This window comes from Dromiciops gliroides, chromosome 1 (assembly GCF_019393635.1).
Source record: "Dromiciops gliroides isolate mDroGli1 chromosome 1, mDroGli1.pri, whole genome shotgun sequence".
Classification (NCBI taxonomy): Eukaryota; Metazoa; Chordata; class Mammalia; order Microbiotheria; family Microbiotheriidae; genus Dromiciops; species Dromiciops gliroides.
Genome location: NC_057861.1, coordinates 249424428 through 249496516, shown reverse-complemented (window position 1 = coordinate 249496516; position 72089 = coordinate 249424428). Strand labels below are relative to the sequence as shown.

General features: G+C 38.2%; 1 protein-coding gene across 2 annotated transcripts; it reads right to left on the bottom strand.

Annotated features, from left to right (window-relative positions):
* Positions 1–15354: 15354 nt before the first annotated feature.
* RNF138 (ring finger protein 138) lies at positions 15355–56545 on the bottom strand. 2 transcript variants are annotated; one of them, XM_043962630.1, is made up of 9 exons: positions 56244–56545; positions 55507–55561; positions 54908–55068; positions 34374–34539; positions 33046–33161; positions 25074–25130; positions 24086–24197; positions 18301–18408; positions 15355–17840 (listed from the first exon to the last, which is right to left on the bottom strand). In XM_043962630.1, the coding sequence occupies exons 3-9, from the start codon at positions 55015–55017 to the stop codon at positions 17772–17774; spliced, it is 738 nt and encodes a 245-aa protein (XP_043818565.1). In that variant the 5' UTR covers positions 55018–55068; positions 55507–55561; positions 56244–56545; the 3' UTR covers positions 15355–17771. The 2 variants fall into 2 exon arrangements, with proteins under 2 accessions (XP_043818565.1, XP_043818556.1); XM_043962621.1 differs by lacking the exon at positions 56244–56545 and adding an exon at positions 55883–56070.
* Positions 56546–72089: the final 15544 nt, after the last annotated feature.

The window sequence follows — 72089 nt, the reverse complement described above, 5'->3', positions numbered from 1 at the left end:
TGTGATCTACATTTTTAGAACTCAAAATCTTACAAAAATGAATGTTGAAAGTTATTTTCAAAAGCCTGCCTGTTATCTTCTCATGCTTTTATTTAGGATATTCTTTATATGTAAATAGATTATCTCATATTTTGTAAAAATGAGAAAGTAGACAGTTCAGTGGTTATTGATGTTCCCTTGATCACTTTTGCTGGCATTAATAGCAATTGTGATTTACACATACATGCATACATATATACATACATACAATCCATTCAATAACTTCTCTAGCAGTTTGAGAATTAATCCTTCAGTGTCCTTAAAATTATGTTACCTCAGGGCAGCTAGGTGGTGCAGTGGATAGAGCACAGGCCCTGGATTCAGGAGGACCTGAGTTCAAATCCAACCTCAGACACTTGACACTTACTAGCTGTATGACCCTGAACAAGTCACTTAACCCCCATTGCCTCACCAAAAAAAAGAATTGTTGTCTACCACGTAGGTTTTTTTGTTTTGTTTTTTTGGTTGGGCAATGGGGTTAAGTGACTTGCCCAAGGTCACACACATAGTAAGTGTCAAGTGTCTGAGGCCAGATTTGAACTCAGGTCCTCCTGACTCCAGGGCTGGAGTTCTATCCACTGTGCCACCTAGCTGTCCCTCACATAGGTGTTTTATATATACTTAGTCTGGTCTAGCTGCTCCAAATTTCATGGGTTCACTGAAGAAATTAAGAAAATAATTCAAGAAGAAAATAATTGGTTATAGAAATATTGAAATATATTTTCAGTTTTCAGTTATCCTTCCAGTTTCATCATTAAGTACTCAGGAAAATCTGATTCAATTTGGTCTCATTGTCAGGCTTTCTGCTGACTCATTTTTCTTTCCACTACTTTCAGCAACTTTTTAAAAATTTATTTACTTACTTGTTTTTGCCAAACTGTATCCAGTTTATTAAAGATACTTTTCATAAACAATCATGGTAACTCAGGAAGGACATAGGCTACAATCAGTAACAGTATACAACAACTTTCAAACTTTCCTCCTCTGTGGACTGCCAAAAAAACCAGTTACTATTAAACTCATTAATTTTCATTTTATACTTGAGACAGAGAAAGTTTTATAGTGAGGGTGGACACTTTCAAACACTGACTGTGTGTTAACAATTCACAAATGCATACTGACTGAGGAAACAAAATGAAAACTAAAAATTCTTAACTAGAACCCCAATATGAAGGAACTGCCCTCTTTTGGAGAGGCTATATCAAGTCCAGACTGCTTGAAAGATCGGTAACCAAACAAAGTTAATTTGGGGATGGGCGGAAGGAGGGAAAGGGGAGCAGGTCCTGATAATTCCCAGTGTTGGAAGGAATGTTAGATGCTTATGGGAGACAGAGAAGTACAAATTTTTGACATTATCCACTCCTACCCTGACCTAAGAGGCTGAAGATATCTGTGTCCATATCAATGTATGGTCGGAGTGGGGTGGGGGGTGACTGCTGCACATAGAAAGTAGTGTCAGGGAACCTCTTTTTGGTATTCAAAAGGAGTCCTCTCAAAAACTTATCTTCATATGCTCTATATCCTTTCCTTTAAGTTGATTTTTATTTATTTTTTTAAATTTGATCTGAACTTGGGGAAGCTAGGTGGCACAGTGGATAGAGTACCGGCCCTGGAGTCAGAAGGATCTGAGTTCAAATCCAGCCTCAGACACTTAATACTTACTAGCTGTGTGACCCTGGGCAAGTCACCTAACCCCAATTGCCTCACCAAAAAAATAAATAAATAAAATTTGATCTGAACTTAAGAAATAAAACAAGTGGGGCAGCTAGGTGGCACAGTGGATAGAGCACCGGCCCTGGAGTCAGGAGTACCTGAGTTCAAATCCGGCCTCAGACACTTAACATTTACTAGCTGTGTGACCCTGGGCAAGTCACTTAACCCCCATTGCCCCGCAAAAAAAAAAAAAAAAAAAAAAAAAAAAAAGATGTTTTCTCTTGTGCACAGGGACAATATTGTTTGATAAAGAACTGAATGACTTAACTATTCTCATCAATACAATGATCCAAGACAATCCCAAAGGCCTATTGATGAAACATACTATTCACCTCCAAAGAAAGAACTGATATTGATTGAAAACAGACTGAAGCATGCTATTCTTCACTTTCATTTTTTTCTTTTATTCAAGTTTTTTTTGCACAAAATGACTAATATGATCATGTTTTACATCATCGCACATGTATAACCCATATCCCTCAGGAAGGGAGAAGGGAGGGAGGGAAAGAGGGATAAAAATTGGAACACAAAATTATAAATAAAAATGTTTTGTATTTTCAAAAAATAAATAAATATTTGTGTTTAAATTTTTTTTTTCTCTAAAATTACCAATAATCTCTTAGTTGGCAAATCAAATGGTCTTTTCTCAGTCTTCATTTTCCTGGACCTCTGTAGCCTTTGACACTGAGGAAGAAATAGCAACTCTCCCCTCAGCAAGATACTAATGGATGAGAGTTTACAGGACACAAGACTCTTCACTCATTCCCATCTCTAGGGTCAGCTGCCCCATGCCCATTATTCACTTACAATCATGCTTAATTCTTGTACATGGATACTCCTTCCACTAATGCGAGCCACAACCTTTCTATGCCTTAGTGGACAGTGTTCATAATTTTTTCTGGCCAAAAAAAAAATTAACTACCTGATTAATGGCCAATTCTTGTGAAAAGTCTCTCTGAATTTGGTTGTTAGTCTAAGTCACTAGAATAAATAAAAACCGTTCAAGTTTGATAGGATATACCAGTACTTAGGCTCCAATCACATGGCATTCAACACAGTCAAGGTCATCTCTTTGCCAAGATGAGGCATCTGAGTAGGACTTCAATAAAGAACAAATAGCTTCCTTTCACACAATTTAATAAAGTTTCCTGATCTCTTAAAGTGCCAAAATGTTTAGAGTCATTGAATTGTTAGGATTTAGAACAGAAGGGATGTTTGAGATCACCTAGTCCAGTTTCACTTTACAGATGAATAAACTGAGGCTTAAAGAGGTAAAATCCCCATGGTTCCACAACTGCAACAGCAGCTTGGATTTGGACAATCCCATTACAACAAAGGCAGTTGAAATGAAGAGCACAACACAAGTATCTGTTATTCCTTATGCTCTCTTAACTCTATTCAATTAAACAAATCTTTATTAAGCATCTACGACGACAAGGCATGCTTCATCATGCTGGGGAGGTGACTTTAGGTGCTGGAGTCAGGTCCATGCATTACAAGCTCTGACAAGTCCAACTAAGCAAGGAAGCTTTGTACAGCCTCTTGTGATAGACCCAAGTGTCTGTCATCTAAGAACCAGCCTAGAATAAGCTCAGAAAGGCTCATCACCAGTAAGATGGACACTAGGTTATTTTTTTTCAAACATGGCAATTCATTAAGACTATTTCTTAAAGTGAAGATGAGGTAAAGGGAATACTTATTCTGAAGAAATCATAAATCCTTAAAATACTGAAGTAAATAGTAGGCGCAACTTCCAGTCCCACTGAAATCTCTATGGTGACTCAACCATTATAACAGACTTCCTTTACTCGCTATCTGTGTTTCAGTCACTCTTTTTAATGAAAGGAAGAGGCTTATTCATAAGGCAAATTCCTGGTATTGTCTATCATATGATTCTTAAGTTGGCTATATTTTATTGGGTCTGTATAGAAGCAGAGGCCCCTCTCTTAGACATGTGGTCCCCAGACAAACTTTCATTAATTGGAATACCACTTCAATGCAATTTATTGACTGAAAACATTATCTTCATAAACCTCAAAAAGTTGGTGATGAATTTCTGCTAGGGAAACACTTTTTGCTTTTCAAAATCAAATCCCAGTATGTGCTTCAATCTGGAGACCATATGTCTAGGAAAATCGTTTTCTGTAACTCAGGTCACACTAAGTTAATAACAGTCTTAGCCAGCCTATTTTATAGCATTGCCCAACACGCCTGACAAATTCACTGTTTTCTTCCTCTTTATTGGTCCCATGCTGGAACTTAAAAAGAAGACTGTGAAAGAAAATTAGACGGAGTCGGTCAGTGCTGAAAGTAGTAAGCCCTATTATTTGGTATCATTAAGGAAAGGCGCTGTTAATTAACTGGAGACACTGAAGGCTGGGAGCAAAGAGTTGGAAGGCAGACAAGAGAAAGTCACTAGAGCAGTACCTGTTTCCTATCTCAGGTGGCAAGTGCCAAAACTAGTGTAACGTGTGTTGCACTAATGCCTCTGCACAATGACTCTCAACTACAGTAGCAAATAATTCCTCAAAAATGGGAAGGACAATGGGCAGGGAAATTATCCTGCCAGTGATGAACCCAGAACTTTGAGAATGAGTAGATATGAAATTCATGATACAAGACTTCTCCACTGGACTTGCCACATTATTACACTGAGTTCTCAACATTCCTTTTAAGTCCAGTAGGTGGGATTCCTGGGTCAATCATTATTCCATACATCAGAACAGCTCAGAAATCTTGAAGTTTTTTTTGAGATGATGTAATCTTTTAGAGAGGTGGAGTGTTGTTCAATTTGTTTGATTAGTTTCTTATCTGTGAAGTTATTGGCATGAGAGATTAAAGTTTCTAATTTGGTAGATGCTGTGAGACTAAACCTAATTTAGGAAAAGCCTATAATTGTAGGTTCCAGGAACGTTCAAAAAGGAGGAGGAGGTGACAGGAAGGAAAAAAGGTCATGGGTTAGCATCTGAATGTCAGAGAAAGGAGGAAGGAGTTTTGAGAAAGAACCAGATGTTGCCCCCAATTAACCTTGTTATTCTTACAAATAATCTTTTGATTGTGTTGAGGAAAGAACTGAACTGTTCACTACATTTTTGTTTCAATTTCAGTTGCGATGTCTAGGGATGTATCTAATCACATTAAAATTCTACTATAAACAATGAATGCTTATTAAGATTCCACAATGTGCCAGGAACTAGGCTAAGCTCAGAGGACAAAAATAGAAGTGAGTCATTGCCCTCAGGGAGATGACATTCTAGTCGGAAAGACGATGTGTACATATATAGATATAAACTATAATATATGGTACAAAACAAGAGTTATTTTTGGAAGGTACGTTAGTCCAATATGTCCAAAATGGAACTTATAACCTTTCCCCTTCGACATACCCCTCCTCTAAATTTCCTTATTTCTATTAAGGGCATCACCATCCTCCCATAATATAGGCTCGGAACTTCAGAGTCATCCTTTACTCTTCTCTCTTCTTCACCTGCACAATTAGTTGCCATCTCTTAATGATTTTATTTCCATAGCATCTCTTCTATCACTAGTCTACTCTCCACGCACACTCTGGTTGATACTTTCACTATCCTTTCCTTGGACTATTATAACCTCTTAGTCTTGCTGATTCCCACTCTTCTGCCTCCCCAATTATACACCTTCCATACAGCTTCCCAGAATAATATTCCTAAAGTATGTCTAGCCATGTCGATCACTTGCTCTAAAGTACTCAGTCAATTTTTTTTTTTTTGCAGGGCAATGGGGGTTAAGTGACTTGCCCAGGGTCACACAGCTAGTAAGTGTCAAGTGTCTGAGGCCGGATTTGAACTCAGGTACTCCTGAATCCAGGGCCAGTGCTTTATCCACTGCGCCACCTAGCCACCCCTCTCAGTCAATTCTTATCATTGGTAAGATAAAACACATTTAGGCTGCCATTTTAAGATTTTACACAATTTGACTGCAGCCACATTTTCAGGTTTATTTTATATTACTCCAATCATAAATTCTAAATTCCAGCCAAACTCAACTATCTAGATATTCTGATTCAACTCCTACCTCTGAGAATTTGCATAAGTATCTCCAACCCAACCCTGTGGCAGCGATGTACTCCTCATCACTGACTTCTATAATCCTTAGTTTCTTCTTTCAAGGTTCACCCAGGGCATCACCTCTTCCATGAGGCCCCTCCTGGTCTTACCAGTTCTTAATGTTCTCTTCTTCCTCATATTACCTCATATTTTCTTATCTGTGCACAAGTTGCATCCATTTATCCTTCAGTAAAATGTAAATTCTTGCATTTACACAACTCCTTAAAGACAAAGATTGTTTTATTTTTGTCTTTGTAGCAGAATTGAAAAATTTCTGAATCTGTGTGAGACTAAGTGACCGAGGCCAAAAGAATAACACTATCTGGGTAGCATCTGTCTACCAGCAGAGCAGCTTTCCTGGCCCAGTCCAGCAGCATCCAAACCCATACAGGAGCCAGTATACCCACTGAGTGATCCACTTGCCCAAACTCATCCAGCACATTGACTTTTTTTTTTTTTTCAGGGCAGTGGGGGTTAAGTGACTTGCCCAGGGTCACACAGATAGTAAGTGTCAAGTGTCTGAGGCCAGATTTGAACTCAGATCCTCCTGACCCCAGGGCTGGTGCTCTGCACCACCTAGCTGCCTCTAGCACATTGACTTTTTTTTTTTTTTAGTGAGGCAATTGGGGTTAAGTGACTTGCCTAGGGTCACACAGCTAGTAAATGTTAAGTATCTGAGGCCGCATTTGAACTCAGGTACTCCTGACTCCAGGGCCGGTGCTCTATCCGCACATTGACTTTTAATCCACAACCTGTGAGTAAGTAACCGGCACAGCTGTTCAGTGTACCAAACCCTTCCATTACTAAAACTATACTCCACAACATATGTCATCAATACCCTCAGGAGAAATAAAAGTCATTAAGGCCCCGAGTTCCAGAATTGTGATATTTTGGCCATGTGAGCTCCCTATATGTGCACTTCACTTCCATTGTAATTTAAATTCATGCTCACTATTCCCCCATACAGATTCGGTGAATATGGTATGCCTCTGGTGTTGATGGGGAATGCCTTGTAATTATTATTGTTAGACATTTGAGTAAATTCCCCCTTAAGTATTTTATTTTTCCAGTTACATGTAAAGATAGTTTAACATTCATTTTTCTAAGATTTTGAGTTTCAAATTTTTCCCCATCCCTCCCTTCTCTCTCCCCTCTCTCCAAGACAGCAAACAATCTGTTACAGGTTATATATGTACAATGTTTCCACATTAGTTATGTTGCGAAAGAAGAATCAGAACAAAAGGGGGAAATCAAAAGAAAAAAACAAAAAGTGAAAATAGTATGCTTGATCTGCATTCAGATTACATAGTTCTTGTTCTACATGTGGAGAACATTTTCCATCATGAGTCTTTTGGAATTGTCTTGGATTGTTGTATTGCTCGGAAGAGCAAGGTCCATCACAGTTGATCATCACACAACGTTGCTGTTACTGTGTACAATGTTTTCCTTGTTCTGCTCAGTTTGTGTCAGTCTTTCCAGATTTTTCTGATATTCACTGGCTCATCATTTTTTTAATAATATTTTTATTATGTATTTTATTGTTCTAGTTACATGTAAAAATAGTTTTCAACATTTGTTTTTATAAGATTTCTAGTTCCAAATTTTTCTCCTTCCTTCCCTTCCTTCCCCCTTCCCCAAGACAGCAAGCAATCACATTAAACATATTTCTGCATGTCACATTGTGAAAGAACCAGGAGAAAACCTCAAAAAACAAAAACAAAAAAAGTATAAACAGTATAGTTCAATCTGCATCTAGATTCCACAGTTTATTCTGGATTTGGAGAGTATTTTCCATCATGAGTCCTTTGGAATTATCTTAGACCATTGTATTGCTGAGAAGAGTTAAGTCTATCACTGTTGATCATCATATGTTGCTGTTATTGTGTACAATGTTCTCCTGTTTCTGCTCATCTCATTCAGCATCAGTTCATGTTAGCCCTTCCAGGTTTCTCTGAAACCCGCCTACCCATCATTTCTTACAGCACAACAGTATTCCATTACATTCATATACCATAACTTGTTTAGCGCCATTCCCCAATTAATGGCCAGCCCCTCAACTTCCAATTCTTTGCCACCACAAAAAGAGTGGCTATAGTTTTGCCCATGTGGATCCTTTTCCCTTTTTTATCTCTTAGGGATACAGACTGAGTAGTGGTATTGCTGGGTCAAAGGTTATGCACAGCTTTATAGCCCTTTAGGAATAGTTCTGAAATGCTCTCCAGAATAGTTGGATCAGTTCACAACTCCACCAACAATGCATTAGTATTCCAAATAAATTCCCCTAATTAAAGAACTGAGATTACAGGGCAGCTAGGTGGCGCAGTGGATAGAGCACTGGCCCTGGAGTCAGGAGTACCTGAGTTCAAATCCAGCCTCAGACACTTAACACTTACTAGCTGCGTGACCCTGGGCAAGTCACTTAACCCCAATTGCCTCACTTAAAAAAAAAAAAAAGATTACTGACTAATCAGGAGGTAGTGTTAGGATGATTGAATTCACAGTTAGCCCTAGGACCCTCAAAGTAGTGGTAGCTACTACTCTGGGGACCCAAACTGCCTATGCCAGTGAGATTTGAAAGAATGAACCCAAAGAAGGGTGTTTAAAAAAGAAAAGGGTGTGATTTTTTAATACTCAAAAGAGCAGAAAGGGTAGTAGAATCAAGATGATGGAGTAGCATCAGCTGAGGTCTACCCCACCATTTCTCCAAACAAAGATCACACCTGATAGAGAACTCTAACAACAACAATAACAAATCAGAGTGATTTTTTCTTCCCCCAGCCCAGGTTATCATATGAAGAGAGACAGAGAGGTTTGTGGACAGTGGGAATAAGTCTAGACAGCAACAGCCATGTGAAGCACTCCAGCACAGGAGAGGCTGTACACCAGGGCAAGAAGTTCTAAATCCAGCAGGAGAGGAAGCAACCTTGTGGAGGGTGTAGGAATAGATGCTAAGTGCCAGCTCTGTTTCTTACTACCCAATTCTGGGTCACAGATCCAGGGCTGAGGAGGGAAACCACCTAGGAGTGATGTTTCAGGCTGAGGAATGATCAAAAGCCTAATCTCTGTATTGAACAAAGAGCAAGTTCAAAAGCAAACAGCAGCAGTGGTTTTGACCACAGGAGTGAATAACATCTCAATTTCAGCCTCCAACCCAATTTGAAAGCTATAGTGAAATAATCAGGCCAGGATTAATAATCCAAAGAGGAGGTGGAGCAGCTAGATGGCGCAGTGGATAGAGCACTGGCCCTGAATTCAGGAATACCTGAGTTAAAATCCAGCCTCAGACACTTAACACTTACTAGCTGTGTGACCCTGGGCAAGTCACTTAACCCCAATTGCCTCACTAAGAAACAAAACAAAAACTCAAAAAAAAAAATAATAATAATCCAAAGAGGAAGCTGTACTTCTGCCACACCCAGCAGAGCTTTCCAGCTGTCTCATAGTAACTGGTTCTTGTAGCAGTCTACTAGAACTCCTACCAGGACAAACCCAACAGGTATGTTGCTCAAACCCTAACCCAAATCAAGAAACTTGAAGTGCTAAGAGGGCAGAAATTATATTATTTTTCCTAAATCAGAACCCTTGGGAGTAAGCACTGAATGTTTACAGATTTCCAATCTGAACTGTCCACGAGATCCCAAAATAATTCCAGGAAAGCAACAGCAAAATGAACTCAGCCATTCCCCTACAAGTGTACAGAGACAAGTCCAAAGCCAGAAAATCTAGAAGAATGAATAAAGAAAAAAGGAATCCCAACATCAAAAGTTGTTATAGTGACAGAGATGCTAAAGAAACAAACCCAGGAGGAGAGAATGATTCCAAAATATCTACAAGATAAACCTTACAGAAAAACACAACCTAGGTGCAAGTTCAATAGGAATTCTTACAAGAGATGAAACAAGATTGTTTTTAAAGACTTAAGATTGTTTCACAAATGAAATGACAGTATGAGAAGGAACAAAATAGGAAAGAAATAAAAGTTATGGAATAAAATATTGGAAAGGAAATTAACAACTTAGCACAAGAGATAGGAAACCTTACCCAAGTAACAAACCCTCTGAAAAATTAGAATGGATCAAATGAAAAAACTGAAATATTAAGTCAAAAGACTTGGAGAAAAAAAGGGGGGAACTCATAGCAAAACAAATGACCCAAAAAAATAGATCAGAAATAATTTAAGAATCACTGGACTTCAAATCCAGCCTCAGACACTTAACACTTACTGGCTGTGTGACCCTGGGCAAGTCACTTAACCCCAATTGCCTCACTTAAAAAAAAAAAATCATTGGACTACCTGAAAGCCATGATTTTTTTTAAAAGACATATTTCAATGAAAGAAAACTTCCCAGATCTCTTAGAACAAGAGGACAAAGATAAAAGAATCCCCCCTCTCATGTCCTAAAAGAAACTCTAAAATGAAATGCCCAAGAATTTTATAGCCAAAATGCAGTATTTCCTGGTTAAAAAAAAAATACAAGCATCCAAAAAGAAAGAATGCAAATATCAAGGTGCCACAGTCAAGGTCACACATAATTTGCCACTATAAAGGAGCTGATATCTTCAACTACAATATTCCAGAACATAATCTTACAGGGAAGAAAATGAACCTTTAATGAGAGGACTTCCAAGCATTCCTGATGAAAAGCCCAGAGCTGCATTGAAATTAAAATGTAAACGTAGGAGTTGTGAGAAATAATTAAAAATAATTGATATCTTGGGGGACCCAGTGATCTCCCCTTCTTAGTTCTTTCTCCCACCCCACCCCCACTCAAAGGCAAGCTCTCCTTGAGAGATTCCATCACATTTCTTCACCAAACCCAAGCCAAACCCACAAGGAATATTGGATGTAGACAGATCAATTTATCTAGATAGCCTAAGGCTTCAACATGGGGGGGTGTTCACTGGGGGTTTCCTAATTGAAGAATACAGTCACTGAATTGATAGCTCAAGACTGAAAATAATCTCTCTGTGCAGGCCAATTCTTGGTCCCATTAACCACCTACTGTTTCAAGGGTACATAAGCTCTGTGCCCCACCAAGGGATCGATCTTTGGTCTGAGAGAAAAAGCCAATATATCTCATTTTATTAATATCCTACTGGCCCATTAATAAATTTATTAAATTAGTCAGAAACTATGTCTCATATTTTTAATCATCAGAGTCAAGAAAAATACCAAATGATCTTGACTTCTTGGCCATCTCTATACCATGGCTCCTCTACTCTGGGAATCACCATTTCCTCTCCACCAAAACCTTGAACTCAGCTCTTGACACATGGACTTCATACCACTTCCTGATCATCTCTACACTTTATGCCTCTTCTCCACCCTTTCCAAACTCTTCATTATAAGTTTTCTTCCTCTATTAAAACAGCAGTCCCAGGGCAGCTAGGTGGTGCAGTGGATAGAGCACCGGCCTTGGAGTCGGGAGTACCTGAGTTCAAATCTGGCCTCAGACACTTAACACTTACTAGCTGTGTGACCCTGGGCAAGTCACTTAACCCCAACTGCCTCACTTAAAAAAAAAAAAAAAAAAACATAAGTCCCTTGAGGGCAAAAACACTTTCTTGAATTTGTATTCCTAGTGCTTACATAGAAATTGCAACATAGCAAGTGCTCATTAAATGCTCTATTTATATCCTTTTCTTGTATTTCATTTATTGATTACTAGCTTATGACATTGTAGCCAATAAAGAATATTTGATATTTATGCCATCCTACATTTTCTTATGACATTTTTATGCCCTTACATATTAGTTTGTATAAAAAACCAAGTGATGCTGAAAAATGTACACTCAATATTTTCAATCAGAATTTAACCACTCATTAAAATCTCACATTTTCAACCTACTTTTTCCAACAATCTGTTTAGCTTTCTGATATCCTTCATCTTTGTTAGATTTATCTAATTCTAAAAGGAAATATTAAAGTTAATTGTCATTATCTATTGATTTTTTTCAGTTTTTTTCCTTTAAAAACTTAGAAACTCTACCATTTAGTACATATATATTTAATAATTATATTCTTTCATTGTCTATGGTACCTTAAAGCATAATGTGCTTTTCCTCTCTGACTCTCAACAATGTTTTTATTGCTTCCTTATCTGAAATCATATTTCCACTTTTTGAAATCATCTATAGCAATAAAATTTGTTCCAAACCCTCACAAATTTTCCAAAGTGATAAAAAAAAAAAAGGAAAAGACTATCAATGGATTACTTTAAAAATACACAGAAGAAAGCAAAAGGAATTTCAAAGGCAGACACAAACAAGCAAGGCTATTTTATTACTATTATGGTGAATTTAATATGCTTTTTAAAAATCATATATTAGTTCATAGACATATAAAATCCTTTGTTTTTGTTGAAATGCTTATTGATATTTGTAAAGTGTTTAATAAAAATGTATTGTTTATGCATTATTTAAAGTATACAGTTTGCATTATATTCAGAGATGCACAGTTGGAGGAGGGACAGGCAGAAGGGAGTAGTTGTGACTTGAGACCCAAGCTGCAGCCATTTTTTTCCAATAAAATATTATAGACCCCCTCCCTTCAAATCAGTTCCCAGGAAAGAAAGAATAATATAATTGGGGGGTGGGGGAGAGGACACAGTAACACAATAATGAAACCAAAGTTAAGTGCTGAAAGGAATCTTAGAAATCGTCTAGTCCAAGTCCTTCATTTCATGGATGAGGAAAGTAAGATAAGAAAATGATAACAGTATTCAGATATATCTGAAGGCCCTAGAGGACAAAACTAGAATCAATGAGCAGACAGTACAGGAACCAATTTTCATTCAATATAAAAAATAGCTTCCCAACAATTAGAGTTCTTCAAAAGTGGACTGTATTACCATGGGAAACAATGAGTAAGTTTCTCAAGACTGGAGAGCTTCAGTCAGGGATTGGATGACTACTCAGAGTCATTGTAGAGGGGATTCTCATAGGGGTATAGGTTAGACTCAATGGTTCCTAGAGTTACTGCCCACAGGGACAGAGCTGTAAATAAAATCCAGGTCTACTGACTCCCTGATTCAGCATTCTATTACACTGCACTGCATCCTTTCTGGTTTTGGGGGAGTCTGTTATTTGGGTAAGGTTTACTACTTTCCCTTCTATTTATTCTTCCAATTCTTTCCTATAGAGCTTTTATCTCAGATCTTCCTCTTGATTCATTTCTTCAAGTTATTCATGTAGTCCTTGTGAAAAATCCAATGTTTCCTTTGAGTCACTGCTTGCAGTTCTTACATAGTTACTCTCCCATTTGTGGGGGAAATCTCTAGATTCCCAAAATCTTTTGATACTGCTCCATTCTTTTTTTTCATCTTTCCAACTTTAGAACCTTAACTGGGAATTTGTGCCTGGGTCAAGGTGTCTCCTATTGTGCTCTTGGGTCAAGTGATCCACTCTGCTTGGTCTCTTCCTCAGCATTTATAACTACGAAAGTTCTTTCTAACCTCTATCATGGTTGCTCATCGACACCTGTTCATAGTCCTTTTATATTCTTTTTGTTCCAGAGTTTCCTATTAATTCTTTTCATCTTTTTCAGTCATTTTCCACCACCCTTCCGGATTGAATTATCCTCTCTGAAACAAAGAAATCTTGTCTGACAATTTATATATTTTATATGAGTAGCCCAACACCTCTGTGGTAGAATGAGGTATATTCATTATCTCTTCTCCAGTCTTTATTGGTTTTCCCATTCAAAGTTCAACTTCCTTTTGATGAGCTTTTCTCTTAAATTGTATTGTAAATAGTCTCTTTTGTTCTAATCCACTCTGCATGTCACAGAAATGTTCCCATGTTTCTCAGAATTCCTCACATTCTTAGTGTACAATATCCCATTCATTCATGTACCAGTTTTTCAGTCATCTCCCAAAAAATGAAGTTCCATTCCAGTTCTTTCCTATCACAAAAACTTTTTCTATAAACATTTTGCTACATACTGGACATGTAAATTCTTTGAAAGTAGAAATCATTTTATTCTTTGTAGCTGTATTCCTTGAGCTTAGAACAGTACCTAGAAAATAGTAGGCACTAAATAAATGCTGGTTGATTGGAGAATGTCTTTTGACTTCCTTGAAGGACATGCCCTGTGGCAAGATACCTTGGTCAAAGAACATGGCTTCAGTCACTTTTCCAAATTGGAATTCTGAGTAGCTGTACCACTTCACAACTCCACAATGCATGTGTGCTTGTCTTCCAAGTCCCTCCAACATTGCCCCCTTTGCCAATTTGCCTGGAATAAAGTATAACCTGTTTTATTTTTTACTATTGGTAATCTAGAGGATGCTTTCATGCAGTCATATGATTAAAACCTTTAAAAAATTTTCATGTCATTTGACCACATTTTCAGGACTGTCCCTTCATACATCTTTGAAGCAATTGCCTGTATATTTTGGACTTTTATCAATGATAACTAATATAAATGTTTCCCATTTTATCATTTTTCTCTTCATTATCTTTTAATAAATTAATGAACAATTTAGTTATACAAAGTAAAAATTGTTTATCTTTTATAATCTCCTTTATCCCTTGTTATCACAACTTAAAAAGCATTTTTATTAGTTCCTTCTGAACTTTAAAGATGAACATTTTTGGACATGACCAACTAAAACAAACTCAGAGAAAAGATGTGACTTGCCCAGAACCATGCAGGTAGTAAATAACAGAGCTGGGGTTTTACCCAAGGGCTTTGATTATAAATCTAGTGTTATATCAACTACACCACCTATATCTCAACTCAACTCTTTTTAATTTCAATTAAACTCAACATGCACTTACTATGAACTAGGTATTAGGGCTACAAAACCAAATATGAATAGTAATTTTATTTCTAGTTCTTTTTAAGTGACTGACTAATCCTAGGAGAAGCAAGGTCTCCCATTTTTCTTGATTATGGAAACATCATTCTTGTCAATGAAATCACATATAAGATCTAAGTAGTTGAGTAGGAACAGTATTTATCTGTTACGGTTTTCAAATAAGAGCCCAGACCCAAAAGAAAAATAGCAAGTGCCCCCTGAAAGAATCTATCCAAGTTACACAGATTCCGAAGGACACTCTTAACTAAAAAAATTCATTACAATTAGAACCATTTTAAGGCAGTAGCAGGAACACTACAGAAATTCTGCAGATAAGGTCCAATGATGAGATCAGAGATTGATTCGAATACTGTTTACAACTAAATAGCAGACCTTAAGGGTTTCTCTATAAAAACTCATTAAAGTTAGTAATCAACAAATATTTATTGGGCTTCTAATATGAGCACTATATAGTACTAGGCTATCCTGTCACTGACATTTTGCTTCATGATAGTAGCAGAGAGAGAGAGAGAGAGAGAGAGACACACAGACTATTTTTTAGTTAAATCCAACACTATGGAGGCATTACAGCTATCAACTTCTTCCCTTAAGGAAGAAAAGAAGTTAACTTATCTTTTTGATTTCTTATAGGGAAAGTTACAAGAAGTCATTTTGCCATCTTTGTCTCTAGAGAAGTTTCAATGAACACCAGTATAGAAGGGGAAAAGGCCTTTAATTGAAAAATAAATCAATACATCTCAAATAAGACAATGTGTTTTACAACATACAATGTACTTGGTTGAGAGAATGGTTTTCCTAAGTGGTATGGTGAAATTTAAACATTTCAATTTGAGCATCAAAAGTGCCCCTCCCCAACGAAAGCAAAAACTGAGATAGACTTTCAATCTGAACTTATATTGTAAATCCATTAGCCCTAGTCCTTCCTTAATTCATTAACAAATGGAAGGCATTCTGAAACTATCATTTGATTGCTTCAGTCACTTTATTCCCAGTCTTAGAATTTTTGTTCCATACCTAGGGATTCTGTACCTGAATAAACTTCACAGGGTAGTGACATTAGCTCAATATTCTCAAATAGGAACATAAAATATTAATACTTTGTTTGTGTAAAAGTCTTATAGATATATAAAGAGACATGGTCACCTCAAACATTATAGATATTTAACTCAGTCACAAACAACAGGCTACAGTGTTTCAAAAGGCAATTCTTATATACCATAGCCACTTGGCCTTTAAAGTACTCCAAGTCTCAAAATACTTTGATATATTTAAATTATTCAACTATGGAACTTATTGCTTTAAACTGGAAATAAATTAGGTCAAAGTATTTTTTAAAGGTTATAATTGTAATTCCAAGGGTATGTAAGCAAAACGATAATGTTCAAGTATGTAGTTAACTTTCACTCTTTGGAATGACAGAACAGAGGCTATGCTCATTTACATGTATGGCTTCCTATGTGATTATTGCGGACACCCATTGATTAAGTTACTCTTGTTTGACTGAAAAATTTTTTACAAAATACCACTTCCAAAATTAACATCTTTATTAAATCAGTTAAGAAATGTTCACTGTAGAAAAGTTAACATTGAGGGTTTTAACAAAACCAAAATAGACTTTTTTTACACAATATGTATATTAGCAGCAAACTACTTTTGAGGTTTCCATTTTCTGCTGTTTTTAAAGATAGCGTAAACAGTGTACATTAGCATGGAATGTCAGAGTCCACTTTTATCCTAATTCTGTGATTTAGGCCTTCCAGTGCAAGATAATTTATGATGCATGTGCTAGCACTCACTCCCATAAGTGAAAAGAAAAAAATGCACAAAGTATTCCTGTCATTATAAAGTCCTGAGAGAACTTAAGAATTTGTTCTCTTTCCTTTTAGTTTCACCTCTTTATGACATAAACCATAAGTGCTACACATGCATGTAAACTCAACCCCTCCGCCTTCTCTCCCACAAAAAAAGTATTAGCAGCCAACCGGACAACCTGGCATTTGGTTTCTGAGCGGGTTTTTGGAAATTGTTGACTATATATAATATTTAACTAGTCCAATAAAAACCCATTGACCTCCATATTGCTTTTCCATTTTTTTCATATCTAGCAGATAACGGTGCATGTATATCACCTGCAAAAGTGCCAAAAATATATAGCATACATACACCTTAGCCTTTATGAATAAAAGAAAATTTCTTATGTACATAGAAGAGGATATACCTCATTTAAATACCTGCTTTATCAGCATGTAATACCACCAACTCGAAAAATGTTCCATTAAATTCACTGCTGTCATAACTACTTAGAATCACTACTATTAAAATTCTGGGACCAAGGGTTGCTCAAGTAACTGCTTCTTCAGTATTAATAGTCATTGACAGTCAAAGATTAGGGCATCCCAATTTTAACTGCCTTCCACAGAAATAAAACTTAATTTTCCTTTGATAATAGCATAAAATTTCTTCCCAATGACAAAAAGGAAGTCACACAGCTATTCAATACTCCACATTTTTAACATAAGGAAACAGAATGGCAACATTCACCTTCCTTTCTTTAAGTGTCAATATTACTAAAGAAATCTCACTACTCTTCAAAATACTAAAATCTATAAATATAACTTTAAGATTTAATTTTTCAGCTACAAATCACATGAAAAGATGACTTTCCATTTAATTCCCAAAATGTCCATTTTGATAGTAGTAATAACTGGCTCAGATTTGTAAGGGTTTAATCCATTTTTTAAAATTTGCTACGATTATTTACTGCACAATGAATAAAGTGGGAAAATTGCATCAAATTAAAAATTTGAGAAATGAGAAATTCAAGAAAGCTTAACATAGAAGAGAATAAAGTACAACATTTACATCAGCAGACTCCATTTTTTCACCATCACCACAGGGAAGTTTCTTTCTATGCTTTAAGTAATACTATAACCTCCATTTTCCAAGGACAAAAAGACAATGTTTTTAAGTCTATCCTTGTTTTACAATAAAAACAAGAGTAGACTGAATTCCTATTTATTAATATACATATCAGGTTACTGAAACGTGAATTCACATAGTTTTTCCCTCAAAGATGGCACTTGCAGATAGAAGATGCAGATGACTATAACCTTCAGAAGTTTACTTGATAAGATTCTTCAACAGCAGTTTGATATTGTGTTTCCTCGTCTAACTGAAGATTCTAAAAAAATGGAAAAAAATTGAAGTATCATTTAGTCATATTCAACTATTTCAATCCATATTACATAAAAATTTTTAATGCTGGCCAAAGCCAACTATTGTGATAAAATAATGGGATTTAACAGATACTTAAAGGCCCACCTGGAGATTAATCTAAACTGATTGAATTTAATTAACTAATTAATTAATTGTAATTAACTAATTAATTGTAATTAATTAATAATAAGAGTGATTGACTGCTGACTAGCCTACTTCAAGTTAACTAGATTGTAAACACACCTGGCTAGCCCTTAAGAGGGTATTGTTCTCAGAAGCTAAGGACTTTGAACTCAACTAGAGACCACCTTCAAGTCCAGTGAACAATGGATTTGGATGATGCCTACCAATCATCTTGAAGCAGTGTGTAAGGACCTCCTATAAAAAGCTTCCACACTAATTAATTAATTAAAAAAAATACTTACCACAAATTCTCCATAATCAAACTGATGTCTTTGATTTAGGTGGCTAACAAAATTTCTAGTAATCTGGCTAGGATCTCCCCATGGAAGAGACACACAAATAGGACATGTCTAAAAGAGAAATATATAATAAAATTAAATCCAATCATGAAAATGAATACTCACACATTAATTTAAAATGTGTACTGCCTATTTAGCTGACACCTGACTAACAATGCTAAAACAGTAACAGTTTTTATATCCAACTTCCATTGGTTTATTTCCTAACCACCTATTTTACAACTACTTTATTGCCATCATAAAATCTGCATTGGAAAAGATGCCAGGAGTCATGTTCTGACCTATTAGCTACCTGGAACAGGAACAGGAACCACTTCTTTTACAATATTCACCTCACCTGAGTAGGTATTAATCAATAACAAGTAGCCTACTATGTGCCAGGGACAATACTGAGTCATTTATTGTGCCAGTGACATGAGTTAAATTTTTTTAAAGGAACAATCCCTATTCACAAGGATTCTAATGGGGAAGGTAAGTACATATCAAAATATGCAGGGTGGGGGCAGCTAGGTGGCGCAGTGGATAGAGCACCAGCCCTAGAGTCAGGAGGACCTGGGTTCAAATCCGGCCTCACAGACACTTAACACTTGCTAGTTGTGTAACCCTGGGCAAGTCACTTAATCCCAATTGCCTCACCAAAAAAAAAATTATGCAGGGTGTCCCAAAAGTTTCAAGCTGCTATGAGGGCCAGAATTTGATATACAGAGCATTAATTGGGTGACTTGCCAAAATATTGGAGTCCCAGAAATATGAGGGACCTTTAGATTCACCCTCCCCTTTGAACTGCCCTTTTGGATATTTCTCCCAGTCCAGTAAGAGCTGTACAACTTTAATCCACAGAAGGATCAGATTTTATTACTTGGGAATTAATTAAACAACAAAGGTAAAACTAATAAAAAATCAAAGATAAGGAAATAGGAAAAAGAAATACAGATAAATTCTCTTAACTCTAAACTTAGCCTATGCAATCCCCAGATCATTTCCAATTAAGTTAATTCAAAGGAATTTAGGGTTTTCTGTGTTCACTCACCAAAACCTGGAAAGTCTGCCGTTGTTTGCGCCACCGGAAGGGGAGAAGCTAGAGAGCTAGCGTTCCAGAAGTGCCTCCACCTCCCCTCAGGAAGGGTTCAATCTTCCTCCCCCAAAAGGGGAGGTCCTTCAAAAACTGCCTATGGAGAGTTCTCCTTCTGACCTCAGTAGCATACCTAAATTCAGGGTGGGCCAGGTGTGGCCCCTCCCAAATGAGTCAGCTAAAACTCCAATAATTTTTACCACACTACTAAAGCCTGAAACTGCACTAAGACTTTCCCACATACAACCTATCAATAAATACAGGGCAATTTTTGGTAACTAATTGGATTTGTGCAGTGAGGGAGGTTGGAGGTCAATATAATGCCAAGGTTACAAACCTAGGAGACTAGCACTTAGCACAGTGTCTGGTACATAGGCTTATTTCCTTCCTTCTTAGGGACACCTAGGTGGATAGAGCACTGGCCCAGGAGTCAAAAAGACCTGAGTTCAAATCTCACTTCGGATACCTACGAGCTATGTGACCCTGGGCAAGTAACTTAACCCCAACTGCCTTAAAATAGTTGGGCCATCAGAGGGCAGCTAGGTGGCTCAGTGGATAAAGCACTGGCCCTGGATTCAGGAGGACCCGAGTTCAAATCCAGGCTCAGACACTTGACACTTATTAGCTGTGTGACCCCGTGCGACTCACTTAACCCTGATTGCCCCACCAAAATAAAAACAAAAACAAAACAAAAAAACAGTTGGGCCATCTCCAGTTGTCCTGATGTATATCTTGCCACTGGACCCAGATGGCTCTGGAGGAGAGTGAGGTTGGTGACCTTGTACAGTGCTCCCTCACTTAAATCCAATTCAGTACAAGTCATGACATCAGCCTAATGTCATGGTCCTCTGAGAATGAAGGACAAACAACAATTGACAATTTTCTTCCTTCTTACTAGAAAGATACGACTTTGAGAGAAATAATTTACAATATATTAATATAATATAATTGTTACAAAATAACAAAATAAAGGTTTGCAAAGAGCTTTAAATATACTAACTTGTGTAATCTATCCAAAAATCCTAGGTAAGGTTATTATTGGCCCCATTTTATAGATGAGGAAACTGAGGCAAATCAAAGTGACTTGCCCTGGGTCATAATACGTATTGTCTGAAGATAGATTTGAACTCAGATCTTTCTGATTCCAGATCCAGTATTCTATCCATTATGCAAACATAGCTACCAAGCAAATGGCAAGCCCCAGGAATGTTTTAGCCAAAATGTCAAAGCACTTCCATGTCAAAGTAAGAAAACTATAAACCACCAGAAATAAAAAGTACCAAAGAACCACAGTCAGGGTATCTCACAAGACCTAGCAGCTTCTGCCATAAACAAGAGGCAATCTTGGAATATAATACAGAAGGATGCAAAATAGCTAGGGTTTCTCAATTACAACCACAAAAAGTGTATCCCACAAAGTTACAATTATACACAATTGTATTAAAAAAATTATAAAAGGGGGTGGGGAGGGAGATGGAAAGGAAATGGACTTTAAAGTATCGAACACCTTTTAAGTATTCCAAACTAAAAGACAAGAGCTAGGGGCAGCTAGGTGGCACAGTGGATAAAGCACTGGCCCTGGATTCAGGAGGGCCTGAATTCAAATCTGGCCTCAGACACTTGACACACACTAGCTGTGTGACCCTGGGCAAGTCACTTAACCCTAATTGCCCTGCAAAAAATAAATAAATAAATAAATAATATTGGGGGGGGGCAGCTACGTGTTACAGTGGATAGAGCATGGGCCCTGGAGTCAGGAGGACCAGAGTTCAAATTCAGCTTCAGACCCTTGACACACACTAGCTGTGTGACCCTGGGCAAGTCACTTAACCACAACTGCCTCACAAAAAAAATTAAAATTAAAAAGGACAACAGCTGAATAGAAATTTTAAACCAAGAAAGATAAGTGTATTTAAACAACTGGAAGAGGATACAGAATTAAAGGCTAACATTCTACTAAAGGGAGAAAAAATGTCCCTTCAGAATATTATTATCTTCAAAGGTCATTGAGGGAGTTATATAAAATAATGGCAGGATTGGTGGGTAGATTACACTGATAGTTTTAAGAAGGGAGAAAGGGGGAAAAAGGGAGGATTAAAAGTGATACCTTGGTGAAAAAAGGAAGAAAAAGCAATTGGAACTTAGTGTTTCTCATAACTGTGAGAAAGAGGACCATGGAAACATAGAAGAAAGGAGAGGGGTAACCTCACTCATCTAAGTAAGAGTTGAATACTCATACAGAGAACATCTGATAAAGAAATGCATCAAACAACAAGAAAACAGGGAAAGAGGAGGGTAAATGGGATGATACTGGGGAAAAATAATTTTTAAGCTAAACAAACTTCAACTTCAGAGTTTAGATATTGAAGAGGGAATTAAAAGGGAAAAAAATTAGTAAGAACTAGTGATCAGGATCTAGGTAAAGGGAAGGATCATAAAAGGGCCACCCAGAAGCTCCTAGCCAATTTTTTAAAAACCCTCAAACCTCTACTATGCTCTGCCACTACACCACAACCTCAGTCAATATTCCTTCAACATATATTACTACTATTTGCAATTCAATTGTCCAAGGGAAAATACTAAAAAATTAAGTCATCTTCAAGGAACTTATAGTAAGGATGATCATAAAATATATGTTTAATAAGAAAAGGAGTAGGGGCGGCTAGGTGGCGCAGAGGGATAAAGCACCGGCCCTGGATTCAGGAGTACCTGAGTTCAAATCCGGCCTCAGACACTTGACACTTACTAGCTGTGTGACCCTGGGCGAGTCACTTAACCCCCATTGCCCCGCAAAAAACAAAAAAATAAGAAAAGGAGTTAAGTACATGAGGAATATAAAATTCTATGAGGTTGTAAATAATTTAAAAGTTAGGGGCAGCTAGGTGGCACACTGGATAAAAGTACCAGCCCTGGATTCAGGAGGACCTAAGTTCAAAGCCGGCCTCAGACACTTAACACTTAGTAGCTGTGCGACCCTGGGCAAGTCACGTAACTTCCATTGCTTGCCCCCCCCCCCAAAAAAAAGAACTTAAAAGTTGAGTAGGGACACAGGCAAGAATTAGAGAGAAAACTTAAGAATCATATATGCTTTTAAGTTGAAAGATCATTTTACTTCAACTGCTGATTCTAATAAAGAGTATACACCAAATACTATATAATCATTTATATTATCACTATTAGGATGCTGATTTACTTTTTTAAAGCATTGAGTTTTTTTTTTAAATAAAGCATTGTGTTTCATTCCCACTGGAACTAGAGTTAAGCATGTAACACTGAACAGAGTGCTGGGTTTAAAATAAAATGACCTGGATTCACATCCAGAGTAGTTCTATTCTTTCACTGTCACCAATATGTTTCTAGTCACACTGGTTTGCAACCTCAGTCTTAACTCCTCACTCATTTATGTCCAAATCATCTCTATCTCTACAACATTTCTCCTATGCATTCCCTTCTTTCTATTGACACAGCCACCATCCCATTTCTGGCACTGTCTATTCCCTGTAAATACTGCAATAGCCTTCTATTTGGTCTGCCAACTTCATATCTCTACTCACCCCAATCCATCCTTTATATACTCACTTGCCCTTGGCAAGTCACTTAACCCTCATTGCCCGGCCCCCCAAAAAAAAAAGAAAAGAAAAGAAAAAAAAGGAAAAAAATAAAAAGGAGAAGTAGGGAGGTCTGGTTAGTGTGAGAGATGGAATAACACCCCCTGCTAAGTGGAACACTTTTTGAGCTCTGGCCTGAGGTCTTAGCCATGTGACTTTAGCATCAGAAAGTTACATCTATAGAACCACCTGTGGGACTTGTCAATCAGAGCTACCAGCCAATTAGCTTGGAGCTGGGGGGGGGGGGGGGGGAGAGGAGGAGAAGAGACAGCCCTGTTTCCAGTTGGAGAGGTTTCTGGGAGGAAGAAGGGGTTGAGCAGGCTGGCTCTCTCTTTCACCCGGGACCTCATTCTGAGTGGAGCTGAGATGCTGGATCCCTGAGATAGATAGATGAAGGAATCTTGGCCTCTTTCTCTCTCCTCACCAAATTCTCATGCTCCCTAATAAATACTTAAAAGTCTAAACTCTTGCTAAAGCTTATACTTTATGGCAACCACTCATTAGATTTTTAGACAGTCTAGCTAGAATTTTAGCCCCTTTTACAGATAGCAACTCTACATTAGGTAATAAGTAAATAAGCCTAATCAAGATGTGATAATGGCCTTAACTTAAGATGATGGAAGTGAAAATGGTAAGGAGGGTAAATATATCTGTTGTTTCTGCCTTTTTCTTGGTGATAACTCCACTCTATTCTACTGTACCCCCAAAATAGTTCCTATTTTATAATAGGAATGAATGTGGTTTGATATACCTTTAAAACCTTTGAAGCAGGAATAATGCTTAACCTAAATTTTTTATTTTAACCACTTAGTAATATTATTTTAAGAAAAAGAGAAAAATTAAACTGTTTTGAAAAACAGCTTCATGGCACTGTACCCTAAATGTTAAGGTAGAAAGAAACGTATATATGTATAAGAGATAAAATCTTTTATTTTATACAATTGTGTACATTGTTTATAATGATGTACACAAATGAAGTAAATGTCACAATTATTCTTTTTGTAAACCATACCTAAGAATTAAGACAAACTGCCTCAGTCATACTTACCACAGGGACTATCTGAAAGAGGTGACTATTATTACAATGATCCAGTAAACGCTGTCTTGTAAAGTTTGCTTCTTGACACAAGGGACACTTAAATGTGGGATGCCCAGTAGAACTGCAATACAATAATGTTAAGAAACTGAACAAGTAATGATAATAATCAAGAAACTTAGTCCTAAAGAAGAGTTAAGAAAATTTACTCCCTTCCATTCTTCACAGAGTTAAGGGGAAATTAGTTAAGGGGAAATTAATGTGAAATCTTGCATTCACTGCCAAACTAAAAGTCAATATGTTGGTTGGATTTGAACTTAATTACATTTCTTTTTTATTCCAAGAATAAAGGAATGGTTTACTGAGTGGAGAAATGGGGAGGGATATATTTGGGAATGATGTGATATAAAACCAAAAGATACCAATATTTTTTTTCTTTTAAAAGACAACAATGTTAGGTTAAATAGATTTAATTCAAAATACCAAGAAAGAAAATATGGGATCCTTCCATTTTTATTGTAATATTGCTTTGGCTATAGTTAGCCATTCTATCATAGTTACATGACTTACCTGAAGTTTAAATTTAGTATGCTCTGATTAAAAGCTTTCCCTCAAGTTCAAAACTACACAAAAAGTTACTAGGGATATTAATTAATATCAGTTCAGTACTGACAACTGTATAAGCTTCTGTGCTCTTTGTATTAATTAGCATGGATACTAAATTGTCTGATGCATAAAAATTTCTTTTAATGTGAAGTTTTACCTATTATCAACCAAGCTGTAAAAAGTCATATTGAAACATATTTACTAACATGGTTCAAACTATTCAAAAAATGTCACTGATCAAAAACCTTAAAAGCTAAATTTTCAATATAAAATAATTACTCTGAATATTTAAGGTAAACTATGGCTTAGAAGTTTTAATCTAATCAAAAATACTATAATTATCTGGTAAAACAGATACCACTTATTTAAAAATATCAATTTTTTAAAAGATTACCTTGCATCTCCTTGATAGGTCTCTGTATTATCAGATGTAGATGTCTCGCTCCTATTACTTAAAGAAAGGCATGGGAGAAAATTGTTTTAAATTAATTGTCAAATTTAAAGTGGTCAAATTAAAAACCCAAAGACTAAAGTACAGGAAAATCTCATTATTTGGACTTATTGAGTCGAAGAGCCTGAATGAGAATGGAAACTTTAGACTTCAGAATATTTATGAACAGTTTAGTATTATTCTTTTTAAAAGCAGTTTTATATTACTTTAAAATACATTTATCAATCTGAACTTACAAGAAAGACAACCAAGGTCTTTATCCACTTTCTTTAAAAAAAAAGGAAATGGTTCATTTATGCTTATAGCTAAAAAATTCTAAGAGCAATGTCTTAAAAATACTGTTTCATTATGAAATCAGATATTTGTTTGATGTTTTAAAATCAGGTGCCTATTCCCACTTCTCAAAACAAAATTCATGATTTTTTTTCTCAGAAAGTTGAGGAAAATAAAACTTTGGGAATACCAACAATAGCAACCTGTAGATAAGATTTAAAGTACTTTTATTGCAAATAAAAGTACTTTTTCTTATCTCATTCAAAATTTGTTTGTAAGTCCTCATTTCTCTCCATTCTCATTTCCATTAGCTCACCCAAGTCTTCATAACCTCATGCCTGGACCAAAATAACTGTTTAACTGGGCCTCCTTATAAATGTCTTATGTAATACTGCCAGAATAATCTTCCTAAAAACACAATTTTCATCCGGTCATTCCCTCTACTCAAAAACCCACACTGGCAGCTTACATGTTCATAGTACTTTACAGTTTTCCAAATTATCTCTTTTTAACAACCTTATGAATTAGGCAGTACAAGTATTATTACCCACATTTTACAGAAGAGGAAAATAAAGCTGAGAGATTAAAGTCACTCATCCATTGTCACATGCCTAGTAAAGTTCTAGAGCCAAAGACTGAACATGTATCTTCTGACTTCAACTAATGTGTTCTTTCTACAACATGTAAAAATAATTATAAACTTTTGCTCTTTGCTATTCAAAGGCTCTCTTTCTCCATCATATGGCCTCCCTTTCTACACTTAGCTCCAGCAACTTCCCAACACAGTTTCTGCTCTGGTCAAGCCAGCCTCCTGAAGTTCCTCAGACACTCCTTGTACATTTCCTAATTTTCAAGATCTCAAGTTCCAGCTCCTTCACAAAGCTTTCCACAATTATGCTAACACCGATCTTAAAAAATAGTCATGAGGGGGCTGCTAGGTGGCACAGTGGATAAAGCACAGTCCCTGGATTCAGGAGGACTTGAGTTCAAATCTGGCCTCAGACATTTGACACTTAGAAGCTGTGTGACCCTAGGCAAGTCACTTAACCCTCATTGCCCCACCAAAAAACAACAAAAATAGTCACATGAACTTCTGAGCATGAAATTTCTTTCCTTAGACAACATGTGGCCTCCTTTTGAACCTCTTCTGTACAAAAAGTACATGATGTACTTACTGGGGAAAAGAGGGGAAGCAGGAAATAGAACTAGAGGAAGGTCTTGAATTATTAAAATCTGAATGGGTAGGAGAGCAAAGAGGATATTATATTGGGGGAAGGGGGAACAAAGAAGAAAGAGAAAAAGTATACCAAATGGAAAAGAGGAAAGATGTGGAATCTTTGTAGAACAGCAAAGAGACAAGACTGACTTGAACACAGAGAATATGGCAAGGAATTAGCTATAGGAGATAAGAGAAAAATGAGGTCAATTAATGGAGAAACTTCAAATGGCAGGAAGTTTAGACTTATTTCCAGTATAGTATATAAAAGGCAATCGAACCAAAGTCAGAAGACATGGCATTCAACCATGAGCAAGTCATTTAATCTTGCCACCTCAATTTCCTCCTCTGTAAAAAGTGGATAATAAGACTTATAGCACGTAAAGTGTAAGGTTGCTGTGAGGAAAGCATTTTAAAAACTATAAAATACCAAAAGTTCTATTTTATGTTATAATTACTTGCAAATGTAATATCCTCCTACTTAAGATTATAAATTCAAGGAAGACAGGGACTACATCTTTTGGAATCCCTGCATCTAGCAGACAGATAAAGTTGAACTGAATCTTCCCCTTTCTTGACTATTTATAATGCCAAATTGGCCACTACATGCTGGGCTCTTAGTAATAGTTAATAAAAGACATTGCCCTGGCTACTGAAGATGTAAAAAGAACACAACAGACTATGCCATGATGTATATTTCTCTAATTATTTCACCCATCTAACTGATCTCCCTATTAGGGACTAAGTTCTCAATAGAGTAGGGACCACATCTTATACTTGTCTTGTAATCCCCACCCAGACTATAACTACTCAATACTTTTTTGAAATCTAATTATTTTTCTCTTATAAAATGTTATAGTTTCAACTGAGTTAAAGCAGTACTTCTTCCCTTCCCTCCCCCCGTTTCTTTTAAACCCAAATGCATAAAGAAAAATAATACAAAAAAGGAATGCAGAAAAGGTTCATTTTCTTGGCTAGCTATAATTCAAGTTCTCCTTTTTCTATCTAAATGAAAACTAGAGTTGAGCATTCTGAAGAGGTGAGATTCTAAGCCTGAAGATACCAATAGTTATGATGAAAGTTAATGTTTTTCAAATAACTTTTTTTAGCTTTTTTCTTATGTCTTAGAGTTCAGACAAGATCTCCAAGGCAAATAGTAATGTAAATTTCTTTTTTAAATATGAATTCCGCCCCCCCACTTCTAAAATCAGTTGTTTTAATCTAGTTGATGACAAGTGTTCAGCAGTGGTGGTGTTCTTTAAGGGAGGCAATAAAAATATTTTTAAAAATAAAAGTTAACTGACTTACCCAAGGTTATACATCAAGTTATCGGCAGAACCCAGGCTACAACTCAGGTGTGCTGACTCTAAGGCCAGTGCTCCTTCCATTTAGATATGGGTTGTCTACCTACCTGACAGGGTGGTTGTGAGTAAAGTGCTTTGAAAACCTAAAAGCACTATACAAATGTGAGCTTTACTTTATAATTATTCTTAAGAAAAATTTTGAACGAACATATTAAATGCACATAATCTGACACTACTTTGGCCTTGGGGTTACTTGAAAAGTCTCTTCCCTGTTTTCTTTAGGTATATTTGTAAGTTTTCTGATATAGGGAGGCAGACTAGATATGGAACCACAAGACCTATGTTCACACAGTTGCCTAACTGTGTGGCAAGATCAAGTTACTTTATCTGAGAATACTTAAGCATTTATACCAAATACCATAACAGGGGTTGTTTCATAAATCTTATAGCGCAATATCAATGTGAGGTAATCATATTGAATTCCTGCTTACAAAGTTAATTTGTTTAATAACTTCTTTCTTTGCAAATAACCACAAATTTCAGCATAGTCCCTTCCCAAGACACACAAAATTCCAAATCTGCTTCAATGTTCTTCCATGGTTTAATTTCCAAAAAAATGTAACTTAATAATTTTAAAATACAAAAAGATGACAAACAGTAAAAAGAAAAAATTTAACGTTTTCACTAATGTTCTTAAGAGTTTTGAAGTACTTTGGAGCAAATTGTCCAAAATGTGAAAATGCATTCAAAAACAAACCTACCAAAAGATAGGTTATCGAGGGTATGAGGTTTTCCCAAGAACTGTAAATTATATGAATAAATTAAAAAGCATGCTCAAAATCATTATAAAATGAAAAAGAACCTTGAGGTTTCATACATAAAAATGAACATTTGTAAAGATTATAAAAAACTGAATAGCTGATATTGTAGAGGCCACTAGAAGCCAACCACACTAAAGCACTATTAGTGGAAATGTGAAGAGGCTCAACTACCCTAAATTTCAATTTCTAATTATGGAAAAAACAACTAAATAATCCATAACTTTTGACCTATTTAACAATCTTACCCCATGGAAGTAAAAACAGCAGCATTCATTGTGGTTGTTGCTGAGTCACTTTTTTTCAGCCATGAATGACTCTTCATGACCCCATTTGGGGTTTTCTTGGCAAAGATACTGGAGTGTTTGCCATTTTCTTCTCCAGCTCATTTTACAGATAAGGAAACTGAGGTAAACAGGGTTAAGTGACTTGCCCATGGTCACCCAAATACTAAGTGTCGGAGGCCAGATTTGAATTCAGGAAGGCAAGTCTTCCTAATTCCAGGCCTGGCACCCTATCTACTGTGCCACTTAGTTGCCCACCCTTTGTGGTAGCAATGAAGTTAACAACCAAGTCCCAAAATATAGGAAATGTTTGAAAATTTACACACACACACACGTGTGTGTATGGGTGTGTGTGTATAGGATTATTATGAAGCAAGAAAGGGCAAGAGCAATTCACAGAAATATGAGAAGACATGTGAACTAATGTAGAATACTAAATGAGCAGAACAAAAAAATGATATGCATAAAGAATACAACAATGTAAATAAAAGATCACAAAAAAGAAAGTTGAATTCTCAAGAACTGAAAAAACAATATGTGAAATTGTACTACTAAATGTTTTGCTTATTTTCCTCTCACAAAGCAAATGGGGTAAGGGTGGGAAAGAGTGTTGAAATGACTAATATAAGGGGGTAAAAAGCATCAAAATAACATTTACTTTGAGGCAATTGGGGTTAAGTGACTTGCCCAGGGCCACACAGCTAGTAAGTGTCTGAGGCCAGATTTGAACTCAGGTACTCCTGACTCCAGGGCCGGTGCTCTATCCACTGTGCCACCTAGCGGCCCCCTAACATTTACTTTTAAATATAACAGGGTAAAGCACCAAAATAACATTTACTTTTAAATTAGGGTGGGGACATTTTTTTTTAAGTCAACCTAAAATTATGCATGAAAAATTACTAAGTTGTTCATCCCGGTTGACCCTGCCAGGTTTCTATCTCAAGGAATTGAAACGAAGGCAAGATCATAAGCACAAATATTTATTTGTATTATTTGTGATTCAAAAAGTTGAAAACAAACTATGTGCCCAAAAACTAGGAATGGCTGAACTGTGAAATATGAAAATACTGTATATTTGTGCCTTAAAGAATGACCACTATTAAAGATTCTGGGAATCAGGGGATGTTAGTACCATACTATGAAATCTATAGCTAGTACTTCTCAAACTATGTAAAAAATACTGGAGAGAGAAGACTCCTTACTTTGCTCCTGTTTGTACTGGGAAAGCTTCCAGGTTTTTTTTGTTGCAAACAAAGCTAAGTCTTCATTTTGAATGTATGCTTTTCATGATATAAAAAGGTCTCTTCCATAACCACATTTTTTAGAATTTTCAATATAAGTGAATGATTTATCAGTTCTTTCCACATCTACTGAAATAATCTTGTGATCATTTATGTAACTAATTATGCTAATTTTCCCTAAGGCTGAGCTACCCTTAAAATCTTGGTACTGATCCAGTTTGATCATAGGAAATTATTTTCTGGATATGTTGCTTTGATCTCCTTGAGAAGATTTCATTTACATTTCTGCATCAATATAGAATACTGCTATAGTTGTATAATTATCTTTCTACATTTTGTCTCTCCCTGGTTTGGTAGCAGGACAATGTGTCTTACAAGAGATTTAGTACAATGTGCTATCTCTATTTCCCAGGAATAATTTTTGTGGCTTAAGTTTGACAGAATTAACCAAAAAATGTAAATGGCCTAGGGATTCAATTAAGAAAATTAAGAAAAATCCCTAGGCCATTTACATTTTTAATTGAATTGACTGATGTCCTCTTTGATTTCTTTTTCTCAAATCTGTTGGCTTAGGAATTCCTAATTATTGTTTCATTAGCATGGCTATGCTTTTATATATTTTTCTAAATATTCTTTAACTTCCTTTGAGCTCTCAGTTTTGTTGACATAATGGTAAAGATAAGTTTGATATTTTATTTTTTCCTTCTGCTACAAATTTTGCTATTTATTTTATATCATGATAATTCGATTTTCCTATCTTTTACCTAATCAGGTCAAATAATTATCCATTTTGTTAATCTTTTCAAAGAACCAGCTTTTTTTTTTAATCAATTCAATGGGTTTTTTCAAGTTTATTTTACTTAGCTATAAAAATGTTTTTTATAATTGTTTTAGGTTTGCTGCTAATTTTCTAGTTTTTTAGTGCATCCTATTTCATTTAGAGTTTTTCTATTTTGTTGTTTTCAGTGACACATACTTCCTCTGAAGACTACCATTAACTCCATCCTCTAAGTTTTGTTATGTTGCCTCATTGTTATGATTTAAGTCATTTTTCATTTCTCTAATTTATTCTGCAACTCATTCAGAATATTATTTATTCTCTACTCATGCGTACTATCTTGGTCATATTGCCTTTATACATTACTGTTTTATTGTTCTATAGTCTCTAATGTCTGTATTCTGTTATTTCCAACTTGTGAAATGATGCCCAACCAAATGATCAATTTTTGTGAAGCTACCATGGCATGCTCAGAAGTATATACTAAACTTCACCTCCCAACCAGCCATCTACCCAGGCCATTTCACTATTTATCTGCCCCCTTCTGAACTGTTCCTTCCCTCCTTGGCCATCCAGCATCCTTCTCCACATCATACCTCAGACCTAGACCTCTCTAGGTAAGAATCCAAGTTCCCCCCCATCCCTAGTGAAATTAATCCACTTATCTTTGGAGATTCCCGTACCCCACCCCCAGGGCCCAGCACAGTTCATTGGTGACTGAGTAGTCCACTTTGATTTCTACACCAGACCAGCTTTCAGTTTCAACTTCCATCCATCCAACCAACCACCCAAGTAGACCGGCATTAATTTCCACAATACACCTGAAAACCAGACCTCTGTATCTGGGTCTTTCTGAATCCATTAAAGCATTAATAAAAAATTCACCACTAGCTATGTAAAATATAAGTCAAAGAGTTTGAGATCAGAAGTCAGCAATAAAAACAGTACAGAACTTCTAGCACTGGACTCAGAGAAACACTAGACCTAAATTCTAACCTCAGCTCTGCCACCCCTTCTGAGTTTAGAAATGTCACTTAACCTCCAACTGAGACACAATTTCCTCAAATTTAAGATGAAGGAGGTTAAGCTGAATGACCTCTAAGCTCTCTTCCAGTCCTGTGATCCTAGTACTCTTGCTAAAAAGTCACTCATCCTCTCTGAGTTTTAGTTTCCTGATACATCAAATGAGAGAATTAGACTATTTGAACTATGTTCTTTTCAATTCTCTAAATCAAAACTTGATTTTTTTCTAGAATTTTCCCAAATTTACACCTATTCAAAATTGGCAGTGTGTAAAACTCTGACCTATAAACTCATGATCACTAATTCCAAATTATAGAACTAAAATTTGGGGCCTTAATAGTATAAATTTAAAATTGTCTTTAACAAGTCAAATTCTACATGAAATTTTCTATCATTGGAAGAAAATTTCTATCACCAATGTTAAGTGGTTTATATGTAAAGTTTAATCAATATGTAACTCAGTTTTATTCCTTTAATGATAAGGAATCTTATAAAGGAAAAATTATATGATTCCAAACTGACAAATAGGAAAGACATTTAATTTTACTATGGGTCATAAACAATTCAATTACGTCAGAAACAGAGAGCAAAAGCACTAGACTTTTTAAGTGAGGCAATTGGGGTTAAGTGACTTGCCCAGGGTCACACAGCTAGTGTTAAGTGTCTGAGACCAGATTTGAACTCAGGTACTCCTGACTCCAGGGCCAGTGCTCTATCTACTGCGCCACCTAGCTGCCCCAGCACTAGACTTTTTTAAAAATCTACTGTGTTCTAAATTCATTCTACAATGTTGAGGCCCAAGATTTAATCTACATATGCCAATTATAATTCTGAAGTCTTTTCCCTAGGCAATTTATAGCAGTTTATTTAAATTTCAACACCTTTACTTTAAAAATTTGAGTTTCACTTTGCTTTTAACTAAATAATTAGCAAATTATAATACATTAAACTACTTTTAAATAAACAAAAATTATTTACCTATTCCCTACTGAATCTTGAGAGATCTGAAAGTTTGGAATGATGGAGGACACACCATACTCATCCTGATACTTCTTACAAGATTTGTAATGATGTCTCATGCGATAAAATTTGATCTGTAAATGAAATCCAAAACAATTTTGCACTAGAAACAGAAATCTCTCACAAGTTTAAAAGACAATTCTGGGAAATAGGCGAAAAAGCCAAAAGTAAGGATAATGTAAGCACTCTAAACAAAATAAATCTCCCACTACTGAAATTTTTAACATTTAAAAATAGTTTCTTCTTTCCAACTGCTGAACCTAAACATGAGTAAAAGATCCTTTACCTATCAAGTATAAATAATATGAATAATGCTAAACCTTGGCATTACAATTATAAAAACTTTTTTTTTTTTTTTGCAGGGCAGTGGGGGTTAAGTGACTTGCCCAGGATCACACAGCTAGTAAGTGTCAAGTGTCTGAGGCTGGATTTGAACTCAGGTACTCCTGAATCCAGGGCCAGTGCTTCATCCACTGCACCACCTAGCTGCCCCCCATAAAAACTTATTTTTACTAATAATTTTTAATGTTATGCTTTATAGCCATTATATCTTAACACTACCAAGTTTTTTCCTAATCTTCTACTATTAGCATAGACTGAAAAATTAAAGTTGTCAGGTTAACCGCATACACATTTTTCATTTCAAGTGTATCTAGCTTCACTCTTCCCCACCCATCAGTTATGGACCCTTCTCTCACAAATGTGGAATGTTATCTCTGACTTGGGTAAATGCATAAAATAGAATCTGGCTTTGTTCACAAAATTCATCAACTAAAATAAAGCAATGTCTATAATGGGTCCCTAGACACATTATCATTTCTCCATTATTCCATTCCCTTCTCCACATGACAGAACCTTAATGGTTCTCTATGATGAATAATTGAGCAATAAATAAAGGTTAGTTGTCAATGTTATCAAATATTTTGTGACTACTACAGTAAATGAGCAAATGGAATTTCTTCTAATATTATGGTTCTTTAACTTAATGTGTGAAGATCTTGTGCAAGTCATAACTTCTTCAACTTTTGGACTGCTCATCTATAAAATGGGGGCAGGGGTGAGGTGTTAGGGGTGTGTGTACTAAATAGCCTCTGAGAGCCCTTCCAACTCTTGTCTCTGATATTATGAATTTTAAAGTTTCTAACATTAATATTATATTAAAAATAATCAATTAACTATCAAAAAGTTAAATGTCTCAGAAAATGACTGAGCCCAAATGAAATTCTCTATCATTTAGTGTGGGAAACTTGATTTAAAAATATCAAACATGGCATATTTTATTTTACCTGTTTTGCACAGCATCTGCAGCTACCAGAAAATTTCCTCATGACATTTTCAATGTCTAAGGCCCGTTCAGGACATGCTCGCTCTCGTCTAGTCACATTTCCACGACAGAGGGGACAGTGTATTCCACTTTCTCTCATAGCAGTCAGGAAACACTTTCTACAAAAACTAAACCAAAAGTTAAGAAATAAATCATCTAGTGAATGGATAAAATGTTTTTCATCCTATATAAAGGTATAAATGGTTATATTTTGTGCCACATAATTTGAGCCTGTTTATTACTAATTCACCGGAGAAAAAAAAACCCTGCATGTGTTTATTGGTCTACTTATGTTAAAGTGTTCAACAGATCCATTCCATCTAAGTTTAATCAGTACCAGATTCACCACTTCAACATATACACATCCCAATGAATAACAGTAACTGAAATGTATGTCACCTTAAGAGTTGCAAAGCACTTTACTTCCACATTACCTCATTTAAAGATCCTGTCAATACTGTCAGGGATAGGTACTACAGACATTATAATTATCATTTTACAAATTAATAAACTGAGGATGAGACATTAGTGACTTGCCAGTGGTCATACATCTAATTTGTGTCCTGGGCAGGATTCAAAACACAAGTGTTGGGGCAGCTAGGTGGCGCAGTGGATAGAGCACTGGCCCAGGATTCAGGAGGACCTGAGTTCAAATTTGGCCTCAGACACTTAACACTTACTAGCTGTGTGTGACCCTGGGCAAGTCACTTAACCCCAATTGCCTCACTAAAAAAATTAAAATTAAAAAAATTAAATTAAATTAATCACAACCCATTCTTTGAGCATTCTGGTTAATTAAGGTTTTGTTATAGTTAAAAAACATTTTGAGAACAGGAAGCATGTAGGTAACCTAGGCCAGGGCTTCATAAACTTTTTCTACTCAACCTCTTTTTGCCCAAGAAACTTTTATGCAACCCCGGGTATATAGGTATATGAAACAGATATACATAACCTTTTACTGCTGCCAAATTTTTCCTGACTCCCACATTGAGTTATGTGACCCACAGGTTAAGAAACTCTGACTTATGGAAGAAGTCACTTTTCTGTAAGAGTATGTCATTTTCCTCACGGGTAAAATGAGGAGATTGAACTAAATTATCTCTATCTTCCAACTATACAGAGATAATTCAGATCTATACATCCAGGCACAGTATATACCCTGAACCCTGCATTACCACTAGATTAGGAGAAGCAAGGAGTAACTACTAATCAAAACTCCTTCTATTCCACCACCTAACTTCTATTTTTAAATTATCACATATCTCACTGCCAATGCTTGTTTTTTTATCCCATATTTGGAAAAGCACTAAAATCTACACCTATGAAAAATGTAAGGGGCAGTGGTGATTTATTTTCAATTATTTCCATGTGTACATCTTTGCCACATGGAACCCAGACTTGTGCTGAGATAATCTTCAAAATATCAATTAATGAAAAAATATCCGTAAAGAATCTACATACAAGACACTTGACATGATGTTGGAAACACAAAGACAAAAATGAAAGTCTCTACCCTCAAGGAACTTATATTCTACAAAAGATAACATGTACACCAGTAGGTATATATACAATAAATACAAGGAAAAACCCTTTGGGGGAAGGGGACAGGGAATGAAAATGGTTCATGTAGAAGATGTCACTTGAAAAAAATAAAAAAAAATTTTAAAGGAGGGGAGGGCAGCTATGTTGCACAGTTGATAAAGCACTGGCCCTGGATGCAAGAGGACCCGAGTTCAAATCCGGCCTCAGACACTTGACACTTACTAGCTGTGTGACCCTGGGCAAGTCACTTAACCCTTAATGCCCTGCAAAAAAACAAACAGTTTGGCAAAAAAAAAAAAAAGTCACCAGCAGAGTTTTAAAGTAAGGAATTCTATACTGAAGTGAAGTAGCAGTATAGTGGAGACAGCCTTTGCAAAAGTACAGAGACAAGAGTCAGTTTGACTGGATCACAATGTCCAGAATAATAATAAAATTAGAATGGTAAATTGAAGGCAGCTTGTATAAGGTTCTAAAAACTAAATGGAGGAGTTATTTTTGATCCTAAAGGACAACGAAAAGCCAATCTAGAGATAGGAGTGACATGATTAACAGAACAGAATGAAAAAAGCTGAGAAAAAAGAAGGCCAAATATATGGGGCTTTTTTAACAGTCAACACTGAGAAGTGATGAGAATAAGGCTAATGGCTCTGTGAGAAAACATCAAAAGAATAGAAAACAAAATTTGGCAACTGATTACTAGTGTGGGGTGACTACAAAAATAACTTCCATTGACTGAAATAGCGAAGGTGACAGGAAGGGGAAAAATAATGAATTCCGTTTTGTACATGTTGAGTTTGAAACGCCTGTGACATAAGAGGTCTGAACTATACAAAAAGGCAGATGACCACTGGAACTCAACTAGAACTGGATATATGAATTTGGGGGTTATCTCCATTGAGGTGATAATTAAATCCAAGGAAACTAAAGAATAATCAACCTCACTTTTGTTGTTAAATAAAACATTATAAAATGATTACTGAAACAATAGCATTAATTAATCCCAGAAGGTAAATTAAGTATTCAAAGTTGAGAAAAATTCTGTTAATAAATATAAAAGGTATTTTCCCAGTGGGATAGAAAGGAATATACCTTTTTCTCAGCAGTACATGGCAACTGCACAAAAACTGACCATGTATTACAGCATAAAAACCTCACACCCTCACAATCTAGTTTTTTTGTGGATAGTTTTTATTTGTTACTTCCTGTGATTTTTCCCTTTTGTTTTGATTCTTCTTTCAGAACGTAACTAATTTGGAAATATGTTTAACATCATTGTATTGTATAACCTATTACCAGATTGCTTGCTTGCTTGGGAGGGAAGAAAGAGGGAGAAAAAATTTGGAACTCAAAATCTTACAAAAATAAATGGTGAAAATTATCTTTACACATAACTGGAAAAAATAAATACTATTTTTTAAAAAAAACTTCACAATCAAATGCAGAAAGGCAGAAATAGTTAAATGCATCCCTTCTAGGTCATGATGCAATAAAAATTACATGGAATAAATGGGCATGAAAAGACAAAATTAATTGGAAAAGAAATCTCATCCTAAAGAATGAGTTGGTAAAAACAACAAATTATAGAAACAATAATTTCATCAAAGAAAATCACAATAATGAGAAAACATACCAAAATTTATGGGATGCGGGGCAGCTGGGTGGCACAGTAGATAAAGCACCAGCCCTGGAGTCAGGAGGACCTGAGTTCAAATCCAGACTCAGACACTTAACACTTACTAGCTGTGTGACCCTGGGCAAGTCACTTAACCCCAACTGCCCCGCAAAAAAATAAAAGAAAATAAAGAAAAAAAAAAAGAAATGAGAGGGGGCGGCTAGGTGGCACAGTGGATAGAGCACCGGCCCTGGGGTCAGGAGGACCTGAGTTCTAATCTGGCCTCAGACACTTAAGACTTACTAGCTGTGTGACCCTAGGCAAGTCACTTAACCCCAACTGTCTCACCAAAAAAAAAAGAAAAAGAAATGAGCAGGCAGATTTCTGAAAAGACTGAACTGATGCTGAGTGAAATAAGCAGAACCAGAACACTGTATACAGTAACAACATTGTGCAATGATGATTTACCTCTTCTCAGCAATACAATGATCCAAGACAATTCCGAAAGACTTAGGATAGAAAATGCTACCCACATCCAGAGCAACAGCTATGGAGTCTGAATGGAGATCAAGCATATTATTTTCACTTTTTGTTTTTTCATTCTCATGGCTTTTCCCTTTTGTTCTGATTCTTCCTTCACAACATAACTAATGTGAAAATATGCATAACTTGATTATCCCTATATCAGATTGCTTGATGTCTTTGGGAGGGGGGACAGGAGAGAGAAAAAATTTGGAACTCAGAAACTCTTTCTACATGTAATTGGGGAAAACATAAAATACTATTAAGTTGGGGGTAGAGGGGAAAGGAGGAAGAAGAGGTATTTGTTAAAGAAATATTCTTTAATTTAAGATCAATATAGCCATAGTAAGAACTTCTGATTCATTATCATCCCTTCACAATACCATTTTCTGTACTACCTGCAACTCTATCAAAATACCATAATGATTCAAATATGGGATATAGACTGAATTCCTAAAATTAGATCCCTTACTGAGAATAAACACACAAATATGTAAACATTTCACAGATACTTATGAAAGGGAAAAGATTTCAAGTGAATGAAAGCTTCAAATATCTTTCATTGGTTTTCTTTATTAACTAAATACTAATGATAATTCACTATAGTGAGTAATTTTAGTCTCTATAGTGAAAGAAAGATGAGAACAATGACATGAAAGCACAGAAGTCACATTCAAGTTTTATTTGTGTAGACAGGAAAGGAAGACAAACTAGTGTATATTCGAACTAAATTGTTATAATGAATAGGTAAGAAGCAGCAATGTGGTATAACAGATTGAGAAAATCTGTCACGCCTCTGCCACTTATTAGCCAAGTACCAAAGGGCAAGTGTCACAGCCTCTCTGAACCCATTTATTTCTTCATCTGTTTAAAAAAAAAAAAAAAAGATAATGCTTCTACTACCCACCACTACTCCAGGATGGCTTTAAGAAAACTTCTATGAGCCATGAATAAATAGATGTGTACTATTTTAATATTAGTATTGTAATTTCATATATTATCAAATATAGTTGTGATATGCTTTTCCTTTTCTCTTTAAAATAGTTATAAGGGATGGCTAGGTAAGAGATCTATTCATTAGTCATAAAAACATTGAAATTACCTCAGAAGAAAAAGTTTGTCTATGCAGTATATAAAATGTATATATACTTGAGGGGGGGGGGGCTAGGTGGCGCAGTGGATAAAGCACCGGCCCTGGATTCAGGAGTACCTGAGTTCAAATATGGCCTCAGACACTTAACACTTACAAGCTGTGTGACCCTGGGCAAGTCACTTAACCCCCATTGCCCCGCCCAAAAAAAAAAAAATAAAGATTGCTTAAAAAAATGTATATATACTTGAAACATTCCTATTTCATTTGTTTTTTCCCAGTAAACAATTCAAAATGCAGGTTCCCTACCAACTAATTTCCCTCATTTTACAACTGAGAAAAACAACTATCCATGGACAAGAAGCTAGCTATTTATAGAGACAATCAGTACCAAAATACCTCTCCTAATTCTCAGGCTAGTACTCTTTTCACTACATTTCTTTATGAAAAGAATAGTTTAAGGCAAAATTAGCCATGACTTGTTCAAGTAAAGAACATTTTAAGTAACTGGATTAACTGTATGCAGAGAAGAACAAAGAGATTTTGCAGGGCTGAAGGAGAAAAGCTATACTTTACACAAAAAAATGAGATTTGCTAGAAAGTGGGATATCATCATCAGATTTCTTGGTGATCCCACTGGCTCCCATGGATTTACCTGACATCTCTAGGCCAATGACTTTTAGCCCTCATCTCTCTTCCCATGCTGTGGAGTTCCACAACTGTAACAATCTTTACATGATAGACAGCTCCTATGTATGAAAGGGATCCAGACATTTCCACCAAATAACTGCTACCCCATAGGGCAGGCAGGCAGCCTGGCTGAAGCAGCAAGACTTCCTCAAGATAAAGACAGTAAACAGCATGTTCCCAGAAAGTCAAACCACCTTCACCACTAGTTTGTCTACCATCTCTCTTCAGTCCATGATGGAGACAGATCAAAACTCTGAATCCTAAATCCTTTTAAACAGCAATTCTTCCAGTCCAGTGTCTATAGCCTGTAAGGGGTAAAATTCTAAAATATCTAATGAGTGGTTGCCAATAAATTATAAGCTTTAGCAAGAGTTAGACTTTTAAGCATTTATTAAGGAGAATAAGAATTTGGTGAAGAGAAAGGCCTAGATTCATCTATCTATTAAAGGGAGAGAGCATTCCTAGCTCCACTCTCCGCCAGAGTCCACAGGAAAAGAGAATTTGAGTCAGAGCGCCAGCCTCCCCCTTCTTCCTCCCACAAGCAAACCAAAGATGCAAGGTCTTGCCCTCAGAGACCTTCACCTCATGGTGGAGCTTTTCTACAATAAGTCTCCAGCAGGTGGCGTCATTCCAATCGTTACAAGCCATTCTGGGAAACAAACCCTATGGAGATGCCAGCTTGTTACTAAGTGCTCTTGGAAGTACTCTAGTCCATCTTTTGAAGACTGCAAAAAAGAAAGTTAGCTGAAACTTTCCATGGGCTGTTTTCCCCATTAGAACCTGAGCTCTTTGAGAGCAGGAATTGTCTTTTCTATTTGCTTTCCCAATGGTTAGAATAGTGCTTTACATATAGTAAGTAGTTAATAAATGCTTCATTCACTGCAATTGCTGGCTTAACAACTTCCCTGGTATCCTACAAGCATCCAAAATTCAACATATCCAAACACATACCAGAGTATTTTATACATATCATGTATTTACATATCTTTGAAAATGATTTATCCTGGGGGAAGCTAGATGGCGCAGTGGATAGAGCACTGGCCCTGGATTCAGGAGTACCTGAGTTCAAATCCAGCCTCAGACACTTAATACTTACTAGCTGTGTGACCCTGGGCAAGTCAATTAACCCCAATTGCCTCACTTAAAAAAAAATTATTTATCCCCCTAATAGAATGTAAATTCCTCAAGTGTAGGGACCTAATTTTTATATCTCTATCTCTAGTACCTAGCCCACAATAAGTCATTAATAAGTGCAAGCTAATAATTATTAATGAAAAGTGATACAGCTCTAGGGTTCCATATCAAACTAATCAGACTGGAAAAGTTGACAAAAAGGGAAAATGGCTAATAAATACTGGAGGAGTTACAGTAATTTACTTTTGGTAGAGCTGTGGACTATTCCAGCCATTCTGGGAAACAATCTGGTACCATGCCCCAAAAACTATTAAACTGTGTATATACCAAAAAGGAATAAACAAATAGATGGATGGATGGATGGATGGATGGATGGATGGATGGATGGATGGATGGATGGATGGATGGATGAATGAATGGATGGATAGATGAATGAATGAATGAATGTAAGTAAATAAATATATTGACTGTGTAAATCCTTTGATCCACAGATACCACTGCTGTGTCTATGTCCTAAGGAGAACAGGATTATTTATAGTGGCTCTGAGGTGGCAAAGAACTGGAAAGCGCAAGAGTTAACCATGAATTTGGGAATAGCTGAACAATTTGTGGTATATATGAATGTCCTAGAATACTATTGTGCTGATAGAAATGAAAAAAATGGTTTCAGAGAACACTCAGAGGAAGTTCTTAGGAATTCTGATCAACACAATGACCAAGCACAATTCCAGATGACATTCCAGAGGACCAGATGAAAGAAGTTTCCTACCTTCTAATAAATGTGATTAAACTAGAGACAGGGGCAAATTATTTTTGGAGACATAAACTGCGTAGAAATTTGTTTTGCCTAACTACATGTCTGTAACAGGGAATTTTCTTAATTTGGGGGTAAAGAGGTAGACTAGAAAAAAAGATTATCATTTAAAAAAAGCTAATTTCGGCCTCAGACACTTGACACTTACCAGCTGTGTGACCCTGGGCAAGTCACTTAACCCCCATTGCCCCGCAAAAAAAAACAAAAACAAAAACAAAAAAAGCTAATTTCATTTTTAAAAAATATAAATATAAATGAATGAATGAATAGAATGCTGGATTGGCCAATGAGGAAAAGGCCTTAAATACAACTGGATTGAGGGAATCACTGTAGGTTCTCGAGCAGGCAAAATAGTATTAGGATAATGATAGCATTGGCAGTAACCAAGGTTTCAGAGTGTCTTGTTTGGAAGTCAAAATGATGAGTTAAGAATTAGACAAAATTAAGGAAGACATCCAGTAGAAACTTCCAAATAGGAAAGACTGGGTTCAAGCACAGAATGTAAACACTAGGAAAATATTGAGACCAATTTGGCAACACTATCTTCACATAGGTAAACGATGAACTCAACTTTCCTTACTGTCTCCTGTTCCTTTTTTCATCATTTTTATAAGTTATCTTCCCAAGTAAAGGACACTTAAGAATTGTTCCTTGCATTGCCAAAGGGCATACCACTTTAAAACCTTTAAAGAGTAGGGACCAAGATTATCTTTCTCCCGAAATTATTTGGTATATAACCTATCTACACTCCTTGAGATCAAAAAGAACGAACAAGTATTGACCATAACCCTGTCTCTTAGGCATCAAGTCCTGCACAACCTGACTCCAATCTGTTTCTCCAGGCTGGTTATATACATTACCATCCCATCACCCACTCTGTTATAGTCAAATTGGCCTTTTTGATATTCCCAGTACACACTACATTCCAGACAGCTCCCCATGCCTGAAATCCTTTCCAAGGCTTAGCTCAATAACTATCTCTTATGAAGTCTTCCCTAACCTTCCACACCAACACTCCTCACAAACTGCTTTTCTTTGCATATAGTGGCACATAATGAATGGTTGCAGAGTGAATAAAATTATTGTTGCAAAAGTGATTCATTGTGTCAGGCTTAGATGAAATGGAACTCTAATCTCCCTTCCAAATTCTAAGGGAGAATCAATACCTCTTCCCCAAAATACCTTGTGTTTATTTGGTATATATTTACATGGGTACTTGTGGTTCTCCCCAAAAAATGTAAGCTCCCTACCAAGAAAATTTTATCTCTTTATCTCTAAGATCTTTAATATAGTAGGCACTTGGGCTTGTTTATTGATCGACACTAAAGGGGTAATGTGCAGTCAAGGATAATAGTGGTTGGTTGTCTTTTAAAGCCCCTCCATAACCAATGATAGTGGCTTCCTAGCTGTTCCACACACCAGACACATCATCTGATTTCTGCATTTTCACTTGCTGTCCCCATGCCTGGAACTCTCCTCTTCTTAATCTCCTAACTTCTGTTTTCTTCCAAACCTCAGCTAAAACGCCACCTTCTGCAAGAAACCTTTTCCTATTCCCCTTAATCTAATGCTTTCTCTGTCTCTTGATTATCTCCAATTTATCCTGTACATTGTATACAGTGGTTTGCATGACTAAAAACATGAGAGCAGGGAATATCTTTTTCCTTTTTTTTTGTTTTTTTTTTGTGGGGCAATGAGGGTTAAGTGACTTGCCCAAGTGTCTGGGGTGGGATTTGAACTCAGGTCATCCTGAATCCAGGGCTAGTGCTTTATCCACTGTGCCACCTAGCTGCCCCAGGGAATATCTTTTTACCTTTCTTTGTATCCCCAGCACTTAGCACAGTTACTAGAAGACACTTAATAAATGCCTGTTCACTGATAATGAAATGGGCTTTTTTATTCCATTAGCACAGAGGAAATGACTGGGTCAGTATGCATTTCCACTCATCTTACCTTTAAGGCCAAAAGATATTTAAAACCAAAAGATTAAGGGTATACTGGGGGGGGCAGCTAGGTGGTGTAGTGGATAAATATTCAGGAGGACCTGAGTTCAAATCTGGCCTCAGACACTTGACACTAGCTGTGTGACCCCAGACAGGTCACAGAACCCCCATTGCCCCATTAAAAAAAAAAAAGGGGGGGTATACTAGGAACAGAAACACTTAACATTATATTGATTAGATGCTACTATAACTCCTATTTTCTGCCTTAAAGCTTTTGAAGTTATTGGTTCTGCAGCAGGAGTACAGAAAGGCACAGGATTCCAAGAAATCAGCCACTACCTATGTCATAGCAATAGCTACACCTAAACATGCATCATTTTCTTCCCATTTCCCTCTCAGGTAGGCTGAGCACATTAAAACCAACATCCCCCACTGTTAGGGAATCCTTAGAATTTTGGAGCTGAAGAGAGATTAGAGATTCATCTCATCCTACTCCTACCTGACACACAGGTGCTTTGCTGTTAGCTCTTAACAAAATCTTTAATTCATTCATGAACCTCCTCTTCAATCATTCATTTATTCCATAACCATTCATCAAGCACTACTACATGCAAAACCTACCCTTGTACACCTCCAATAATGAGGGAAATTCATTACTACCATTTTTTAAAAGCTTTGTTAGGTAATTCATTCCTCCTTACCTTATAAGACTAAACACAAATATGCCTCTCTGTAACTTCTACATATGGATCCTAGTTCTGTCCTACAGAGTACAACACTAAGTTTAACCATTTTTCCACTAGGACAATCCTTCCAATACAATCAGACCATTTTTCATATAAACTGCTATTCTAGTCATATCTTCCCAATCCTGCTGCCGAGGTTGTACAAAGAAACTACATAAGTATTTTCTTATGTTTAGGTTTGACTCACCATCACAGGCTATTCAAAATCTTTTTTAATCCAATTGTCATCCAAGCTTTATGTAATCCACAAATTTGCTAAGTGTGTCATGTATATTTTCAACCAGGGGAATAAGCCAGGCAGAAACTCTGAAGTATACCACTGGAGATCTCCCTCAAAGCTGATGCTCAATTAACATTCTTTTTTAATAGCTATTCAACCAGTTCTGAAATTATCTAAAATTTATTTTCATTTCTTCATTTTCTCCATAAAGCTGCTGTGACCAACTCAAATACCTTCAAGTATGGTATGTCTACAATATTTCCCTACGCCAATCTTAGCAATCCTATCAAAAAAATAGTTAGTTTGCCATGATCTGTAAAGAACACACTGCCAGTCATCCATGATCAAAGTCACCCTCCTTGTGCTTATAAACTGATTTTATAACCCATTCTAAAAATTTTCCTTCCATTAAAGTTCTACTCTGGGGCAGCTAGGTGGCGCAGTGGATAGAGCACCAGCCCTGGAGTCAGGAGGACCTGAGTTCAAATCCGGCCTCAGGCACTTAACACTTACTAGCTGTGTGACCCTGTGCAAGTCACTTAACCCCAATTGCCTCACTAAAAAAAAGTTCTACTCAGATGCTTCTTTCTATTTGGAAATAGCTTAAGTACCCCTCAGCAAAAGACTATAAAGCTGTGCCAGGTCTTTCCAGTTAAAAATGTTTCATGTATGAGCTTAGCAACATTTTATTGTCTGTCAACTAAGGACCCACTCAGGCAAAATCGGGAAATATTCATTATCATATTCGCTATGTGGTAATTATTCAGACGCAACTCTAAAGAAAATATCCCTGGTGGTAAAAAGGTTGTACTCTCCCATCGTTGGCGGGTAGTATCCAAATAGAGTATTAAAATTAAGAATTCTTCCAGAAATTAACAAGCTCACTACTATAGTTGGAAAAATCCATGTTCTCCTTTTCAAAACTGGGCCATATGGACAATCTCTAGTACTATGAAGCCTCTCCTACAATCAGTAACAGTAGTTAAGCAATCATACATATAATATCTTTCACTACCTACAAACGTAGTAATTCATTTTGACTAGTTATTAAAAGTATGCATCCAGGGAGTGTGAAGAGCTAAAATTCCAGCTACAATGTCTAAAATCTAATGAGTGGTCACCTTAAATTAGAAGCTTTAGCAAGAGTTTAGACTTTTAAGTATTTATTAAAGTGCATCAGAAGTTGGTGAGGGGGAGAGAGAGGTAAAAAGCAAACTTCATCTAACTATCTAAGAGACCCAGCATCTGACCCACCAAGCCAAGGTCAGGAACCAAAGGGCCCTCAATTCCCCCAAGGCTTCTCCCATAACCTTCCTGTGAAACAGGAAATAGGGCCATCCACACACACAGCTCCAAGCTAACTGGCTGGTAACACTGACTGACAACTACCCACAGAGGGCAGACACAACTTCCAGAGGCTGAAGTCACATGTTTTCTTTTCAGGCCAGAGCTCACAATGTCCCCTCCAGCAGGGGGTATCATTCCAATTCTCACAGAGGCAGCTAGGTGGTGCAGTGGATAAAGCACTGGCCCTGGATTCAAGAGGACCTGAGTTCAAATTCAGACTCAGACACTTGACACTTACTAGCTGTGTGACCTGGGCAAGTCACTTAACCCTCATTGCCCTACCCCCCCCCCAAAAAGTGTGTGTCCATAAAGGAGCACAGAAAAACTCCAATCATGTTGGTCTATATTTCCCTCTGAAGGAATGTTTCTGACATCAAATCAGTTGTGTCTTCTGTGCCTCCAAAAGAACAAGGTGACCCTACTGGTCTGTATCAATTCAACAGGCATCATAAAGAATCTACCGTGTAAAAGCATACATAATTTCTCAAGCTTACAATTAATTACAGGGATAAAGTGAATATAGTATGAGAAAACTTGAAGACGGAGAAAAGATTGATAACTCATACACTCAGAACTAGTCAAGCAAAAAAAAATAGCCATTAAAGGTTTCCTGACAACTTGGAAGAGACAGAATGGTTATCAAACTTACAGATAACAAAGCTGGTAGGAACAATTAACACACAGGCTGACAGATTATGAAATAAATGCTGATGAGTTAGCTGTTGAGGCAGCTAAGTAGAATAGAGTATAGAACTCTACTAGACCTGGAGTCAGGAAGGCCTAAGTTCAAATTTAGTCTTTGGCACTTACTACTATGTGACCCTCAGTAAATCAACCAACTTCTCTCTCCCTCAGTTTCCTCATCTCTAAATGGAAATAATAGCACCTACCTCCCAGGGTTAGGATCAAATAAGATATCTGTAAAGTGCTTTGCAAACCATATGGCACTAAGTAAGTGCCTTCATCATCATCATCACCACCACCACCAGACTGAATCTATTAAAATTACATTTATCGGGGCAGCTAGGTGGCACAGTGGATAGAGCACCCCTTGATTCAGGAGGACCTGAGTTCAAATCTGGCATCAGACACTTAACAATTACTAGCTGTGTGACCCTGGGCAAGTCACTTAACCCCAACTGCCCCACCAAAAAAAAAAAAACCAAGCACCTGAACCTGAAATAAACAGGATGGTCTAACCCCAAGAGGTGGAGGTCAACAAAGGAAGCAAAGTCTATAACAACTGCAAGCAAACAACTCAAGGGAAAAATGAATTTTCTACAAGGACTACACAAATACCTAGAATTAAGCAAGCGATAAAAGATGAAAATGAAAGCTGTGGAAGAAACAACTGGAAAGAGATTAAGAAGCTTATCCAGAAGCTGGCAAACTTTACCCATGTAAGGACTCCCTGAACAATAGAATAATAGCAAACAAATCAATGACACCCTGATAAGTAAATTTAGAAAACCAAAATAGTGAAAAAATAGGGGGAAAAATGTAAGAGGTTGGGAGATATCTAATTTAGGAACTGTCAGACCTCCCTGAAAACCATGATTTAAAAAAAAAAAACTTAAGACACTATATTTCAAGATATAACTGGAAATGCCCAGAATAAGCTAACTGGGAAAATAAGCTAAAAGGAATCCACCAATCACCTCACGAAAAGATTAGGAATGTCACAGGCAAAACGTAGAAATCCTCCTTCAAAGTAAAAATACTGCAAGTAACTAGATAAAAGTTCAAGTATTAAGGAACCACAGCCAGAATGTGAATAAAATTCTAAAAGGCAAACTTACAAGCAAAATTCACTTACCCTGCAAAGTGGAGTACAGTAAATTCTGCTATAATGTTCATTTTGAAAACATTCTATTTGTTTTCCAATGTGTTATTAGGGCATAAAGAGCTTAATGTAAATGATTTTCATGAGAAAACAGCTAGAAATCAGAAAAATCCATGTGGGCCCTGTTCAATTACAAAATGTACATATCAGAGACAAGGACAATGAGTTATATACCTCATCCATATCTAAAATGTTTGTCTGATTATAAATAATCCTCCTTATGCCACTTCAAAGTAATCCACAAGCTGCAACTCTTCCAACGCCCACTTTCCATAAGAAAACTTCAGGTTTTTTCAAAGTAAGGTACTACAGGGAGAATGACTCACTAAAGCTGCCCTCTCCTCTATAGACATCAACTTTGCCTGCCCTGCCCAGCCCAACTGGTAGGAGCACAGGAACAGGCAAAGCAGAGTCCAAGGCCACACACTTTACCACTATTTATTTTAGCATTATATATTTCAGTGTTATGCATTATGTATTACTATCTTTTTTTTTAAGTGTCACTGAGGTTTGAGTGTTGTGTCCCTAACAACATTTTCTCCAGAAGCTCTGTATTTTTATATGGTGATCTTTAGGAACAAACACTATCAGAACTGAAAGTACAATCCTACTATAAGAGGGATAAATGGAACTGCATTTCTGATATAAAGACCAAAGCTAAGTTGGAACTTTGAAATAAAAGCATGAGACAAAAGAAACCTGGAATCGTAAATTTGTCTGAGCAACTGAAAGGGTATGTATGATGACATAGTGCTAACATTCTAACAGAAGGGAAGAAATAAGTATCCCTTCAGAACATTAATGTCTTCAAAGAATATTAGGAGTAACAGAGGACATGGAGTTGTATTGCTTCTACAAGTCTGAAAAGGAAAAAGGGAGAGTAAAAGGAATACACAAGACTTAGAAGTGGAAAAAGTGGATTCTATTTCTTAATATTGGGATGCATAAAAAAACAGTAGTACACAAAAACATGTTAGAAGGAACATAAGTTGAACCTCACTGTTCAGACAAAGAAATCAAAAACAGACAATTTCCTGTGGGGATGCATCAGACTCAAGAAGGAAAAAAGCATGGAGGGATAAGGTAGGTAGGGACTGGGGGGCAAGTGATTCAGAGGATCAATAATGCTGGAAAATCCAGGGAATTGATTGGGGGAGTGGAGGGAGGGGCAGGGAAGATGAGAAGAAAGGAGAGAGGAGGATTAGACCCTAAGGGGATAACCATCAGTTGGGGAAGGAGACTGAACAAATTGTGGTATATGAATGTAATTGAGACTATTTCAGAACTGATGAGTGAAGTGAGCAGAACCAGAATACAATTTATACAAGGATTACACCATAATTAAAAACAACTTTTAAATACTCTAATAAATGCAAAGACCAAATATTTCTCCAGAGAATCTTTGAGGAACTCCTAGCAGGGGTGATGGGCAATCCAAGATTTCCAAGATTTATCAAAAAGCATGCATTTTCTAATATGCTTTGATTGGCTATGCTTAATTTGTTAAAAGTATTTTTTCCTTTTTCTGTTTTTATTTCAGAATGAGGGGCTCTCAAAGTAGTTAGTTTGCAACAGTCATGCCAAAAAAAAGGTCATTCAAAGATTTTTTTTAAAATAATGGGTCTCAATAGAAGTTCAGAAGGAAGCACAGACAAGCAAGATAGTTTTGAAAGTAATGTTAAATTTATTACATACTTCTCTAAAAAAGCAATCAATATGAAATGAAGATTCAAAGTTTCATATACAATCCTTTTTTTCTGCTGTGAATATGGAAATGCTTTTTAAGTTCAGAATAAGAAACAAAATTATCAAGACAGACCTATAAATACTAGAGAAAAACTGTGAAGAAACTGAGCCAATTTTTAAAAAAGGAGAGGTTTTACTTAATTTACTTGTTATTCAGTGCCATACCAAAATAAGAAAGGATTATTTTACAGCATTAGAAAAAAAAAAGTAACTTCATCTGGAGAAACAAAAGGTAAAATATCTCAAGGGGAAAAAAATAGGGGCCTAGCAATATCCAATTCTCAAACTATGCTACAAAGCAGTAAATCATTAAAGCCAGTTTTAAAACAGAGAGGTCCAAAAAAGACTATTGTACACACAATATAAAAAATCAAATGAACCCAAAGGCCCCAAATATTGGGATAAGGGATTTAGAATTTGACAAAAACTGCTAGGGAAAATGGAAAGCAGTTTGGCAGAAATTTGATATAGACCATGATACTCTGTGTCACAACCCTTTATAAGAAAGGTAAACACCTATAAGCCCCTTCTCAGAATGTTTTTGAATGCATAAAATAAAATGCATTTGATTACAAAGGAAACTACATTAAAATCGTTATCAAAATAGTAAGTAAATAAATAAATAAATAAGCCAATGGACACCAGGTTAAGAACCCCTGGTATAGATAAAACATCTCATACCAACCACACCAAAATAAACTCCAAATGAATATTTGACAAAGTCATAACCCAAATAAATTGGAGAACCAATTCAAATACCTTTCCCAACTCCCCCATTAGACTGTGAGCTCCATGGCAAGAAAAGTCTTTGTATCCCCCAGGGTTACTTAGCACAGTACCTGGCACATAGTTAAGTAATTAATACATGCTTGTCGACCAACAATGAATAGAGAATAGAAAGGTTCATGATAAAATATGGGATAGAGATGACAAAAGAATCAATGGACAATTCTGATTACATTATAATTAAAGATTTTTTACAAACAAAACCAATGCAGTTAAAATTAGCAGAGAAACTGCTAACTTGGGGGGCGGGGAGGGGGTGGGTGAATCTTTTTAGGAAGTTTCAATGACTTATTCTAAGAAACTGCCATTCCCCAATACATAGTCAAAGGATATAAACAGGTGGTTTTGAAAGGAAGAAATCCGCTTAAGCTGTAAACAACCACAAAAAAAAAAAAGTGCTTTGGGGGGCAGCCAGGGGCACAGTGGATAGAGCACTGACCCTGGAGTCAGGAGGACCTGAGTTCAAATCCAGCCTCAGACACTTAACACTTACTGTGTGACCCTGGGCAAGTCACTTAACCCCAACTGCCTCACCAAAAAAAAGAAAGAAAAGGAAAAAAAGTGCTTTTAATCACTAATAGAGAAATACAAATTACACCTCAGAGGTTCCTCCTCATACCCAACAGATTGGTAAATATGGCAAAAAAAAAGAAAAATGATAATTGTCAGAGGGACTGAGGGAAAATAAGCACACAGCTGGGGGAGCTGTGAATTGATCCAACCATTCTGGAAAGCAATCTGGATCTTTGCCCCAAAAGTCACTAAGTTGACTGACCCACGGATACCTCAACTAGGCTTGTAACTCCCCCCAAAATATCAAAGAAAGATAAAAAGAACCCATGTGTACAAAAATATAATAGCCTTTTTTGTGATGACAAATAACTGGAAACTAAAGGAGAAATCAGTTGGAGAATGGATGAACAAATTCTGGTATATGAATATAATGGAATATTATTGTTTCATATAAAAGGAAGAAAATTAGTGGTTTCAGAGATACCTGGGAAGATTTGCATGAACTGATGCTAAGTGAGAAGAACCAGTAAAGTTTGCATGATAAGGTGAGAACAATTTATACAGTAACAACATTTAAAGACAAATAACTTTGAAAGACTTGAACAATGATCAAACACTACAACACAATTTCCAGAGGATTGATGGTGAGGCTACCCCAATGACAGAGTGGGAAAGGATTCAAAATGCAAAAAACATACATTTTCAAACATGGCCATGTGGAGATTTGTTTTGCTTAACTATTTCACATTTGTTACAAAAAGCTTTTGTTTTTTTCCATTTTCTTTCATTTTGCTTAAGAGGGAAGAGATGAGACTAGAAGGAATAACTGACAAGTAGAACAGCTTTAAAAGTTACATGTTAAATTTATTATATACTTAAAAAGAAAAGGAAGTCATACATGATAGAGCTTTGTACTTCTATGTACAATCTTTTGGTTCTACTATGTTTATGCTAACATTCATTTTATTGGGTGTTCTAAATTTAAAAATCTAAAAATTTGAACTAAATAAAAAATAAGCCTTGTAGGTCTTTAAAGCAAATTATAGCACCGTATTTCTTCAGACAGGCCAACAGAAAAGTTAAAGTAGTTCAGAAGCAGCAATATGCGGGAAGGGAAGGCTGTTGTTGACTTTTGAAAGCTATGAAATTTAGAGTTTAGTCATCTCAGTAAGGTAAACAACCATTTTTAAAAATTGTGTTGAGAAGTGTATGTGAATACAAATATTTAATATTTGTTGTGATAGAACATCAACACTTATAGACAAAATTCACACATCATGAAATTGTAAACTTAATCTTCCCCATTCAACTGCAGAAGTGGAAGAGACTATAGATGTAAAAATATATATGTGTGTGTGTGTGTGTGTAAACACATTCAATATATTGTAGTTAGTTCTGCTGAATTTGTAGGTTTTTTCTTCTGAATTATTTTGTTAAAGGGACAGCTCACTCAGTACAAGGGATGAGTAATGAATGTGATATAAAGATTAAAATGAATAAATACTAACAAAACTTAAAACAAAATCGAAGCCTGCTGCTAAAGTATAAAACCAGTTAGTTGCTTTGTTTCCAAGTCTTTGTGGGTCTAAGGAGAAAATGGAAATATAAGGAGGTATTAAGAAAAAAAATTAAAAATGTATTGTTTCAAAGCAATAGTAAAAAGTAAAAAATAAACTATTGTATTCATGACTGTTTTTTCTTTTTTAAATTGTTCACTTACAGATCCTTAAACCAAATATCGATAAGACATTTGTCCATTTTAATGAAATTGAAACAATATGTTATCACAGTTGTTTCTTAGCACTGCATTTTTAATCCTCAGAAAGGACCTGGGTAGCAGAGATGGTCACATCATTGACTTTAATGTGTGGGAAATCCCTTCAGAGAAGCAACACAAACCTAAAGAGTGTTGGAATTGCCACAGGTTCAAATCGGAAGTGACTAGCCCAAGGACACTTAAGTATCTGATAGCAATTTGCACCAAGGTCTACCAGATTCCAGAACCAATAAGATCCACTGGGCAAGAAGTTCTTAACTTTTTTCCGTCATGGACTCCTTCCTTTGGGAGGTGAAACCTGTGGAAACCCATTCTCAAAATGAATGATGTTTTAAAATTTATTTAAAAAAAAACACAGGATTATAAAGGAAAAATCAATTATATTGAAATACAGTTTATTTCAAGCTCAAGACCACAGGTTAAGATCCAAGAGTGAAAAAAAAAATTTTTTAAAGGTCCCTGGGATTGTTTCCGGTGATAAAAGCTATGAAATGAAGTTCATTTCTCTACTCTGCCTTCCATGTTCCTTTTCTTTACTCTCAATATTTTCATTCACACTTACAGCTCTAAGATTAAGTTACAGAAGAATTGTTGATGTGCATTTGTTGTAGTCCCCCTACAACCAATGATATCAGAGGATCCTACCCAAATGGGAAAAAAAATCAAGGACATAGCTCTAAGAATTGGAAGGAATCTTAAAGGACATGTAGAACAACCTTCTTATTTTTTTAGATGAGTAAACGGAGTCCCAGGAAGCTTAAGTAATTTTAATTTTGGTCCTTAGAACTAAAAGCACGGATTTGGACTCAGCTTGGATTTGAATCCATGCTCTCTGCTCACTATCTGTGTGATCACAAGTCACAACTTTCATGGGCCTTAGTTTCCTGTTATAAATGGGGGAGGGGATGGGGAACTAGATATAAATCTCAAATTGTAGTACTCGGAGAAGTGAAGCTTCTCTATTGAGCTGCCTCAATAAAATTTTCTTTCGGGGCAATGAGGTGAAGTGACTTGCCCTGGGTCACACAGCTAGTGTGTTAAGTGTCTGGGGTCGGATTTGAACTCGGATCCTCCTGAATCCAGGGCCGGTGCTTTATCTACTGTGCCACCCAAGTGCCCCTCAATAGAATATTTATATCCCCAAGAACCAGAACACCACCTCCAACGAAAAAAGCTCCAAATAAAAGCTGCTTAATTGATTCAAATCCCCTATGGTCACATTTCCCACACCCCCAACTAAAACCGCTGTTTTCTTTTTACACACACACACACACACACACACACACACACACACACACACACACACACACACACACACACACGACACTCGTGGGAGTTGGGAACAAGAAAAAATGCTACAACGCTAATTAACGGAAATAATATCACTTTTTTGGATGGAAGAATGAACAAATTACCGTAGCCTCCAACTCAATTAACGAAACCATTCCACAACAATCAGAAAAGGAAGTTTTTAGAAGGTCTTTAAGTCAAGACAACAAGCATTTATTGAGCACCAACTATGTACTCCTAAGAGCTGGTGATACAAGGAAAGGCAAAAACAGAAAAGCCCAAAAATGGTGGGTTTGGGGTCCCTAGAATAGACGTAGATTCTCAGAGGAACGAAAATCTAGTTGCCCTTGAGACACCCCGCCCCCCGCCCCAATTTCGTGAGAATAGGGGAAGGGAGATATCTGAGCGGCCCCCGCACGGCTACCGCTGCGGATCGGGCTCCCAGGCGACCTGAGAGAGTGAGAGCCACATCCGGCCCAAAGGCGATTTGGGGGCACTCGCCACCACCTCCCCCCACCCCCTTCCCCACCTCTCTGCAGGGCTGAGCTGGGGAAGAGGGCCTGCGGACGTAAACCTGCGAGTCTGGGGTCCGACACCCCCGAGGGCCTCGGGGAGGGGGGGAGATGGGGAGGGGGCTCTCGAGGCCGGGGTCGGGAAGCCCCCCCTCCTCCTTGCTCAGGCGGCAGGAGGGGAGCGAGGGGGCGGCGGCCGGGCCCGAGGAACGCGGCCGAGCTTCCGGCCGCTTCCTTCGACCCCGCGAGGGGAACAGGCGGGGCCGCACCGGGGCGTGGGAAAGGGGGGTGCGCGCCGGCCCCTGCCCCGGGGCTCGGGACTGGGGCCCGGGGAGGAGGGGGAGGAGCTCGGGGCGCGCGGTTACTCACACGTGCTGACAGGCCGCGGTCCGCACCGGGGTCTTGAACACTTCCTGACAGACCGGGCAGTAGAAGTCGTCTTCGGTGTAGGACGTGGCGGTGGAGAGCGTCTCGGCCATGGTGCGGGGCTGGCGGGAGACGGCGATGGCGGCGGCCCGGGTCCTGGCTCCCTGCGCGCACCGAGGGAAGGGGGAGGGGGAGAGGGAAGCGGCGGCGGCGGCGGCGTCAGGAAGCAGCTCGCGCCAGGAAGGGGGGGGCGGGAGAGGGGGGGAAAGAGTAGGAGGAAGAGGAGGAGAAGGAAGAAGAGGTGGACCCTAGGGAAGGAGCCGAGGGGGAGGGGGCGGGCGCAGCAGTCACCGCCACTTCACCCATGGCAGTTGCTGGGGCGGATGATTATGATGAATATGGGACCTCTCCCCCCCTCCCATCCGCCGCCAGGACCCCTCCCCCCTACCCATCTAAACCCGGGCAGCTGGCGGGCCGGCGGGGGAAGGGCTCCAGCCCCGGGATCCGCCCCGCGATCCGCCCCGCCCCTCCCCCAGCCCCCGAACCGGGTCCGGGCCCCGCGGGGAGGAGGAGAGGGGTAGGCCCTCGCGGCCCGGCCTTACCTGGGCTGCTCGGTAGCTAGTGGGGTCCGCGCGGCTTGCTCTGACCCGGCCTGGCCTGGGAAGGGGAGAGAGGAGAGGGAGGAAGCGGGAGGAAGGGTTTCACTTTCGTTTTCGCGCGGCTTCCCTCTCTTGGGGTAGGGGGCGCCGGGAGACCAAGGTGGCAGGCTCTGCGGTCTAGTCCCCGCCTCCCAGGGCGGAAGCCACCCTCCCCCCACGCTGCCCTCCTGCGGGCAGAGCCCCGGGGGAGGAGGGAAGCGCTCACTTCGACTCTTCTCCCCCTCCTCCTCCCCGCCCTCAGCCTGCCCCTTGCCCCTACCCCTGCCCCCGGGGGCTGTGGGCCACTGGGCCCGGGAGCCACTCTTGCCCCGCCCGGTACCTGGCTAATTAGCGTGGCCGCCGCTCCTCCTCCTCCGGCTGCGGCTCCTGCTGCTGCTCTTCCTCCTCCTCCCCCATTCTCTCTTCCAGTTCTCTCTTCCCACCCCCTCCCTACAAGTTCCCCCTCAATCCTTTCATCCCGCGTTCCCCCCGGGTTCACGATCTCCTTCCAACCTTTTTCCCACCCTCCCCAGCCACCTCTTCATCCTCTTCCATCATCCCCCATTCTCCATCCTTCCCCCTCTCCATTCTCCTGTACCCCCTTTCCCAGCGTTTCCTCCGCATCCTCCCCCCACCTTCCCTTCCCTGACGCCGCCCCCGGCCGCCTCCGCTCTTCTGCCCCTGCAGCCGAAGACACTGACTTAGGAGGCCGGGAGTAGGGGTGATGGTACTGGCGCTTCCTTCCTGAGGGCACTTCTTGGCGGAGACGCGGCCCAGACCTGGGCTCCTGCTCCTTCTTCTCTGGCCGCTTCTGCCGCTACAGCAGAGGCAAGCAAAGAGGCGAAAGCAGGGAGAGCTGCGTCTCCACTGCTCACCAACCCTGCAGGAGGGACGTCCCCAAGCTCATGATGCGCACGGCTCCCCCGCCCCCCACCAGCAGTTCTCCCATGGCACTGCCCCTTGCCTGCTGCTTGCCTTTCGGTCCGCTGGGCGCCAGAGGACAAGGACGAGAAAGAAAGCAGGGGGTGGGAGGGGGGAGAGAGTGGGAGACAACCTTCGGGGCTTCCATAGCAACCGCCTTGTTTGGCTTTGGAGCAGGTTATGACATAGTAAACTGCGGCAAAACACACTCATGAGCTCCTTAACCTCCCTGTTTCTTCACTTCCTAACAAACCCGAGAAAAAGAGCGTGAAGACTACTGAGACTACTGACTTCCTCCACCTCTGAATCAGAAGGGGAAAAGCTTCGTATTAAAATTCTCTATTTTGATTTTGCATTACAGTTTAGAGCACAAAGAGAGAGACCAATCCCTATAATATACTGATGAGCAAAATGAAACCCTATCCTTTTCCCTAAGGTGACACAATAAGTGGCAGAGCCAGGAAGAGGTCTTTTATTTAGCTCCAAGGATTCCAAAGCCTTTCCATTGAAGCTGAACTTAGGTACCCCCACTTCTCAACCAAAGGACTTTGGTAAACTGCAGCTCTTGTGACAGTTCTGCAACTTGGAATTCTAATCTCTTATTAACTCGATGTGACTGTTACATCGTGTTGCTTGCTTTTTTCTCTTTCAGGCTTCAGAGGACAAGAACAAGGAATTTGGTGGGGGGAGGAATAGTGAGAGTAGGATAGAGCCAAAGAAAGCTGCTTACTTTGAATGCATTGTCTGCAAATAAGAAAGTGTTAAGACTAGATCAAATCAAAAAATCGCTCAATCATTTTTAACCACCTGCTATGTTCGAAGCCCTGTTCTACGTTGGGGATACAAAAAGAGGCAAAAAAAAAAAATCCCTGCCATCAAGGAGATTACAAGCTAATGGGGGAGGGCAGGGGCTATTTTCAAACAAATGTATACAAAGCAAGCTATGTACAGGATAAATAGAAAATAATGAAAAGAGAGATAGCACTGGAATTAGATGTCCTTAAGATAGTGGTGTCCAACTCAGAAATGGGGGCCACTAATACGTAAGAATCCCTGTGGACTACATGTTGACATGTTTAAAATGTAATGTTTTCTATATTTTATTGTTTTTTATTTTGTTAAATATTTCCCAATTACATTTTAATCTGATTCAGGCTGCACTCAGGAATATGGCAGACAGGCCTACTGTTTGACACCCCAGATCTAAGGTATCCTCCAATGCTAAACTTTCAATATTCCAAAAGGTGTTATGAAAGTGTGAGGAATACTTTTTTAAAAATATGGAAATCTGCAGGTGGAAGAGGCATTAAAAATGTATAAAAGTCATTTAAACTTCCCCTGTATTCTCCCTTGCTTTTAGCACAATTGAGAATTAGGTAAACAGACTTAACTATCTTTGACGCATATAAATTTCTCTTCACCAGCTCTATTGTGAACCCTCTAAATGTAGTTTAATCTGTAACCTTATTCTTAGGGGATGAATGAGATTAAGTGGGATATGGTGGACTTGAGTCAGTTTAGACTCTGAAATTTATTACCAGATTATTCTGTCCATGTTTAGTCCCATTGCTAATAACAGAATATTGTAGTAATCATGTATCTTGCTTTGCTGAACTTGGTGTACACTGGTACTCTCCCTGCTTGCATTCCAAAGCCCCCAGTCCTTGTATTCTGTTGCGACAACACACCTCTTACCACCACCACCCCCCTTGTCCTATGACCAAGCAGGAGAGCTGTCTCCTGCTAGCGAAGACCCACCCTGATACTGCCTCTCCCCTCTTGCATTCCTACGCCCTAGCTCCTGGTACCATCTCCCCCCTCTTCCCCCTTGCCCTCTCCTTACACGGGTGGAGTGGTTTCACCCTTTCCCCCTCCCCTTCCCCCCAGCTCTCGAACATAGCTGAGCATGCATCCATACCATGATCACGTGCTGAACACCCATACTGGGTGAGATAGGATTGAATGTTAGATTGTGAGCTCACCCTGTGCACAAGGAGACCCCCCCCAAAAAAAAAAACTTCCATAAAAACCCAATTCATGAGCTCATTAGCATACTCCACATCTCTTGCATGGGGTCACCTGTTCTCATGAGAATGAAATAAATCTGCCTCTGCTTGTCTTGGTGGTCTCCTTGAATTATTTGGGTAAACTGAGGCAATTGTCCCATACAGAGATGATTTTGTTAACTTTTATGACCTAAGAAGATATATGATTGCTGTAGGTCACAATTATTTCTCTGGAATATGGAAAGCAACTGCTTCTATGACAGCAAATAGAGACTCATCTCTAGAAGTTTAGCAATAAAAGAGCAAAGAATATATAATATTTTCAGTAAAATGAACTTATAAATCATCCAGTTTAATTCCTTCATGTTGTAAATGAGAAATCATAGGTCCAGAGGAATGGAATAATTTTTCTGAGGTAATCTAAGCCAGGTAGAGACAGAGCTGAAATTCATATCTGGACCTCCTGACAGTCCAGTATTCTTTCCATTTGTTATGGGCCCATAGCACCCCAGAAGAAGAACCTTCATCAAAGAACCTTCTCCTAGAGAAACTAAACCAAAGGACAGGCACACCTAAAGAAATAAGTGGAACCAGATCAGACTTAGCTAGCTTTGGGACTTCCACCCATCATTCTAGTCCCCCTCAACCCTGGGGAGATAAGTTTGGGTGTGGCTGCTTCCTTTGTGTTGAGAGCTCTGCAGCCACCCCTCACCCAATTACTCCAGCCACCACCAGTGGGGGATGGTCCTCCCTCACTAAGGGAACTTTCCACAGTCAGATGGTCACCCCCATCAGTCCTCTATAAAAGTACCTGCCTGTCTCCTGCTTGAGGAGATTGGTATCTCAGAGCCACTCTCTATGTGCCATGCCTTTCTCCCCATGAGAAATCCAAGGATTTCTTTCATGGTTTCCCTTCCCTTCCCTTCCCTTCCTTCCCTAAATAAATGACTATCTTATTCTAACTGCTTTTGTGTGCAAGAGGGCATAATTCTTTAAAGAGGAATTCCTAAGGACCCCGAACCCCTACCCCTATCCCAAACCCCCTACCCCATTTTCCCCATGACACATTCTACTATACTCTTGTAGATGGTAGCTGATGGTATAGTGGATAACTGTGGTACATCCACAAAGAAATTCTCTGAAAGCAATTAGAGATAGAGGAGTAGACACTTAGGAGAACAGGATTAGAGATTTGGCATCTTAAGATCATAGAATATAAAGCTAGAAGGGACTTTGAAGACCTGCTAGTACAGAGAAGTCTTAACCTAGGGTTCATGAACTTTTTTTTTAATACATACTTTGACAGTTTTCAATACAATTGGTTTCTTTTGTAATCTTAGATATTTTATTTTATTTTATGCATTTAAAAACATTATTCTGAGTAAGGGTTCAAAGGCTTCACCAAACGACCAAAATGTTAAAGAATTGCTAATCCATTCTAGCCCCTCATTTTGTAGATGAAGAAATTAAAATCTGAAGAAGTGAAATCATTAATCCAAAATCAGCCTTCAGAAATTAACATAACATCACAGAGTTAAACCATGAGTTTTATGTGGGAGAGAGCACAGGGAGAGAGAGAGAAATCAAGAGCAAAGAAATTTCAGGTGAAACAAAGTCTGGGAATGGTAAAAAGAGACAGAGAAGAAGCAATTGAAAAGGTAGTACAAGCTGAAGGAATTATGGCATATTCATGTAATGAAATACTATTGTATCATAAGAAATGATGAAAGAGATGGTTTCTGAGAAACCTGGGAAGAACACAATGAAGAGTGAAGTAATCAGAACCAGGAGAACAATTTACATAATAACAACAATTTGGAAAGACAAACAATTTTGAAAGTCTTAGGAATTCTGATGAAGACAATGACCAGCCACAGTTCCAGAGGATAAATGATGAAATATGCTACCCACCTGCAGGTAATGGACTCAGAATACAGATTCAGGCTTTTTTTTTTCTTGACATAGCTAATATAAGAGGGTTTTTTTATGGTTTGGTTTGATTTGGGTTTTGTTTTTCTTGCTTTCGCAAAGTGGGGGAAAAAGATGTGAAAGGAAGAGTATTTGGAGCTGAAAATAAAATTGAATTAAAAAAAAGAACAAGTTCAAGAGAAAAGGCCACTAAATTTTGTAAGCAATAAATCACTGTTCAATAAAAGAATGAATGAATGAAAAAGCATTTATTAAGCACTTACTATGTAACAAGCATTGTTCCTCAGGTCATAACTTCACCTGCTCTTGCCTGTGGTGAGGTGAATGTCTTGGGTCACCCAGAACACATCATCACCTGCCACAAGGTTGGGTCTTGATGGAGGGTCTTGAACAGGGTAATCACCTGCTTTTCTAAATTGACATCTCTCCAACTATAAATACTCTTGCCTTTCCTCAATGGTTAGCATACTCCCAAGCCTCCATACTCTCCCCATCCCTGTGATTCTGAACACCTAGTTTCCAATGTACAAAATCCATTCTCCTTCCTTTACCAACTCCTTTACTCCTTTCTCCCTCAACATACATAGCACACAGCAAAGAAGCTCATTTATCCAAATCATAACAGAAATCAGAGAAGTCAAAACAAACAAATCTAATTTGCACTAATTTAAAGAGTTATGAGGTAAATTAATGTTTATTGATTGATCATTTCCTATTGGCAAATATTGCCTTTTTCAAATATTTCTTATAAAGTATTTCATTTACATATCCTTATAGATGAAACTACTGAATCCTTCCTTCCATGAAATATATTTTTAAAAGTTGACCAAAATTGCTTGAGTTCTAGCGGGTGGGGGGGTGAAAATGGAGGAGGAAGAGAAGTTGGAACACAAAGTTCTAAAAAATTGATGTTAAAATTTGTTTTTACATATATTTTGGAAAATAAAATTCTATTCAATAAAAAAATAAAATAAAAGTTGGCCAAAATTATTATGGCTAAAGTACAATTTTGAAATGTTCTATATGTTAGGTTGGAAATATTTGGGGGAAATACCAATTGATTCAAGATCATCTTAAAGTAAATGATCTCTGAGATTTTATTCCTATTTTCTTAATTTCTACAATTTAATTTAATCTTCCAATTTAGCTATGATAGAATTCATTAAAATTTTTTTCTGAACAAGATTGATTTTTTTAAATTAACAAATGTATATACATAGATGTAGATATATCTGTATTTTTACATGTATTTATTTATATAAAATGCATACTCTGGCTCTGTGTGTATTTATATACAGAGATAATGCTGAAATGTTAGGGAATCTTTTTCTTTACTGCCATAAGCTCAACCTCCTACTGGCCTTGTTTCCACATTTGTTAGGGACTAATGCCTAGTACTGCATTTCCATTTAACCACTTTACATCAATTGGCTTTTACAAAAGAATTTTTCACTTACTTAAAAGATATAGTGGGGGCAGCTAGGTGGCACAGTGGATAAAGCACCAGCCCTGGATTCAGGAGTACCTGAGTTCAAATCCTCCGGCCTCAAACACTTGACACTTACTAGCTGTGTGACCCTGGGCAAGTCACTTAACCCCCATTGCCCCAAAAAAAGAAAAAGATATAGTAAGAACATATGTACAAACATATCTCCACCTTCCCCTTCCCTCCTCCCCTCCAACCGCACCCTGAACATATTCTTCCCTACACTACTTCAAATCTCTGAGACAAGGGGATTAAAATTTAGCTGAGTTCCTACATAGATAGCATCAGTCCCCTCAAATTCATATCCAAAGGCAGCACTACTGCTAAATGAGCTCTCATCTCAGCTTTTGCTGGCACGAGTCTAGAAGGATGCTCCCAAAGACTGCTTCTTGCTTTTCAGGGCATTTATGCTCGTTCTGTAAAACACAGCTTAAATTCTGACTCCCAGATCACATGAGTCTCCCAACCAAGGTTCTACTCCCTGTGCCTGGAACAGAAAAGAACAAACAAAAGGGATAAGGACAAGAAACAGGCCCATTTCTCTGGAGCCAAATGGCCTCAGAGTAGTGAAGAAGGACCTAGGACCTTTCTCCTTACCAGATGATCTCCATCAGATTTTCATGAAGAGTCCTTGGATTTCCCTCAGACTTGAAGCAATGAGAAGGCTGAAGCTGACTCAGGCTCTTTTTTTTTTTTTTTTTTTGGCATGGCAATGGGGGTTAAGTGGCTCGCCCAGGGTCACATAGCTAGTAAGTGGCAAGTGTCTGAGGCCGGATTTGAACTCAGGTACTCCTGACTCCAGCTGGTGCTTTATCCACTGCGCCACCTAGCTGCCCCACTGAGGCTCTTTTTTGAAGATGCCAACAGTTCTGAGTAGACAACTAATGGAAAAAAGTTCCTCCTAACTACAGGGTTAGCCAACTAGAACCAGTTACAGAATGTCCAAGCATGGTTTCCCCAAACTCTCCCCTTATGTATCATCATGATTTACCCAGAAGCAAGTTCCAATCCTCTCCATGTGGGGTAGTTGCATCAACCAAGCGAGTTTATGGGATTCCTAATATGCCAGATCCTTATAACATATACACATATGCATAGATATATGTGTATGCATATGTATGTTGTGATAAAATGTCACAGAACTATTAATTTAGTCCTATGTTATGTGTTAAGATAATGAATTTAGCAAATACTCAGGGACCCACCTGGAGATTTAAACTGATTGAATTGGACTTGACTGCTGACTGGATTACTGGCTGACTTCTAGTTAACTAGATTGTAAACACATCTGGCTGGTACTTAAGGGTGCTTAAGAAAGCATGGTTCTCAGAAGCTAACAACTTTGACTTTTGACCACCCTTGGGCCCAGTCAACCAATCAGATTGAAGAACCTCCTATTTCTGGGAGGGGAACAGGAAGGAGGAAGCAGAGGCAGCGTAGGGAGTTCTGCCTCTTTGGTTGTGAGACATTGCCGTGGTCGAGAGAAGACATTGCACGGGAGTTTAGTAAATCTAGGATTGCTAGGTTATAGGAAATCTGTTCTCAATCTTTCTTTTTCTTTTACTATCTTTCAATAAACTCTTAAAAACCTAAACTCATTTATCAGTGATTTTAGTCAGTTTCCCCCCAAAACTGGGGGGACAGATTAAAACCTACATTTAGAAATTTAAATTACACAGTTAACATAAAAAGAAATCTCCCCATCCCCTAGTTTTCTTCTGTAGGCAGTGGGAGGTTATAGAAAGGGAGGGAAAGACTTAGAACAATGGTGTAAACAGAATTTCTAGACATCTAACAAAGCATGGAGTTGTGTCCCTCAAAAGACTGATTTAGTCTACAAGTAGGGGTACTCACAGATCATTTCATCTTATTGTTCCAGTGGGAGGAACAGATAATTCAACATAAAAAAGCAGTATATCTACAACTTCCTTCAAGTGATACTGGGAGACTGCCAGGATAATTGTTCTTCTGTATATTGGTTTTTGCTTCAGGTGCCTTTGTGTTTGAAGGCTCTATGGAAGCCATAGTTATACAAATGATGATTATAAATGTGAGCTGGGGCTGGCAGCACAGTATTTATGTAAAACCTCTGGTCCATAACCCCAAAGGTAGGAATGGCTTTAGGGGGAGCTGAGCCAAGAGAGAATGTTCCATGGAATTCTTCCAAGCAAATTCTAGGGCTCCCACTGCCCAAAAGGACATTTCTCTATATGTACTAAATGTATACATTATAAGAAGCCATCTTGTGATGACTGAGGGTATTCACCCCAAAAATAGGTCAGGAGGGACTAGCTAATTCTCCCGTTTGTCTCAATGAAAGAAAAGCATCAGAGATGACAGCAAAACAGGTTCTTCTTCTTCAGCAAAGAAAAGGGCATTTTCTGACAATTTAATTCAGCAAGCATTTATTAAGTGAATGTAGGCACTGTGTGCTATTAGAGATTGAAAAACAAAAATCAAAACAACCCCTGCCACCAAGTGATGTGGACAGAATTTGGGGTCAAATTGATCGTGAGTCATCCCAAAAGAATTACAAGACTCAGTAACTCAGTTTCCCAAGTTTTACTGCAATACTATGGATGACCACAGGGTGAGAACCATAATAATGGAAAGGTATCTTTTGAATAGTGAAAGAAAAGACAATTATATTTATAGTATGGATAAATTGATTATCACTCTCATTATAATAATCACCTTAGGGAAGTACAGGGAAGGGCCTGTCCTACTAATAATAATCTCCACCTTGGGGAGGAACAGGAGACGGTTTATCCTAATTTGGAGTTCCTGAAGTCCTAAACCAACCCCCAAGGTGGGTAACTTTTTCCGTAGAGGTGTGTTTTTGAGGTTTTTGTGTCATAAGGTGAATCTGGGGACAAACTTGGCCTTTTCTGTGCATATTACCTCATCTTGCCAAGGTCAGAGTGTCCCTGTATTTTCCATTCTCAGGCCTAGTTTCTGGATATTAATATTTATCAGTTAGGATTTCTATAGCCTGTCTCTATGTCTTTCTTATAGTTAAAGTCTCCATGACCTGCCTCATTATGTTCTTGTTATGAGTGGTGATTAATGTGGGTAACAAGAATCCAGGCCCTGACTTGTATTAATGAAGGCCCAAGTCTTAAGTTATTGATCGATCCCTTTCAGAGCTGGGGTCTGAATCCCTCTTAGAGCTCAGATCTAAATAAGAGCCTGGGTCTTAAGTTTGTCTGTTAACCCTTTCTTTGCCTCCTACATCACCTTCTAAGGTCCTTTTCCATGCTTTCTTATAGCAGTCTTCATGAATAACTAGGCTTTCCCCTTCAAAGCTCTCCAAGGTAAACAAGAGAACCTCTGAAGTGGAAGGCCCTATCAAAACCCACATCACTACCTGACAAATACAAGTTTCCCTCACTAACCTAAAGTCATCCGAAGTGAATGAGTATAGAACCAATGCCCATATTCACCAAGATATATGGGCAGCTACTGACCAGGTATTTAGAGTGAGTCAAGGAGAAAGAAAGAGGAAGAAAAAGAGAAAGGGCAAAGGCAAACACTCTACTGAAGGACCAAACCAATATAATTTTAACCCCAAGAAATATTAGCAACTGCTTACCAAGCCCCTGAATGATCAAATCAAGAGGATTATTCATTTGGACAATTAGGACAGCCTAGCTTAATTCTAACCACATTTGAGTCTTTCCCAGGGCCAAGGCCAAGCACAGCACCTTAATTTTCTGGACACTAGGAGTCTGGGCCTGGACTGTGTCCAACCTCAACCTGACTCACCAGGTTCTTGCTGTGTTTGAGGTGATCCTGTGTTGGTCATGTCCTGCTCCTGCTCAATCCTTACTTAGCTTCTGTGTTCTCAGAGAACCTTTAGTTTAACTCAGGGTGACCACCAGGGAATCCACTTTTGATACCATATTGTTGTTTGTGAGAACAAACCCCAAAATCTGAAAAAAGTTTAGAAAATTTATTAGGTTGTTTGGTAGATGTTGGGGTCACGGGTTCAATTCCCTTGATGGAAGTTGAGGGTCAGAGACGATTAATTATTGACACATCAGCACCACATTTTGTGTGATAAACTATGTCCATTTTATTATCGGGACTGCTCAGTATTTATAGCAAAAAACCACAAAGTAATCAAATAAAGTCTCTGCAAGAATAATTCTAAGAGAATAAGAGTAATTTTTCAACCTTTCAGCCTTGACCTGGCAGAACTTGTTCTAGGCTTTAAAAGAGCAAGGTTTGTACAGCTGAGTCTTCAGACCCCTGGGAGGCCAGCCAAGCATGGTCTCAGGAATTCAGACCTTGACCACAAAGTTTCCTAGGAGACTTGCTGCCTCAGTGACCACGGCCCAAGCCTGGAGAAGGGGAACTCAGTCAGAGGGGCGACAGAGAGCCCCCTGGGTTCACCACATCTCCCCCTTTTTGTTTTTGCTTGATGTTATACGTCATCAGCTTAGCAATGGCCATCCCCCTGTGTATCAAGCAGGGTACCACTATGCAAGCAAGACACCCAAGAACAATCAATAGGGCAAAGCTCAGTACCTGATGACTAATGCCAGTCAGCCACCCCTGGGCCTGAGAGATCCAGTTGACAATATCAGAAGCTGTTTTGGAAGGTGAAAAATCATCCCTTAGACTCCTATCTATTTCATTAACAATGCTTTGTAACTGATCAATAGCCATTTTAATATTAGAACATCCCCATAAACCACGTAAATGATTTTGAATCTTAGTAAAATTATACTTAATATCATTACAAGGTACAGGAAGCAAACAAAATGCAGAAAACCTATAATCACAACATAATTTTGTAAACATAGCTAACACTTCTACTTCTTCATTAATTTCCATAATATCATCTCTTAATTCACATATAGCCTTATAAAGATCTCTATTAATCCCATTTTGTATTTCAAAAGCAGGTGATACATTCTGAGCAAGCACATGCAAATAAGTTGCTTGCTTAGTTTCTATCTGCAAAAATTGTACAGACTCAACCAATGCTACTGAACTAAGTTAACACAGAAATAAGAGCAAATATTCCAAAAATTAGACAAGAAATACATCTCTTTCTCCTATTTTTTTCATGTAGATAGTAAATGACCTGATCGCTAGAGGATTGAAACCATTGTTCATCCTTAGCAGCCAAGAGAGTATAAGGTGTTCTTTTAATCACAAATAAAGCATTTTTAACCAAATTTACATTAGGCCCTGTACATTCAAAAATACTACAATTAGTACAGGTAACTTCCCAGTAATAAGGATGAAGTAAACTAGATCCATTCTTCTTAGTAATATTGATATTCTCAACCAATCCCCACATAAAAGCAAAGTTTCCTCCCAGATACGCCTGAAAGGTGTCAGTATAAGTCATGTCGTATTGCCAGTCCTGTAATGAAGAGTTATAATATCCTGTCACAGGTCCTGTGGCCACCAAGATTTTCCAAATGTCTATTGTCTGTCTGGTTACTAGTCCACCATGGCTCTGGATATCCCCCTATCTGGCAACGGTGCTCAGGGGTCACAATGTCCACAGGGCATCCTATGGAGCCTTGAGTAGAATCACAGTCCTTTCCCAAAATCCTGTGCATTGTCAGAGAACCATCTCCATAAGCAGTAATATATCCCTTTCCTTCACCTATACTTTTCAGGATGTTAGTAAAATCACTCACAACTGAAAAAGCCAAAAAAGAGGGGTATGGGTAATAAACATGTGTAAAAGTAACATTTGTAACCAGGGTACATCCTCCAAGATTAACAACAGTAAAACACAAAGGAGGAGTTTCTACTAACCCTGAAAAATTATATCTAAGGATTGTACTATTGGGAGTTTCATATGGTTCTTTTCCCCTAAATTCCTGATTTGGTGGATCAACACCTCCTAATTTAAAGGATCCATTACCATACAGTACTGGTTCTGGTATAAACTGATCCCACCCCACCATCTCTACCTAAGGAGGGGTTCTTCCATAAAACCCATATCTTATCTTCCATTGCTTGCCCCACCCTGATCTGAGCCAGTAAATATATCATTCTAACAAGATGTGTCATCAGGCATCTTTCATGAGGCTTCCTTTTTCCTCTCTGCATCTGTCTCCTTCTTTTTTGCTCCATCCTCAGTTTCCTCTTCAATATTCCTTGTCCATCTGGCCGGTACCCACTGGACTCCATCATCTGAAATGACAGAAACATATCCTCTCCCCCTAATGCCTATGGGGTGTGGTCCATGCCACTGCCACTGGTGATCTTTCAACATCACCTTTTTTGATATTTTATTACAAACTTTATGCAAGAGGAGTAGTGGTAAATGCAAATGTTTAAAGAATAGTGCTGAAGGAGTTAAAGAATCAGAATTACTTTTAATAGTATATATAGCTTGTGCTAAAGTTTGCTTAGGGGGTAGATTTCCCCCTTTTTGTTTTTGAAGAAACATCTTTCTTGTGCCCTCTGCTTTCCAGGGCCCCTAAGTAAAATGCTCACCAGAAGATAAAGTGACTTTCATTCCTTTTAGAATATCACGGCCCCACAAATTAGTGGGGAGTTCTGGAATGTATAATGGCCTAAAATGCCCTTTCATGCCCTCACATTCCCAAGACATGAGTTGGGAAGCTCTGTACCCAGGCACCTCACCTCCCGGTCCTCTAACGAGATTTTCTTTAAAAAATCCTACATGGTGAGGCCAATTATATTTATTGAGAACAGTGCTATCTGCACCTGTATCTATTAGTCCATCCACAAACTTTCCTTCCATTAATACAGTAAGTCTAGGTCTCATCAAACTAATATCTTGTGTTCAAAATGTATCCATTTTTTTCCTGTACTTGTCCTATTACTCCCTGTATAAAAAACATTTCATAATGAGGATTATGAATGGTCAGATTTAAAATTCCCTGTGTCCTATCCTTATGATTCACTTGCCTAGGAGAAACCTCCAATTTATTATATGGGTCAGTTAACACAATAGTTCCTGCACATTCTTTTCCTTTTACCTGAATTTGCTTAACTGGTAGAAGGTGTATAACAATAGGATTCTGCTGCCTGGAGATCACTAACCATTCTGCAATTTACTTGAGAAGGGGACCCTTGGGGATCCTGAGATAATGTCTATGTTGGGTCAAGTGTGCAGGTAACTCCACCTCCTGGGCAGAATACAATTGAGTCCTTTGTTGTTTGTTGCTGGGGCCCAGGGACTGGCTCCTGTTCTGGTTTCCCGACCTGCAATCTCTAACCCAGTGATATCCTTTGCCACACTCAGGGCACTTCTGAGTAGGGGTTTTCCCCTCTCTACAATCCTTTTTGAAGTGTCCTGGTCTGCCACAATTGAAGCAATTTCCTTTAGATTTAGAGGCCTAAGCTTGATAAAAACTGGCATGACAGTGGCTTGAAATGAATATGTGCCTGCATCCATGGCTTTCCTCACCATATCTTCTAACTAGGTTTGTGGCGGCAGGGCCATCAATAATCTTTGACAATCAGCATTACAATTTTGTTTCACTATTTGTTTAACTAGTTCTTCTAAACCATGGTCTGGTCCCAATGATTTTTCTTTTTCTTTTTTTTTTGTTTTTGTTTGTTTGTTTGTTTTTGGTGAGGCAATTGGGGTTAAGTGACTTGCCTAGAGTCACACAGCTAGTAAGTGTGTAAAGTGTCTGAGGCCGGATTTGAACTCAGGTCCTCCTGAATCCAGGGCCGGTGCTCTATCCACTGCGCCACCTAGCTGCCCCCCCAATGTTTTTTCAATAGCTCTTTGCACCTCTGCTACAAAGTCTGCAAAATTCTGGTCTGATCCCTGCATAATTTTAATAAACCCTTTCCTATCTCCTGTCTCTATCTTTCTCCATGCTGTGATAGCAGCTTCAGCAATTTAAGTATATGCTAATGGCACATGTAAGCTGAGTTTGAAGCTGAGTATGAACCCCTTCCCCCATCAGCTGATCCATGGTGGTGGCTACTCCATCTGGCATAGCTCTGATCAATTCGAAATGTCTATTAGACACAATATCTCTCCAGGTGGCTCTCCATTGCATATTCTGTCCTGGTGTAAGGCACATAGAAGCCAACATTTTCCAATCATAAGGAGTTAAAACAGCTGTAGTTGATGTAGGAGGCAAAAAGAGGTTAATAGAAAAACCTAAGATCCAAGCTTTAATCCAGATATTAGCTCCAAAAGGGAGTTAGACCCCAGTTAATGGATAATTTACAAGTCAAAATGCTAGGTTCTCATACCCACAGTGATCAGCGTCCATAATGGACCAAAACAGGTCAGGTCAAAATAACAATAAAGGAAATGACAAGTCTATAGAAATTCTAAAGAAAAATGATTATATTTTGAAACTAGTCATGCGAACCAGAAAGAGACATGCACAGAAAAGGCCAAATTTGTCCCCAGATTCACCTTATGACATGTAAACCCCCAAAACACACCTCCACTGAAAAAGGTACCCACCTCAGGGGTTGGCTTAGGACCCCCAGGAACTCCAAATTAGGATAAACCCTCCCTTGTAACACCCCTAGGTGGAGAATATTATAATGAGTAGGACAGGCCCTCCCCTGTACCTCCTCAAGGTGGAGATTATTATAATGAGACTGATAATAAATTCTAGCCCATATCATAGTCATATATTCTAAAAGGCTAATAGTATAGGGAGAGGTGGGTCCATTTTTTTTTTTTTTTTTTGGTGAGGCAATTGGGATTAAGTGACTTGCCTAGGGTCATACAGCTAGTAAGTGTTAAGTGTCTGAGGCCAGATTTGAACTCAGGGCCTCCTGAATCCAAGGCCGGTGTTCTATCCACTGTGCCACCTAGCTGCCCCATGGGTCCATATTTTTGACAAGCGTCTTTTATTTCTTTAATTGTTTTCATCTCTAATTTTGCATAAGCCCTATTCCCACTGAAGGGATCGTAAAAAACAGGGAAAACAACATTGGAGGAATTCATTTTCCCAAATTCTATGGGATCCTCTAAAGCAAACCTCTGAAAGGCAGTAAGAGGAGCACTCTCTGCTGGAATCTTATGATAAATGGTATTATAAGGCTGGTAACAAAGGGGAAGGGGAAGCATTTGGAAAGGGAGGTTCAAGGCAGGGTATTTTAGGAAATAAGTGTCTTATGTTTTCATTTCCTTTCTTCTCTAGTTTCTTTTTCTCTCCCCCATCTCCTTGTTCCTCATTCTCATCTTCTGACTCTGAACTGCTCCCTTTTTCAGTAGCTTCTTCTAACTGCACGAGGAATTGGGAATCCTCAAGACACAATTTTATAACATTATATATAGTGGCATAGGAAGATGGGAGCTCCTGCTTCGATCTTATAATAGTTTCCCCAACCTTTTACCAGGATTGTATTGTAATTTTAGGTCCTTCTGGGAACCATGGTGCCTGTTCATATACTAACTTAATAAATTGCTTTAAGGTCTTTCTATTTACCTTAACCCCTTTTCTTACAGTTACTAACTGCAGAGTATATACATCTTTATTAAGGTCTTTTAAACCTCGAGTTACATTTTGTCTCATTTTGGATCAGAGCCGATATATTTCAACTGGGCGAAAATTAATTAACCTGAGCTAGGAGATGCTCAGAGTTCTTTTGGATCCTATCCCCCACTCCTGGTTTCTTACCAAATCCTGTAGCACATGCTTTCCTTTTCCCGGGGGTCTCCTATATGATCCTCAACGACATAGAGCCTCCTACTCTGTGCACAACTTCAACTGTCCCTCCAGGGTCCTAGTGGGGTCCCTGTTCGGGCTCTAGTTGTCGGGGTCATGGGTTCAATTCCCTTGACGGAAGTTGAGGATCGGAGACAATTAAACATTGACACATCAGCATCACATTATGTGTGATAAGCTATGTGTGCTTTATTATCCAGGATAACTCAGTATTTATAACAAAAAAAACCTACAAAGTAATCAAATAAAGTCTCTGCAAGAATAATTCTAAGACCTCTCTAACTTTAGAGAATAAGAGTAATTTTTCAACCTTTCAGCCTTGACCTGGCAGAACTTGTTCTAGGCTTTAAAAGAGCAAGGTTTGTACAGCTGAGTCTTCAGACCCCTGGGAGGCCAGCCAAGCATGGTCTCAGGAATTCAGGCCTTGACCACAAAGTTTCCTAGGAGACTTGCTGCCTCAGTGACCATGGCCCAAGCCTGGGGAAGGGGAACTCAGTCAGAGGGGCGACAGAGAGCCCTCTGGGTTTGATACAATAGCTTAGTAAGTCTTGTACT

Coding starts and splice junctions, on each gene's coding strand:
- RNF138 (XM_043962630.1), bottom strand. CDS start 55,017: ATGGCCGAGACGCTCTCCACCGCCACGTCCTACACCGAAGACGACTTC. Junction 25,131..33,045: donor CAAGATTCAGTAGGGAATAG/GTAAATAATTTT, acceptor CCTTTCTTTAAG/TAATAGGAGCGAGACATCTA. Junction 24,198..25,073: donor ACCTATCAAGGAGATGCAAG/GTAATCTTTTAA, acceptor ATTGTATTGCAG/TTCTACTGGGCATCCCACAT.